The sequence below is a fragment of the Solea solea genome, chromosome 9 (assembly GCF_958295425.1).
Source record: "Solea solea chromosome 9, fSolSol10.1, whole genome shotgun sequence".
Lineage (NCBI taxonomy): Eukaryota > Metazoa > Chordata > Actinopteri > Pleuronectiformes > Soleidae > Solea > Solea solea.
Genome location: NC_081142.1, coordinates 7,383,285 through 7,442,558, shown reverse-complemented (window position 1 = coordinate 7,442,558; position 59,274 = coordinate 7,383,285). Strand labels below are relative to the sequence as shown.

At 39.7% G+C, this 59,274-nt stretch overlaps 1 protein-coding gene across 1 annotated transcript; it reads right to left on the bottom strand.

Annotated features, from left to right (window-relative positions):
- Positions 1–2,810: 2,810 nt before the first annotated feature.
- faf1 (Fas (TNFRSF6) associated factor 1) lies at positions 2,811–58,302 on the bottom strand. The gene is made up of 19 exons (XM_058638839.1): positions 57,818–58,302; positions 54,627–54,695; positions 53,000–53,046; positions 50,414–50,679; positions 50,198–50,289; positions 48,517–48,608; positions 42,184–42,289; positions 36,722–36,808; positions 28,374–28,469; positions 28,158–28,281; positions 27,766–27,829; positions 27,589–27,670; positions 22,787–22,941; positions 18,493–18,629; positions 18,319–18,407; positions 14,876–14,956; positions 14,419–14,496; positions 10,523–10,738; positions 2,811–3,413 (listed from the first exon to the last, which is right to left on the bottom strand). The coding sequence occupies exons 1-19, from the start codon at positions 57,875–57,877 to the stop codon at positions 3,330–3,332; spliced, it is 2,025 nt and encodes a 674-aa protein (XP_058494822.1). The 5' UTR covers positions 57,878–58,302; the 3' UTR covers positions 2,811–3,329.
- Positions 58,303–59,274: the final 972 nt, after the last annotated feature.

Here is a 59,274-nt window from a genome sequence, read left to right as displayed (position 1 = left end):
GAGTCCTGCTCAGCCTTCATATTAAAGTGGTGGAGATTAGCCTGCCTGACTGAACACCTATAGGCTGCGTCAAAAGGTTTGTCCAGCTGCTGAACTGTTTTCCCCTTGTACTCTTGCTGGCCTGTTATAAGAATAGTGTAAACACTTTGGTTAAGTGTTAACATGCCTTTCGAGACCTGTAAGGTTGCCTGAATCTAGTCACAGGAGGTCCTCCAGAACAGGATTTCCAAACCTCTGGGCCAGTGACCAGTACAAAGCCTTGGGCTGAGCTGAACCTAACTGTGTAAACCAAGCCTACTGCATTGATCCTTGTTGATTACATATTAAAACTGAATTTATATTCATTTAAAAAGACCTAAATCCAAAGAAGATTCCACAGGCACACATCTTCTACGCTATGACCACATTGTCTTCAGGAAAACGGGCACCAATCCTGCATTGGTGGTGAGTTAAATATTGAGATATGTGTTTTCTGTAGAAAATAAGACTGTATTATGCTTTTAAAAGCTATATATTTTAACACGACATCCGTAGTAGATTATATCAGCTCTGTAGTGCTCTCTTATCTCCTACAGGTCAATCAGAAATATGACATCTACTGTCTGTATGGTCCTCGTCGTGAAAAAGGTTAGTAGCCCCGTTCTCCAGAACACGCTGAACCCATGATCAACACCCATCTCTCAGGTCCTTTTGACAAATGTTTTCATGATTTTCTTTTAGCCGTGGTACATAAACCGTTGTAGCAAATGTTTTGTTTTCCGTGTTCATTTAAACAGTTTTTCATATATCAAAAGTTACAAGTCAAATTTTGCCACAAACCTTTGACATCTCCGTTCAAAAAAAAAAGAAAGAAAAAAAGTCTGAATAGTTTCTACAAACCGGAGATAGATGCTCAGAGGATGTGTCATGCAGTGTTTCTGTCTCATCTACTCACACACAGCGCCTTCAGCAACATTGCCTGTCAGGTCAAACCTGGGGAAGTGTGGCTGACTGAGCACGTTACGCCGACTCATTCCTTGCGTGAGAAACAAGACGGCAACTGAGAAACTGACAAGCGCACACTCACACTCGAGCACACTTGTGTAATTCACTGACACGAGCAGCCCCAGGTTTCGACGCACAAGCGTACCTTACATTAGCAGATGGATGATCTTAAAGAGGATTTTAGGACCTTGTTTTAAATAAACGCATGATATATGAGATAAGTTATCTTTTATCTCACTCTTTTACTTAGTGTTATGTTTTTATTAAAGATATTATTATGCTTGTGCTGTCTGTATGTTTATCAAAGGATGCAAACAAATCTACCCGAGTACAAATAAAGTGACTTTACTTGAAAGTGGAAGCTTGTCATTTAAAACTAGATTCAAATGAATCTATTTCAGCTCATATAGCTTTAAACCCCTTAGGAACCTTGTCGCATTATAAATTGTTTTATTCACAATAACAACCATCGGATAACAGGAGAAATTCAAGGCCCTCCATCACAACTCAATTTGCAGAGGTCATATTATTAAAAGGAAAGTTTCTGCCATCCATATTCATGCTATACATCGCTCTCTGTCAGTTTCCACTGTGAACATTCCAAAAAGTACATAAATATGATGGTATTTTTATATCCTATCATTATGGCCTGTTCCGCCTATAATTGTATCTGGGCCACTTAGGTCTGATCTGCCTTCCCGCCTGTTAACTGATGAGGGAGAGGCAATCAGTATGTGGTGCTTTGCTCTGCTGGGGTTCTAAAACTTTGCCTTTAGCTGACAGGAGCCCTGCTACAGATGGAGGGCTAAGCCAGCGTGATCTCTCCCTACTGAAGGCAGGAAATTAGCTGCAGCGAGGCTGATATCACCATGTGGCAAGGGAGTTAGAATATTAAAACATTTGTTGAGAGGAGAATGCAAAAGTTCTGCCAGTAGCAATAAAAGCTGTGATGATGTTTAAGGCCTCAACTTCCATATCAGTAAAAAGTGAAAGTGAACAATCGTGGATAACCATGAACCGGCCATGTAGACCAATCATTCCCAGAGACCTCCAAATAAACCTGTAGAACTTTTCCACATATTCATGTGTTTCTGTTTTCAATGACACATTTCTCAAAAATATAGCTCTTGGAAATGTCTGCTTTCCATATTCAAAATAATATTAGGTGCACAAAATTGCTTTCACTCTGGTTAATATTTGGAATTAGACCGCAATGGTTTGTCATATTTAAAAAGTGGGTCCCCATGCAAAAGAGTTTGGGGAAACACTGATCGAGACTTTAATCATATGTCGTCAACCACTTTTTTTATAAAAAAACAAACAAACAAAAAACAACTTATATACTTGTATAAAAACCACAACCTTCAAATACTTGTGCGTGTCATATTTCAAAAGATTTGCAAATGAGACAGGTTGATGTTCATATTCATATATTTTATATAATGTATATCAAACTAAAACTAATACAGCATCAAACTTAAAAAGGGTCAATGGGGGGGAAAAAGGAAAAGAAAAAAAAAAACCCTGAAAACTGATCAATCCGTTGGCTTGTGGAGCAGTGGATGTTAAAACCACTGGGGCTGAGAGTGTCGAGTTTTGTGGATGTCTAACCCATCATGTCCCATTCCTGACAGCAGACAGTGGTGCAGAGATGGACAGGGGCGGGGGTGGGGGGGTGGCTTCAACATCTGTCGCTGTTTATTTTATTTCATTTTATTATTTTTTCATACTTTTTCTTTTTTTAAATTTCAAACACAAAAACAAGTTTTAAAAAAGCAGCCTTGGTGTGATGAATGTGGAAACAAGAGGGGGCCAAGTCCTTATACTGTTTTTTGTTTTTTTTCTGTGATCCTCTGTACTCAAGTCACTTGGTGTTGTTATTGTATTGTTGGTGATGTGAGAGGAAACCATGACAGTGGCTCGGAGCATGAATTTGTGAAGTGTGTGAGGAGAGGGAGAGGGAGAGGAGAGAGAGAGAGAGGGCTTGGGTAAGGTGAATATTTGGCTGTGTGCTTGTGATTCTGTTTTTGCTTCACTGTGCAACATGTGGACACAAGGCTTTCGTGTACCATGACCAGGCCGTGGGCAGAGAAGCTTACTTGCACATATGTGTTACTGGATGTGCATGCCAGTTTTTTTAATTTTTTATGTATGAGTGTTTAGGGTGAGTGTGTGTGTGTGTGTGTGAGTGTGTGTGTGTGTGTGTGTGTGTGTGTGTGTGTGTGTGTGTGTGTACTGTCAGCCCAGATTCGGGGAGGAGGGGGTCATGCTCTGTGACGATTGTGTGTCCAGCCAGTACATCAGTCAGTCAGTGAGTCAGTCCTCTCAGTTATCAGGGCCACGTCCTATTCTTTCGCCTCCAGAAAGAGCGTCTCCTGTGGAAACAACTTTGCCTCCAGCAGAGTGGACCCTGGATCCAATTGTGTGATCTGAGAAGAGACAAGGTGGGAGACGGGGAAAACACTGTTACACTGTTTCTGACCAACTAGCTCGATGCTAGCAATGGTTACTTCCATTAATGATCGGAGATCTGGAAAAAAAAGTTAAATTTTTGCTTGCACAAACAATAAAACAACAATGTCAAATGTTCCTCAGTGTTTCAACATGCAGCTAATACGAGTGGCCTTTTTTCAACACCTGAACAGATAATAGCTAAACTGCTCAGCTGAGTAGATTGATTTGAAAACCAGACAATGACTGTGGAAGATAAAATATATTGATGGAATAAAAAGTCATTCATAATCTTTTTTAATTACGTTTTCAGATTTATTCACGTTTCTGTGAATACAATAGTGTAAAACATGTTTTGTAAAAGATTGTATATGGTGTGTGTTATTCTTTAAAAACATATAGGCAGTAATCTGAGGGGTTTGAACTTTATTTGTCAAAGAGGACCATTACATTTCTCTTCATCAAAAAGGCTCCAATGCAGAACACATTGATGAAGATTACAGAACAGTAGAGGGTGTGTGTTTTATAAAAGCTCCGTCTCCTGTGTGTGCACATTAATGTGTGGGAAAAAAAAGCAAGAGTAGCAGAGACTGAACTGCACAGTTGTGATGACTAATAGTGACTAATTTCAGCTGTGACAAAGGTCAAACAGGAACATAGGTGATGGTGTAGAGGAGAGACACATTTACAACACGCAGCACAACAGCTATTATCCCAAAAGCAGAGAAATAATTCAGTGCCACCCACAACGGAGCTGATTGAGTTAGCCAACACAAACCTGTTTTGTTTTTGTTTTTTTTTAACAGCACAATCTGACTCTCTCTCTCTCTCTCTCTCTGACACCCACCACCCCTGTGGGCCTCTTAGCTTATGTGAGCTAATCACTGGACGGGTTGTGTTACATCGGGCCAATCTAACACCTGGGCTGAATGGGCGAGCTGGTGTGACACGGAGATGTGTCCAGGGCTTAACTGATGACTTCTGCATCAACCACTCTGATTAGGGCTCCTATTCTAACCTCACAGCAGGATAATTAAACAGATCGCTGTACCTGCGGTAGAAGGTCAGAGGGCAGGCCGAGCGTGGTAAAGGTCGACCTCACAACGAGCACGTTGACAGGCCTGTGAACTCTGGCCAAGAACTGAACAACCAACTTCAGCTACACTCACCTTCTGTAGTATACACGTTTACTGTCAGCATTAGCAGTGCAAAGACTTTCAAAACCTGCTCTTAATACAAATGATAATGATTACCCAGTACAGGTCAATGATGAAGAAAACTGATTCATCTGTCGAGGGAAATTACTCGACATGTGCCTTTTTTTACCCAATTATTAGGTCACAAATTGTTGTTCAATTTCAAATATAGCTGAGATTGGCACAGCGCCCCTCGCAACCCTCATGTGCAGGACAAAGCGGTAGAAGATGGTGGATAAGTTCACTGCAGTGTAGACACAAAATGTAGATTGGAGAGACAGATTGTTAACAAAGACGTATTTAGGTCGAGCAATTTTGCACATCATTTGTTATTACTTTCAACAATCTAAACATGTTATTTTGGAGAAAACAGTGATATGAAACACTCAAAAATAATTACGACAATCTACACATCTACTGGTGTTAGGGTTAAAATAGAGGGTGTTCAAAGACTGAGAAAAGGGTGATAAAAAAACACAAGGAGAAATGATAAATTAAGGAGAAGTGAGGAGGATATATCAGTGTCAGGCCACCTATCCATATCCCCAGGGTGTGTGGAAATGTCACACCATGTACACTTTGGCGGCCTTTGACTCTGTGTCTTTCATCTCCTTGTCTTAATTTCAACGTGTCATTTATACTCTTGACTTCTCAGTGGGGTCCCGAGGAGCCCTGTGCTGGCGGGGAGGGGCTGCCACATCAACCTTATGCCCATCACCTAGTCAACTGCCTCATAGCACAGCAGGGATCAAGACACCATGAGGAGAAGTAAAATGGTGTGTGCACTTTTATGAGCATGTGTGTGTGTTTGCTGCAAACATATTCCATCCCAACGGTGGGTGGAAACGACCAACAGGGCTGCTGCATTTCTTTTCCCACCTCAGGAGCAGCGTGTCGCAAATGGCTGCCATGCTAATGAACCCGACAGGCTGTTATGACACCACAGCATCAGGTAGGAGTAAATGAGGCTTTGGGGTGGAGCAGGTGTGTGTGCGGGGGTGTGTGTGTGTGTGTGTGCGTGCGTGCATGTGTGTGTGTGTTACATGTAAGTCATATAAGTGTGTGGATGTGTGTGTGTGCACTGACTGAAATTGGGATGAGAGTTTGTGCTCATAGTGCACCAGGGAGAGACTAAGGGGGAAGAGCAGCATCTGACTCTGAAAGTAGGGAAACAAGATGCCACACTGACACAGGAGACGGGCGCCATCGGTGATTGTTTACATTGTTATCCAATTAACAGACCATAAGCATGGAGGCATCTGTCAACAAACAAAGCTGTTGTTTTTCCTCTGCTCGGTCTAAGCCATATTCTCTCCTCTTGTGCCTACACGGCCATGCATACATACGTACATGCATACATGCATAAGACAGACACAATCTAGCTCTCGGCATGCGGTTTGCTTTTAACCTTGAGTCAATATCATTTCCATCAGCAAATTTAGAGCAAATCAATCAAGTGAATTAGGGAACTGTCTGACAAATGTAGACAATGAAATAAATTTTTGATTTTCCTGACTAAACATTTGTAAAATTGGGGCCCTAAAATACTATTGAGAGAAATCTAATAATTCCCACAGTAAGCAAATAATTGGCGAGAGGAAAAAAATTCCCTCTCAACAGGAAGAAACACTGTAGAGAAGCAGACTCGGGGTGGGCGGCCATGTAGAGAGGAGAGAAATGAGGAAAAGACCCACTGCAAAAGACAGATGGTGCTTCTCCACAATCTTCAATATTTCATCTTTCGTTCCTCGTGAAAAAAACAATGGCTCGACATAAAATAATCGGCTGATATCAGTGCATGTATTTGGCAATTTCCTTCAGCAGACTTTCCCGACAGTTAAAACCCACATAATTAGCACTTAATGTGAAGTTTAAAATAAATACCACAATTCAAAGTCACTTGATTTAAATGAATAAAACACACGGATATAACAGAGAACGCGACACTAAGCAACGCTCAGCCGTGAAAGAAAAGAAAGGAAAAATAAACACAGGCCCTCTAGATGTCCGTTTCCAATATAATCAAACGTGCAGCTGAAATAACGCATTTTTAATGAAGCCATTACAGGCCCTGCTATGTTAATTAAAACCAAATAACTTGTCTGTTTTAAACTAGTGTTGTCAAGTGTTTATTTGGCCAATTACAAAAGCAGTGGGGGATCATTATCTGCTGCCAGGAGTGCTGACAGCACGTAGCGCTGGGGCGTGAACAGAAAAGAACAGACCAGAATACGGTACATCAAAGGAAGAAATGTGCCGCACAGACTGGGGGGGGGGGGGCAGAAGAGGGGGAAAAACTGAAAAATGAAGAATGGAAAGGAGTAAATGAGAGCAAGTGAAGTGAGAGTAAAGTAAAGAGAAACAAGTTAATGCTTAAAATATAAAAATGATTGAGGGGGAAATGCGAGAATGCACAAAGAGAAGGATACAAAGACTTTAGATCAAGACAAATGTATAATTGCAAGGGATGGGGACGGAGCAAGCAGGGATGTACAGAGGCAGGGAGAAAAGCAAAGAGGAGGGGAAAAGGAGAGAGGGAGGGAAAGCTGGAGGGAAGAGGAGGAGAGGGCTAAAGCCAAGGAGGGGGCCCAGATCCTCGGGGAACAACTTTTAAACATCAAAGATTCTCTCAGATAACAATTTAAGTTAAAAAGCAAACAAAAAAACTATCGTGCTTTGAATAATAATTTGTAAAAAAAAGTCCAGTTTTACAGTATCTGCACTGCTGCATTACTAACAACGAGCTCCTATGTGATTTTAAAAAGTTCTTAATGTGTAAAAAGTACATTAATGTGTTTACTCAGATGTATAAAAATTTGCAAAAAAAATTAGGGCAGTTCAACATATTCTTACTTCCGAGTTAACCTCACAGACTATGTCCACGTTTTATATCAAGTCTATGTTAAGGTGTTTTAAGAGGGGGGGATGCTGGTGTGAGTGTGTATGTGGCCCAAAACAAACACTCTTTTGAGCTCCAGAGATGAAGCAGGGTGTCTGCTATGCAGCAGAGGGTTTGTGTTGAGTAGAGATTATTATAAGAACAGGCCCGAGAAGCTGCTGAATGAAACTTTTAAAATAAACTACCTTCCCTCTTCCTGTGATAGTGGGAAAAGAAAAAAACACCAAACACATCAACCCAACAGATGTAAAACCTATTTGAAAACAGCGCACAGCTTCTTCTGTGCCACTGTTTATTTTTTCTGCATCTCAGGTTTTGTCTAAGAACCATTTTTGCAAATTCACTCACAGAGCTGGAAGAAGGATTAAGAGAAGGTGAAAGAGAGTACAGTATCACTCTAAGAAAATGAATACGCGGGGTTGACAGTGTTTGGGTGTTTTTGAGCGGCTGGGCAGGAAGAGCTGATTGCTGATTATTAAACCGGCAGTCTAAACATGTTCACCACGAGCTGAAGGAAGAAGACCTCAGGCCTTTCAGCGGTGGATTGTTCTCAACAAATTTCAAAGAAAGAAAGGAGCAAATTCCTGAATTAAAAGCTGAAAACTGACACACTAAAATCCCCCCTCCCATACTCTCTGACAATCATCAAAACGGAGAAAGGGTTAGCTCCCTGAGCGCGGCTAAGCCTAGTACAAATGATGCCAGTGTAAGGCCTGCTGTAGTGCTGAAGAGATAAGCCGCTGATACCAAATGTTGAGGAAAACATTCGGGTCCAAATCTTGGAGACTAATAGCCACTTTTTGGCTAAGCTACAAGAAGGTGAGAAAGGCATGAATCAGAACTGGTTCTGATGTTTCACCTCAAAGTGCTCAAAACTATTCAACAACCTTTTTAGAGCCTGTTCCTTACTGTGTTTCCACACTCTCTGTGAAATGATACCTATCTTGTCACAAGCATAGGAAATGACTGTGCTTAAAATGCAAGGAAAAATAATTATTTAATTTATTTAACTATGTCCATAATCCAACCATGGTGGTTTATTTTGCGAGGACAAAAAGGATAACATCCACCGTGCATGGCTTTATTAGCCTGTGTGATGCGTTCACTCTCCTGGAGTAAATTGTAACCTCAGTTCTATTATTGTTACAATTTTTTATAGACAAATTTGCAGATTTTCTAGACAGGAAATTATGTTAAAATTATGTTGGCATTGAATGCGACTATCTGACAAAAAACAAATGAGAATAAACTTCCAGATTTACAGGCTGTCCACCCACGCAGCCCTATCTCCTGGTCAATAATGCTGCAGTTTGAGTCCAAAATATTTGAATTAACGTCACTCGATGTTCTCATGTTGGATTGCCTGCATCCACTAATGTGTGTTACAGCTGACTTGAAAAGAAACGAAATACAGCAGGCAGACGAGGAGGAAAAAAGCAAAAGAAAGAGTGACACTCCACAAAGCCACAGAAAACTCGTAAAGGGAAAGAAGGTTTCAACAGTTGTGCAGTATTACAAATGCAATAGTGGTCTATCCTCTATCCTCTGATCCTGGCAGAGCAACAGTGAGAGCGTCTGGACGGGATGGAGGCTTTCTATGCTCCCTCTCATTTAATTACAACACAGAGCTGGAGGATTAGATGGGGGGGCCTGTGTTCACAGCCTCATACTGGCACTACCACTGAGCTGCTTCACTCTTCTCTTCTCCCAAATCTCTCATCTTTCTGTTTTCTGGAACTATCTTTTTAATATCTTCCCCACTTGTCTTCTCTATCCTCGTCTTTTACAGAATGTTTCTCTGATTAAATCTTTTCTTTGTTTAAGTCTTTGTCTTCTCTGTTCTCTTTTTGACTGGTTCTGCAGCCGCCATCCCTCTTCTTACATCTCTCCCCCTCTAATCCTCCCATCCTGTTTTTGCTGGAATTTCATCTGCGACGCAGACACATCTTTATCTCTGTCTCAAACACATGTTTACTCTTGATTATAAAGAGACAACTGTGAATCCTTTAAGTGACAAAGTTGTGAGTGGGGCATTTGTTTGCTTGAAAATATTTGTGCATGTGTTGAATTGTGTGATTGTGACGAAATGAGGAGTGTGAGCTACGTGTTAATGTGTGTGTTAGTTTGAGGTGTTTGTGCCCCAGTGGTCTCTACAGACTGTGATGGCACATTGCCTGGGCAAGCCTACACACACACATGCATACACACACCTCTGTACAAGCATCACAACCCACTCTTCTGCATGCACTCTAGTCTTGATTAATGAAAATCCCATTTTTGTTTCCAGCAGCATCGTTAATTAAAGCGGTAGTTAAAACAGTGCTCATTAGCTCGCTTGCACAGAGCGTGGCGACCAAGCCCTCTAATGACTGGCTGTAGCTGACTGAGGGCTGCCGCGCGTCATCGGAGGAGCCACAGAGAATACTACTGTTAATGCTGACAACTGTATCCTAACACAGTCACAGTGTACTGTATTCACAACGGACTGATTTCTTAATTAATATTCACTGAATAATACGTGTGCACAGGTGGATGGATAAACAGTCAGTTTAACTCGCCCCATCACAGGTGCAAGTAAACAAAGACACTGACGCAGTGGGGCTGCAGCACGTAAACACACACACATGCACACAGCAAACAATAAGGATAAAAGAAAAGAATAAATCACCAAATAGCCACAGCGTATTGTCATAACTCTTGTCCCTATTGCTCTTCACTCACAGCTGCCTCCCGCATTTCAGCTCAGGGCAAAAATGTTAAAGCCAATTACAGCTGTGGATGTCGCCAGCAGAGATGCAAGCTACAGGCAAGAACACTTTAATAACCTGCTGCTACAGCCAGAATGAATTGTTAAAGTGAAGTGTTTGGCACAAAAATTGTAATCAAACAAAAGAACAATTAAACCTCCTCCTATCCTGATTCAAAAAGTCTTTAACCCTCCGAGTTTATCACACAAATGCACGTTGTTCTTACAAGTTGAAATGCCACTCACATTTCTACGAGGGAAGGTGGTGAGGAGCTTAAACTCGTCAAAGGGGTAACCCTTGGAGGCCACAAAGTTGAAAAGGACCTGAAGCTCACAGCTACCCAGGAAACGCCTTTCCAGAAACTCGCCACTTGGTGTGCGAATTCGCAGTTTACTGATTTGCTCTGCCGAATCCTCGACGGGCTCTGGTGGTAGAGCCTGCTCCAATGACAGACGGATTGCCTGAAAAAGAAGTGTAGGAGTATGGTCAGTAGAGAGTTAGCAAATCTTTCTGGTGCTAATGGTTTATTTGTTTAAAGGTTATTTACTTGTAATAAACAGAGGTAAAAGGAACAAACCACACTTGACTATGTTTAATTATGAAAATAAATCTTTGGAAGTATGGCAGATGATGCATATTCTATTTTTTCATACTAATACATGAATAATAATCAAGACAATTTCAAGAAAAGAAGGACTAATGTACGGCATAACTCCCGTCTCTTTACAAAGTGCCCCAGTGTTGACTGAGGGCAGTGATGTTTACATACAGGTGCTGGTGAGGTGCAGCTGTCATCACTGGTGCTGTAGGTTTTTTTTTTTCTAACAAAGCAAAAAGCATTACAACGTCACTAACGATTTTCTCTGTTTTTACAGTTTCTTCACAGTCAGCTCACACAGGATGAATGAGTTTGTTTCAATTATTATTTAAATAAAACCAGAAAAAGTGTAAAATATATGAAAATGAAGACAAATGGCTTTTAATTAACACATGATACGAGTTTAGCTTGTTTGTACATCAGCAGCTCCCTGCAATACTTGTGTGTATTATGTACATTTCTGTGGGACATCACTGTAGTAAACACACAATAATAAAATTAAAAGGATTTGTGTAGGAGAGGAGGGAAGCCAGGAAGCTTTACAAAGTCCTCCCTCATTCAAGAAAAAAAGAGATTTAATCAAGTTTAATTATAAATTTGCAGCCCTGTCTCTGTTTATAGAAAATTTAAACCCAAGACTTAACGGTAACACTGGCAGCTATGAAGATGATGACACACTATCCAAATAACTATGAAAGAGAAGCCAAGAAGTTGCATACAGAGTCTGATTGCAGCACTGTTGCCTCACATTAATTAAAGGATCTTCTTGTCCTGAGAATGTTATTAAATTAGGTGTCCTGAGTCTCACCCTGTTCCCTACAGCCTGGTGTAACTCAGAGTGTTGCCAAGTAGCATTTCAGAATGTTCAAAACAGCCAAGTGTTTTCCTCCTACATGCTGTCTTACTGTTGCTCAGCTAGTTGTTGCTCACTAAGGGAAATCTGAGATAAAGCCTGTCAAATATCTTACTACGTACAACTGTTAGTTTAACGTCTTGTATCAAAAGAGATAATATGTAATCTTTCAGAGACTAAATCTGATTACTCTGACTACACCACCAAGAAGGGCGGTATATGAATTACAAAGACAACCATCAAAAGTCATCTTGAACAGCAAAGCTAATCAGCTCTCCTGTGTTCTAAAAACCCGTGCTTCAGCGACTCCCTCGAGCCGTCCTCTTCTTTCTGCTCCTGCCCCTCACCCCTCCTCACCCAGCTTGTTGTTCCTGTTTGGCCAGCCTGGGAGCATATGCTGTGACAACACGCCCCAGCTTTATTTACACACCATAATGCAATTATATTTCATAAGAGTGTACAACAGTCGCTCATTAGCAGCTTTGGGTGTTGGGTGGGCAGGGTAGGGCGCGTGCCACTCCGCCATCAGCTCCCACAGGTAAAAGAGCTGATGCTGACTGAGTTAAAGGCGCCCACAGGGACAAAATAATGCGCACACACACACACACACACATAACAAACAGGAGTGTGTTGTGGTGGTGGGGGGGCTATAAATGCAGACAGCTGACCACAGACACAAGCATAAACACCCTTGCAAGTGAGAGGTAGCGTCCCCAAAGAAACCACAGGACACGCGTTTGGTTGAGCCTTAGGATCTGGCTGCTTCACACAAGTAATCACACGCATCTATTCGTCCATTTTAGTGCCTTCAGCTCCACTTGGCTAACCGCAGAAAGTAAACAGATGATGGGCAGTGGGAGAAGTGCATCTGATAGCCACACAACTGTATGCTAAGAACCCAATGAAGGAGGTAAATAGTAATGTCAACACACACAAGTAAATGAACCACGTACGCACAGTACCACCCCCACCCACTTTCAACCATCTTTGCACAAAGGCACAAAATCACAAAGAAAGCATTATTCCCTCTTGCATTGTCTTCTCTCTGGTGGCAACTCATGTTTTTGTGTCTGCAATTTCTGTCACAAACACTATTTCGTTACTTCCTCATTAGAAAAATACAAACAACAAAAAAACAAAAAGGTGTGATGAGTTAAAAACAGATACATTGTTTTGAGCCTATCAAGATTTGAATTCTACAACCCCTGTTGCAATAAAGACATAAAATCGTCTACGTATAATTGGGGGGTGTCCTCATGGACAAAAATTAGCAAATCAAATAATGTAGTAACAGAGAAATGTTTAAAATGTAGTGTTCCTGAGGATGTAAGAAACAATGGGTCATGGGAGATATTTATTGAACTGCCAAAAATGTCCACAATTTTCTATAAATAACACATGCATAAAATAAGGTGATTAATTTATTATACAGCTGCAGTATCTGTTTGAAATGGCTGGTTTACCTATTCAAAACAAAATGGCAGTGAAAAATAGTAAGACATTTTCTCTTGTCATGATTTATTTAGGGAAATAGGTCACACAATTTTGTCTGTTTTTTTTTTGTTTTTTTTAAATAGGTTCCTCATATATCAACAGTATGGAAAACTGGTTTGGATGAAGAGCTACACTGATAATGGTCAGTGATGAAGGAGAAACGTAAATTAAGAATGGACTGCTCAACTGATCAAATTAAAAGTGTACATTATAAATTACATCATTTTCTATTTAATTTTCTGCCAAAAATATCTGTGGACCAGAGTCCTTGTGTAGAAGCTGCCGTTGTTCGTATTTATGAATGTCCAAACTGTAGCACAAGCACAACACTAATGTATCAGCACAGGAAACATTGGTACTTGGGCAGTGAAAATTAATAGGAGCTGGCCATAGTGGCCTGCCTTATTAAAAAACAACAAAAAAAAGCATGCACACAGTTTTGTCAGTGGACTACAATGATATAATTAAGACGGTCTAGTCCGGAGCTCCTTTGTTCTTGTCTGTTTAACCTAAGAGACAAATCACCTGAGCAAAGCAGGTCACTTAATACCCTTCAGTGCCCCGACGCTCTCTGCTGTTGTGTAAACAACAATCAGCGAGGACTACACTGTATTACTATAGACTGTATTACAACAATGGTGCTGTCCATACAGACAATTATTGTTTTTCTTGCATGCATGACAGTGTGTCACTCTTTGTATGCATGTGTATGTGTGTGATTACCCCGCTATTCACGTACAATAATTGTTTTCCATTGAGTGTGTGTATTTACTTGGGTTGTGCATGTTTGTGTACATGAATTGCCTCATTCTTTTGTTCACTTAGGTTTCAGCATGGGGCAATGTGCTATACCAATATTAAATAGAACAAAAAACTGTGTGTATGTCAGGCGACAGTGACAGGGATGGGCCTTAATGTAATTACAAATTTTTTTTATTCTTTCTAAAAAAAAAAAAAAAAAAAAAGGCTGCAAGCCTGTTGATCCGCACAGCAAACGCTTCACTGACAGGCAGGCTGCACGGAAACCATCATCTAATTGAGTCATTATCATGAAGTGACAGGATCATTGATTAAAAACAGCAGCACAGTCATTGTTAGTTAGCGGAACTTCACTCTTCAGCTATGCAATGATTATAATGGAGTATTAATTTGACACATTTGCATAATGTGATGCGTATGAGGCTGCTTCTTCTCACCTCCTTTTCATCCTCCAGCTCCTTTCTCATCTGTTCCAGGCGAACCTGCTCGGCCTCTTCTCTCTCTTGGGCTTCTCTCTAAAAATGACATAAAGTAACTTTAAAATCAGAGACAGATGCAGTGGTGAGGACCAGCATTACAGTGTCCCTTTGATGGCTTGTTACTTTATAAAAGTCATCCTAGCAAAAGGAATTTCTGAGCACAGAAACTGAACAGTGACCTAATAGCTAATAAACAGGGATGTAATTAACAAAACTGCTAATTAAAGTTACAATGGACTGATGTTACAGATTGGTACAGTGCTGGCTGCTCAAATATGATAATGTGTTTATGAGCAAAAGTACTAAACTTTTGTTTCAAAAACAAAAACATAGATGATGTACATGTACTAATATATAGAAGCTATGTCAATCACACAGTGATACAGGAAGACAATGTTTGACAATGACAAAGTACCTTTTTACGGTCAGCCTCTAAAGACAGACGGTAGGCCTCGTCCTGTTCCCTCTTCACCATCTCTCTTGCCTCACGCTCGTCCTGAGTAGGGGGGGAGAGAAAGTGCAGCCCATTAACTCACAAGATAATAAAGGATACACAGGGACAAAACATCTAAGCTGATGTGGTGGGTGTGGGAGCAAAAAAGGACCGAGGAAAGGAAAATGAAGCATGTCAAGTGTGGTTACATACAAACACCAGGTATGAAAGAGTAGCACCAGAGGGGAATTCATTGTGACGGGGCTGTCATTTATAAGAGCCCAAGCCTCTTTTATGTTACCTCATCTCAGTTTCACCATCCCTTTCTCTTTCATTCACTCTGCCTCTCTCTTCCTGTTTGTACAGAGGGAAGGGGACAGACGGCCTTTCTCTTTCTACCTGCTGTGGCTACAAAGTGTTTTATAAAGACTGGGACTAAATACGAGTGGCCATTGTGTTAACAGCGCACAGCCATTAGTTTTCTATTTTCTGAAAACCCATGCTGGGTGCTAGTCCGGATATGGCAAAGTAAGCTTATTGTGATGATCAGAGGACTACTGTGCAGCTTAGCAATGACTGTGCAAAAGAACAGTGTGCATTGTTGTATTCAATTAGAAAATGCAAAGGATACATTTGTGCTTTTGGTCTGTATAACAGATGAACACTGAAAGGAAACTGTAATAGAATGGAAGACGAGGACAAAAGCATCAAAAGCGGTGACCTTCAATGGACAGACCTTGAGTCACGCAAACAAGTTGCACACTACGTCTTTGATAGTCATTTTGCGCTGTTGTAAAAATGTTTTCAAATGCACCACCTGCTTTGAATGCCCAGCATTCACCAGAGACACAAAGTAATATGTAACTATACCTGTTGATATCTCATCACAACACTACTTTTTCTTCTTGCAGCTTCTTTGAAATAATTATAGCTATATCTTGGCAACTGGTCAAGCTGGGAAGGTGTGCTGTCTTGTGATGGTAAAGGTACACTCTCTTATCAACAAGTCAGACCTCAGACATTCACGGTGTCACACATTTAAATAAACGTTAAGAGAAGAGGTTTTAAATTTTGGGTTTTAATGTAGGAATCATGGCTTAGTGGTGTGTAGCTATTTTAACTTTCAGCTGTTATAAATGTTTCTTATTTTAAGTATTTTGCAAATGAGCCTTGGTTCATTTTTGGCAGTTCTTCACATGAAAGTCTTGTTAACTGACCTGAAAATGGCCGTGACACAGAGATGTAGACCACAGAACCTATGACGAGTAGTCAGTTGGTTCATAAACAATACAAAGCTAAAACACAGACAACCATAGGAATGACTGGCTAGTCAATGAGATTGGTTGAAGTCACAGTGTAGCTGTCCAGCTGCTTCGTTTCCAGACAAACACAAAAGTCACTGTCAAAGTGGAATGTCTGGGTTGGGTGGGTGTCTGTGTTCATGTCTGAGTTCGCCTTAGGAGAGGCGAGATGGGAAAAAAGGAGAAGGTAATAAAGGAAGAGGGAAGGGAATTTGGAAAGATGGAAATTCATCAAAGCTGAGAGGTGCTACAATAACGGGCAAGATAAGTGCAGTGTTATGGGTGAGGTCATGGTGAACATGTGTCCTGTCAAATGTATAGTTTATATGAGATCCTGTGGTTCAAGAAAATTCATTCAGCTTTTAATATTCATTTGTATTCTATATGCTATAAGTTACGTTCCATAGAACCTTGAATAAAATATCTGCTGAATTTCAGTACATGATTAAAATATGATTTGCTATAAATCTGAGTATTGTACTTAGGTAGGAGTACAGGAGTATCAGTAGGAAAAAACTAGCTCACCATTATGAACTTACAGTCAACCTCACAGCCGTAATCAACACATGTACTCAACTCTAAATACTTCTCATTTCTTTTTGTCATAATAATTATTTTTTGTGTGATTCAAGCAAGAGGATTATAGCAATCAACAATGAGACAACTGGCAATAGTCAGTGACCCACCTGAGGAAGTTTAACCCTCAGGCTGTGTGTGTACATGTGCGTGTGACAAGACTAATTGCTTCATCAATGTTCCCATAACTGAGAAGCTACGAGTCACACATTAGTATTGTTTGAGAGGCTGTGTGGTTGACTGGATTTAAAATGTCTCATATGATGTGACAGCTGTCAACTACAGATACAGTAGTCAAAAGGATGCACAACAATGTCACAAAGTGTGGGAATACGAAAGACTACACAAGACAAATTGCACAGACCAAAACACCTGCATGTGTGAGACGTGGGAAAGAAGTGACATTAAGAATTACAAATATACTAAAATATATCTTTTACAGATACAGTACTAGGTAAAAGCCTTAGGGCTTTGTTGTTTTGTGTATGTAATGCTCAAGCATGTCTTCAATATACCTGGTGTAATAGACACATATTTGTCGACATGAAATAGGTCAAACACAGGTTTTACCAATAACATTAATTAGGGTTCCACTCCACACTAAAGGTCACACTAGACAGTGCTAATCTTGACACTTTAACCTGTAGAAGCCGTTTTCTTTCTTGAAAATGTTTTTTATTTTAAAACTGCATACATGTTTTATTGTATTTTCTGGATGTGTACCAATAAAAAAAAAAAAGAAATAATAATAATAATATTAATAATAATTAAAACAATAAAACAACCAATCTAACGGTGGCTAAAACTTTTGCACAGTACTGTATATTACGTATTAAATTTAGCAAATAATTTAAAACAGAAATCTCAGTCTGAAGAGACAATGTATTCAACAATGGTCAATTCACAAATGTTTCAACTTGTTATGCAAATGAGAGAGGAAAAGACAGCCTGGGAAAAGTATGTGAATACAGACAGAAACCTACCAGGACAAATACACTAATCGTGTTATTCATACTCTTGTTTGATGTCTCTGGGTAAACATATCAGTAAGTAAGTAAGTGGTTAAGAGGGTCAGGTGAAAAGGGTCCTGCCTCTCATCCATGCCCCAGATTCATGTCTATGGCTTTAAAGTTCATCACCACTCTTCAATCATTCTCTGTGCAGTGTCTCCTTCAGTGGTGTTTGTCCACTTTCTATTGAAGTAAAACGAGCAGCCGACAGACACGGCACAGTCTTACCTACACAGTGCTGTGAATGGGAAATGGTCCCGAGTCCTGTACCTTTTCAAAGACCAAAGACTGTAGTTTTACTACAAGTAAATGGGAATGAGGTGAAGTGATCAAGTGTTCTCTGCTTGTCATTACCTGTTTCTCGCAGTCTGACCTGTTCCAACATGTTGGAAAGACTAGCTCAACCAAAGCCAATGAATGTCAATGTGGCTACAGTCATGCTTTGCGTTATTACTTGGTTTTTTTTTCCTTCTTCTTCTCCTTCTCCATCTCTAGGGGTCGCCACAGTATGTATTGAAAAATGTATTGAGGACTTTACCTCGTCTTTGATGTCCTCTTGTTGCTGTGCTGTGAAGATCTCCATGGCTCCCATTAACCTCATCATCAGCTCGTCCACTGTTGTATTGCCTAAAGATCAAACAAAAACATCAGTTATAGACAATTATATCTACAAAATGTGACATTGTTACACTATTTATAAAATTGAAATTACCTTGAATAACATTTAGAACTTCATTGGATGTGCGTTTGCCCATTACTATGAGGAGCAGGGGGAACTGGTCTGTCTTGTATGTCCGTATAGTTTGTGTCACAACACTTCCAAAGTGCCTCGTGCACATGGTGAGTAGTCTGAAAGAAAAAATATATATATATTTTTTTTTTTTTAATCGTACTTAATTCACTAGACTTATTTAGTGACTAAATTCCCAGAGCCTGGAATTGAAATAAAAGTCAATACAACATGAAGAAGGCAAATGTGAATATGTATGTAAATAAACATATAACACACACAAAAACTGAAAAGGAAAGGTGTATTCTTCAGCTGTTCAGACTTTTGGAATATAAATATACTTGTGGCAAAAAGGACTTTTACGCATTTCTTCCTTCTTTCCATATTCCATCAGATTGACAAGCTAACTCAATTGGAACCCCAGATGAATTAGTATTCCTCACCAGACACCCAGAATTGATAGGGCAAGAGAGGATTTCTTATTCCATTACAAAGACAGAACTTTTTAAATTAACATTTCAGAGAGGGAAAAGGGTAGCAGGCAGCCAGGGTGCTGCCAAGCTCCCTGTAAATGTCATAATATTAATGAATTGCTATAGACTGAATGCAAATATAGATTAGCTTTTTTTCTCCTGCCTTTTAATAAGATCTACTTTAATAACTGGCTGGTAAAATAGAAAAGTAATGGAATGGATGGAGGGACAGCAGGTCAGAAGAAGAAGAGATAGATAGGGAAGGATGCTGACTGAAAGGGGGTGTAACTCATTAAAACACGAGTCCAAAGCCACAGGAGCTACTTGCAGACTTCTCAAAACTGTGAAATCAAGTATTTGATCTTAATGTGGTACTTTCTAAAGTATTCTTTACACAGTATGCTAAAAATATGGAGGAAGATAGTGAAAAATGGGAAAGCAAATGTGGCTGAAGTCAAAGTAATGAATTTAAGATGCCGTCAGATAATAGTGACCTTTGAGTGACCTACTTCCTGCAGTGAAAAAGTTGGGTATCCTAAATCCCACTGATCATTCTGTCCTGACATTTGTCCCTGTTCAGACCATGACCGAGGCAGACCATAACAATAGCCCACAGAGAAACTCTAACCTGTAATGAAAGGCCAGAGAACAATGGACACCAACTTGAAGGGTAACCCAATCTTACATCTCCATGAGCACAAACCAACCTGCTTTAGTTTCTTACTCTAACTGAGAAAGTCAGTCCACCGCAGCAAATATCATCATCACCACAACATAAAAACTACTCAGTCAGGAAGTACGACATATCCACTGTCACTCACTCTGTATCAGGATATGAAACACTTAAGAATCTACCCATAAGTTTAAGTATGGACACAATACTGAGGGCAAGAGGAAGTCAAGCTATTCCAGGAGTTAAGATGAACAGTTCATCACAGTCTCATTCAGCCATAACATAACATGGCAAAGAATGTAGCTGAGTCTGTACCAGACCCGTGGCCTTTAAAAACCTTCAGGGGCAACTATCTACATGTAGAGGAAACACCTGCTCAGACCTCGCAACTGCAGTGTTCAAGAATCTGATGCTCAATGACACTGACAGCTTCTAATTTATCAGTCATCTTGTCTCCATCACACTCAGACAGCTAAAATAATTATTGTTAATGTTAATGTGTCCCGGGACATTTTTTCAACTCACCACAGACCGTGAAGATGTGAGTGACAGATTCTCGACTGAGCAGCTGATGAGTTTAACTAGTACAGTAGTTTTTTTTTTGTTTTTTTTAAACCAGCGAAATGTATGAAAATTAAGTATGGGAACCAGATGCTTTGATAGATGCTTTGTTTACTAGTAACACTTTCAGGTAGGAAGATGTCAAGAGGTAAAGGATCGATTCACATGTTCTTAGACGTTAAAGCACAAGGAAATACCCACATTGCAAGAACATAGTAGAGGTGCTCATTTACTGAGCTAATGGAGATAGAGTTTGTTAGAGTGGAACAAAAGTGTAATGGTAACAGTAATTTTATATATACAGCAAACTTAATTTCAGATTCATTTTCCACATGTGACAATTACACTCATCATCCAATCAGCAGAACTGCATTTTTGCATCATTAATTATTTAACTGGGAGGCTGTGAGAATACAGAGAGCAAAGCAACAGGCACATTCCAATATCAGCAGGTTCATCAAACACAATCCGAATACCCTTCCAACAGCCTGTGTGACTGATGCCAATCACCAGTCACTTTGGATCAACCAGAGAGCGTGAGAATGCGGGGAAGCGGTGTTATGTGTGAGCGAGTGAGCGTGCACATGTGCATGCATGCGTTAGAAGCAAAGCTGTGACTGGCTGTGTGTGATGAAAAGCTCCAGATGTTGCCTGCCTTTTAATGTGCAATAAAAAGGCTCAGCTGGGGCAAAAAGCAAAGGAGGCTAATGGGAGAGAATGGAGAGTGGAATGGAGGAAAGAGGGAATTTCCTTAAAAGAAATAATGGAGGGTTGAGGTCAAGGTGCGAGTCTTTCTTAAATGGCTGCTACCCGAGGGCAGGCTTAAATCTTGAGGTTCTGATGAGAGGGAGGAGTTGAGGTAGTGAAATAGAGAGAATACATTTTTTTTTCTTTTAGTAAATGAGAGGAGGAGGACGATGAAAAAAAGTAGCAGAAAGACTAGATGAGGTTTAGTTTGTTGTTGGCATAATGTAATAAGTAGCAGGTTCAACTGTACGCAGGGGATCTGGTTGTCATTAATAGAATGGAGACCAGATATATTTTTTAATTATTGTGGGTGAAAAGATTTTGTAGAAAATGTACTCAGCAATAACAGTACTCGCATACAGTGGCAGAACATGTTATAAACAGCTGTTGCAAAAAAAAATTGTCAATTAGAAACGCAGGCTGCTGGAACTACACGAGGACTTTTGAGCAGAAATTGAGAGATAGAGATCTTTGGACTCCGAGGGAGTGCTTCATCTCCCACTGACCCTCTATTCAGACAGCTTAGTCAAGATTGGCCAATCGGGGGCCTCACCATACAAACGCAATGCCCTTTGTAAGAATGCAACCTCAGAGTTTCAAAAAGAGAATGAAGTTGAGGAGAGAATGAGAAGACAGAGATACAGAGTGTGAGCAATAGAGTTAGAGTTGAATGCCAGCAATTAGGAACATGTCCACATTATTTTTTAAAAGATGTATAAAATTAAATGCTCTTTGTACATCAAATAGGCTTCAGTCCACACTAGCAATTTCATAATATCGTCTTGATTTTATGGTCTTAAAAATGCTTAAAAACAAACAGAAAAACAATGCAAAGACCATTTAGTGGGTACCAATGACTAAATAAACCAAATAACAGGGTTATCTGGTATTTTCTTCTTTATACACTCAAGCTGCTCTCTTACTGACAACATTTAATTTTCTCTTTAATATCCTCTTTATTAGATACACCTCAGTATTTATGCAAACAGTCCACCCGTCCTGACAGTGAGTCACATATAAATAAAACATAAGGATTAAGTATGTAGTGAGAGCTTAGAGGGTTCAGTTATTGCTTGACTAAACTTTACGGCTCGGAGAAGGCAATTTTAGACACAGGTGCCAGGATCTGTGAGAAAGCTGGAGAATAAATTCATTGTTTAAAGGGCAGTTTATTTTAGTTTTCTCACTGGCTTGATTATGAAACTCAAAGAGCAGGGGATACCACTGGGGTAAGACTCAGAAAATATTTTGTTATTATTATGATGTGAGATCTGAGTAATCTATATTCTTGTTTCTAGATTTCAATATTTAATCTGATAACTAAACTAGATGATAGCAACTTTAATTGGCGTACAAATTAAAACTATATCTGATGTTTGTTGTGGCAGCAACCTATTACTAAATACAACAGCAGCTAAAACAGGGGCAAACATAATTTAGAAAAAAGTTGATCAAGACTGATATAGAGCTCCAGTACTGACGCATCAGTATTCATCATTTACCTCTATCACAGAGCTATTAGAGCTGTGTGATAGAGGTAAATGGCACTAAGATACACAGGGAATAAACTAATTATATGCTGTTTATTGCTGTTTCATTGAGGTTTTTAAATACCGACTACTGTTTGATTGTAAGACGTTGATTTGTGTACTTTTATGTTTTATGCCACTGGTAACAGAAACTCCTATTCAACATGGCTTCTCACCATCACATATTATTTGCCTGACGAAGGTCTAGTACTGAAACATCCTAAATGGATCAATGCAAGTTACACAGAGTAAGCGGGATCCCTTTAATATTCACCAACAACAAGGTAATGTACCTGGCTTTGTTAGCTTCCTTAGTGACATCCCATGCCCATGTAATGAAGTTCTGGCTCAGGTACGAGACAATGGAGTCGGCACACATCATTTGAGAGCAGAAGACGTTGCTGAGGACACTGTCGTCATTGTGGAGGTAGATGGCCAGCAGCTTTCTCTGTGGAGAATTAAATAAAATCAAATAAATGGAAGGTTTAGAGGATAAGGACATTTTTTCCTGCCAGGAATTAAGGCTTTGGCTACAGACTGATTTTATAGGTAGGTGGTTTAGTGTTCAAGCTAAAGAATAAATGGTTGGCTGTAAACAGATGGGTGCACAGTTTTTTAAAGCGATCTCCCAGGAATAACAGAGCTAAAGCACGCATATCCCAAAAAAAGTAATCATTGATGAGACTGTAATCTCTAAAATGAAAACATCCATTCATCTCTGATCTGTAGAGAGAGGTCTCTCAGCAACGTGTTGGTGTTTCATCACAGGAGTTATTTCCACATTATATGACTATAAAATTACATGAAAGACCACCGAGTGCAGAGCCAACATGACTTCTAAAGACCACAGCAAAAAAAAACTGGCAAATACCACGCAAAATCAAATGCAGTGTGGTGTAAATAAAACTTCTCATAGAGGCGAGGAAAATATGGAGAAAACAAAACAGACAAATCACTCTGTTTATTTTACACCAAATGCCAGCAGCCTGTTCAGGTTAGTAGCGGCAGGGCCAGACAATATTGACGAAGCTCCAAATCCAAGGATATTGACACCATCATATAAGCCTGGTAGATTCTCCCTACTGACAATCTAATTAAAAAACAAACACACCCACAAACATAAAAGGTTCCAGGGGACAATGTTGGAAATAATGCTCTCTAAATTACATGTCACTTCTCTTGCTATAAAAGAACAAATAAGACATCTCTCTTAGTATCTGCTTGGTTCATTTTTAACCGCGGCCGTGAAGGGGGAGTCAGGAGATCCGTTTCTCAGGAGCTGTAATGTAGGCTACCTGGGCCAAAAAGCAGAAAAATATACACAGGGCATAAAACTTAAAGGGAACTGAAAGAAGAAGTTGTGCTATACTGTGGCCTGTGTAGAATAGGAATGGGAGAACACTGCTGTGTTTGCTCAGCGATTAGTGCTTTAGAATAATCTCCAGGGCTACTAGAGAGAAGGAGCTGGGGACTCATTCAGTGGGCCGATTCAACAGCCTGAAAAGATTAAACACTCATGCTGAGAAGACAAGCAAATTCAGTCTTGAGAGAGGAATGAGGGTGAGGAGGGAGAGTTTTACAACATGAAGAAAAAAAAAACAGATGCACACTCAAATACTGATGTACCAACAACACACATGCACAGATGCACAAACTTAACTGGTCTGCTCGGCACAAGTTAAGGACACATGCATGCTCAATTAGAGTAAATATAAAGACTAATCAAAGTGGGCATTTTGGTCAACTGAACTCCTTCATCTTCGTTAAACTGTCCATACCCCCTCTATTGCCTCTCCACTTTCAAGTCGGATCTTTTGTATTGCCTGTCTTAGCGGGGAGGAGCAAATCCCTCAGTTCAGCTAAATTACTAGGTCCGACCTGTGCTAGATAGTGACCCCATAGCCCTTCCTCACACCTGTTCACCTAAATCTAAGCTTGCTTTGTGTATGCAAAAGAAAATAAAGATTTCACACTGCAGAGCACTGTGCACTGTGAGTAAGCTGGAGCCTGTGAGTCTTCACCGCGCAGAATTTGTTTCAAACATAGCACGCTAATATTCAGTATGTCTGACTACAGCACAGACACTACATTTAATTATTAATCCCACAGAGCAACCGGTTATAACAAACAATTATTTTCATTATTTATTACTCTGTCCCTTTTTTCTTCATTAACTGATTAACTGTTAACTGAATAAAAAGAAAGTGATGAAAAATGTCAATCCGTGTTTTCCAAAGCCCAAAACCACAAATAAAATGTTTGTTTTATCCACAAACCACAGATATTCAGTTTACTGTCATGGAGAAACAAATAAACAAAAAAAACCTCAAACCGGGTTATGGGCTGGATATGGCTTTTTCTATGGCAATGATGCAGATTTCCAGAAATCAGGGCCGATAACAAATAAATAATAACATTTTCCATATATTTAATTGATTTTTTCCCCCTCCATCTGATAAAATATAACAGTTTAATGATAAACATAACAAAAAAAAATGCTTAACTTCAGTAATCATGGTCTGGTCTGTCTCTCTAAATTACATTTTATGTCTGACTGCAGTGCAATAATATACAGTATTTCCAATAAAATTAATGTACAAACTAAGTAATAAAAATGTGAAACGTCATCAAAAAAACAATGAATGAATGGCCATTAACCGGCCAATATAATAATAATAACAACATTAGAACACAAAATCCTAGATGATCTGAATTGAATGTCTCAATACACAGTTGCTGAGTGTTGCTTAAAAGGGATTTTTAGCTATAAACGTTCACCAGCAGGAATATCAAGAACTGATATAAACGCATGTTTATACCAGATGTTATTAGGATAACATCTGTCATGACTATCATGTTTGTATTCACACATATGGTAATTTTAACACTAGAGTTACTTGATACCACTGAATAAGACACGGACATACACACACAACAAGGTACAGAGTGAGTGAAGGGCAGCGAGGTCCTGATAGTGGCTGTTCTACAAATGGCAGGCTCAGTCTGGAAAAGCAAATACTTCAAAATAAGGAGCTCATGCGACTGATCTAATGACCCCGCACACAATGTGGGAAAACACATTTAAATTGATGCCCAGCCACACAGGAGATTCTCCACGTGCAGCTGCAAACACTTTTTTTAATGAACAGAAACGGCATCAAATTTGATGCTGACTTTTTCCAAAGCGTGATTACACTTATTGAATTAAAAGTCACTTTAAAAACTGCATGTTAAAGCTAAGCAGGGATCTTTTGGCTATGCTTCTACAGGATATCTTCATATACTTTTACATTTCTTTCCTGCCTTTTTACTTCCACTCTACACTGTTTTTATTTTTGTGTGTTTTTTTATACACACAAGCAATTATTTCAGGTGCAGTCAACAACTAAAGAGAGTGTAGCTTGTGATTTGATCCGATAGCTGTATGTACATCTGTATGCCATTTGCCAGTTGGATTCTCTGGTGCTCCTTTCTCTCGACTCTTGGAGGCTATTTCTGGGTTTTAAAGCAGATACTTGAGAGTGATAAATCCCTAAACTCCCCTCTCGAGCAAGGCTATGAATTTTGATGTGGCCTTGTGTGTGGCAGACAGGAGAGATGAGTCTAGAGTGGAGGAGAGTGGGGTTAGAGTGATTAACCACTGCGTTGATGGGGATTTAGTGAGGATCGTGGTTAGTGATGGGTGGCCTATCTCTCTGTACACTCTGACTAACCACTGATCCCCAAGAGGTTTCAGCTCAGCTCAGCTCTGCAGCCCAAAGCATTTTCATTAAGGATGGATTGAGTCAATCTCAACAGTTCCCCCAACACACACCTTCAGAAACACTTCATCAAATTTGGTGTTTTGCTTAGTGATTAGCCTGTCCCAGGCTTTGAGAGAGTGAGACTGATTCCTGTGTTTATAAACCCACTGAGTAGTCCCCCTTCAGTCCAATTTGACCTATTTCAGTATCTGCTTAATGAAGTGGGCTTTCTCTATGAGGATGAGGACACAGTAGATTTCTTTTCAAGTGGAGGCATGGAGCAAAGCTGGGTAGATATTGGGTAGATGGATGGAGGGGGGGGCAGTGTAATCATGCACATATGCTACTGTGTATATGTAACCATCAAAAGCAGCATGATTTGGCCTGTTGTCTCTGATGCTTGAGACAAAACAAGACAAACACAGAACAGATCAAATAACTTCTGTTTTCATACACATTTTTGTGCTTCCATAAAGCCATTCTCACCATGGCACAGTTGGCAGGCTAAATAAAGCTCAATCAGAATAAAAAAAAATAAAATACAGTGGAAATGAATACTATTTTGCCCCTGTGCTGTGTAGAGCATAACAGTGCAATACAGTGTGTGGGAACACCAGGGAGACCTCTGCCATATTGTGCTGGCTTAATTGAGGAAATCAGCTGAGAAGCAGGCGAGATGCCAAGCTCCACTTTAGATTTTCTTTTCCATCATTATTTCACACTCTCTATATCCCTTAACCTTATGCTGTAAGTTCCCCTGCCTATTATTCCTCTTTTTCTTCTCACTCACTGCCTTCCTCAAACTATCTCACTCCGCTCCTTTCTGTTATCTGCACTGTATCACTTATTTTACCCTCCCTTCCTCTGTGTGTGGCTGGTGATCTGAACCCCCTAACATCTTGCAGTGTCCTCACAGTCTAATAAGGCTGTAATCCACACAATCTGTCAGTTGATACAAGCATCCCTAAAAGGACAAAAGCTGAGAAACAAGGGAAAAAATTAACAGCTAAAAATAAAGCCGCAGCTGTCAGGGTGAAAATTTGTCGAGGTTTTGATGAAATTATATCAATGTGGTTATAAAGCCATCTCCACACAACAGTGTGGGGCAGACAACCTTCTCCATGTTGTCTTGGGCAAAGAAAACGACTTAGAAAAAGCCATGACTTGACTCCACCAGGCAGGGAAAAACATCAGGGTTAAAAGGACAAGCCAATATTTGTAAGATCAGAACATTGTATTTTATACATAAGTCAAAGGTAAAAATATTTGGAGGATAAAAGTTAAAATGAACAATGTGTTTTTGTCAAGGTATACTTTCTATCAGGCTCTGAACAATTCAATCGCTTACTTACATCTCTGGCTTTGCCATAGAAGGCTTCTTGAGATGCTGCCTCCAAAGACCCAATGAAGAACATTGGGTGGTTCTCTCCATATCTACACACACACATATGGAAAAGGAACAGTATGTGAACAGTAAATTAACACATAGCTACATTCCAAGCCTTGTGTAATTTCATACCATGGCTCACCTTGAGGAAAATTCGGCAGTAAAGTGCAGTAAGGCATCAGCTTCATTCTCACTGTTTTCTGGCACTGTAATGACAAATAAAAAAAATGCATGGTCAAGTTTTAGATCCATGTTGCGAGGATTTTGAACCAACGTTGAAGCAACATTTAAAATAACCCAGATTATTTCTGTAGTTGCTTTTGAACTTTTTGATATCCAAAGAACCAAGTAACGTGACAAAACAGTTTGGCATCTCCTTTCTCAGGCTATTACAAGAAGATGGCATTTTGTGTTGGTCTCAGAGCCTGTCCGCATATAGCTTTATGTATGAATTTTGTAATGTAAGCAATATTTTTATAGCATTTACATTAAAGAGATGAACTCTATTATTATCAAAGGCTCCACTGAACATACTCATAGGGGATTTCCGACAGGTTGAGGAGCCCATTCCAAACATCTCTGAGTCGTCCACACCAAACTCTGACGCATCCTCAAAATCATCACCCTCACTGTCGCTGATCATATGGACATCGGCACACTGGAAACACAATTTTTTCATTAATTTTCTGACAAAGAAAAGTGTTAACAAATAGAGAAATGCATCCTAACAGAAAGAGTGCATGTATATACCTCCTCTGTGGGCTCCTGGGCATTCGCTGTGGAGGACCTCCGACAAACGCTGAGGTGATGGCAGGGATAGCTGATTCCAGAAACAGCTAGCGTCATCTAAAAACAAGAAACATAACACAAGAGTGAAATCATATATATTCTTTAATGTAAGGCCAGCCAGTAAAGTATATATGTGAAGCGACTCAAAGTTAAATAGTGTGCTTCTATACATTAACAGACTCTTCCGTAGCACAGACTGAACTCTAAATTAGGATAAAATAACCCCACACTGCAGAAGCTTGATCTGTATCTATAACACAAGATTTTTTAAGACTAATAATTGCTCATGTCTGTAATCAGTAGACCTTGATGAGGTGTCAAGTACAACTGTAGCAGCACATGATGTGACGATGGTTTGCAGTAAGAGAAAACCTGAATAATGAGTTCCCAAAGACTAAAGAAGATTAGGGGTGCGATATCTCGTCTAAGATAATATTGTGATTATTGTTTTAAGATGTGGAAATAAGAGTTGTTCTCACTAATCCCTGTGTCCATTGATATAATCTGTTTGCAACAATTAAAAATTCATTTTGATATTTACAAATTACCATTATTGTCAAAATACAAAGAAATATCAAGATATTATTTTTGCCCATATTGCCCACCCCTCATGAAAATGTCAGTGTTCAGCGAATTATTGCAGCTCGTGACTCAAAGCTCTCAGACCCTGAGGACCATGACATGAGCGACAGAGGTAAGGTTATTGCAGGGTGTAGTGAAAAGCCTCTATCTAGTGCTATACAAAGATTAACACCCAACTAATAAAAAAAAAAAGCTAAATGTTTTAATCAACCTGTGGCGACCACTGTTAACAAAGTTTACCAGTGAAAGGACCACTAAACAAACACCCATGACTTATGGCCTGAATAAACTGATGCTCATCACAGGAGTGCAACAGTAGATTAATTCACATTCACTTTTTAAGGAGGAAAGCCCAGATGCAAATACTTTTATGGGAGAGTGAACTTCAAAACAGCAGGGCAGAGGCAGCGCAGGCAGGCAGGGTGTGATAAGAGGCAGAGAAGCTGCTCGTCCCCCGCAGAGGTCCTGTGATCTGCTCTATTGTCAGGTGCTATGACACACAAAGAGCAGCTGGACGTGTTTGAATCAGGAGACGATTACATGCAACGCCAATTGAGTCTGAAAGGGACTTCAGGGAGTTTTTCCCTCAGTCACACTCAATATGAAGTGGCCCCTTATACTGGCCTCAGCTTCTGCAACAAGGGAGAACAGTGTAACCACTAGACCTTGTCAGCAACATGGACTCACTTCTGAGACTTGCTGTGTAACTGGCAATGATAAGAACCAAAATATCTGATAGCATATCTAAAGTCTCCTAGTCTATTATATTACATCTACATATTACATCATTCACACTACCTTATCTCTTTCAGTGTTGGAAAGTAAGTTAGGTGAAACAAGAAAACATACAAAAAAACAAATGCACCTCATGTTCTCGGAGACTGAGATTACACACATTTTTCTATCATCTAAGATTTTGAGCATCTATACAATTGTGGACAAACATGATCACGGAGTATCATAATGTATAACTGTTTAAAGTGCTAAAGTGTGGTAGAGCCCACACACTTACTCCATTGCCATAAAAACCTTAAGTTGCTCAACGATATATACACAAATAAAATTGAATTGAATTGAATTGATATATAATACAGACATTCCTGTCTGGTTGTTGTACACACAAACTAGTTTTCCAGAAAGACATAAACATATACTGTACAGCAGTGTCCAAAACTGGAAACCATGCATGATTGATATATTTATATATTGCTACATACCAAACAGCCCTAAAATTAAAATCCGTAACTGGCTTGTTTTGAAAGAGTTTGTTCTGAACCATGAATAATGCGAATTTCTACATAATTCATACTTCATTTATTCTCTGTGTGATTTGAGTAAGTACATGTGGTGGCTATACTCAGTGTAAGAAAAACTCAATTATTAAAACTATAATTTTTTGCAGCTTTATGGGGATATAATGACAGTGGTTATAATTACAACAGTCTTTTACATTCCCACCAGCTTGGTAACCAAGAACAGACGTGAGAAAAGAATAAGGATCTGCCCTGAAAGTTCAAGAATGAGTAATATCCTGATGAGTATATCTCTCCCATGTTGTCTTTAGCAAAGAGAACTCTCCAAAACACACAGTGGCTAGACTGACATGCAATCATGAACTTGCACAAACCAAGAGTGACATCAGCATGAAAGGGACCAACAGTCAACAGTGCCTCACATTTTATTAATTGTAGAGGTAAAACGAGTTGGAAATGAAAACAAATAATATGACTTTTGTTCATCACTCAATTAAAACTTTTCCTTGGAGGCCATGGACAATCACAGCCACAGAGCAAAAGGTGTGCACACAGATAACAGAAGAAAGATAGTGTTTCTTGTCAATCACTAGTCATTAGTTGCAAGGCTGCTCTTGACCATGAGAATTATTTCAAGGACAGCACATTATACGAACATGAACACCTATGAAGAACACCTCGTCTTTGCCACTGTAACTTAACCCTAAATTATTTAGAGCCTTGGTCCTGAGCTACTCATTTATCTCAAGAAAATTGTAGTGGTAATTGTAATGGCTAAGGCAATGGACTAAAAACAATTCTGCCAACAGTATAAATAAAGTTGATTAGTGGCGGTGTGGGGGGTCAAGAGGGAAAAAAAACAATTACTTAAAAAAACAGCTAAATTCACTGAAGTCAGGTCTAATGGTTGGGTTTACACTGCGAGAGATGTGGGTATTGCGTTTGAGCCCTAAGCTTGTAAAGGAATGCTCCCCAAGAAAATTCTGTCAGTTCCTCGAGTGTGCAATCAAATATGTGAATCTCAGCAGTGGTTGCAGGGAGGATCCCTATAAACCCTTTACACCCACTCCTCATAATGAGAGGCTTTCATTTGAGGGTCTAATAAAGTCTAAAGTGTATAAATAAAGTCGATTGCTTCCCCTGTCAAAGACAGCATGGAGGGTTTGGGCTGACATGGATTCAAGGAGGGGAGGTGAAAAGGGAGAAGAAGAAAAAACGAGTTGAGAGGCTCTCAATGCACTTCGTCACTTTGACCCCATGGCTTCTCCCAATGTTGAGGTACACAAGTGCAGCTTGGTGGCTCAGTGGTAAAATGTGGAAACAAGGCTAAAGCCCCACAGGGCACGAAGGGTGGGGGGGTAAGGTTAACCCACCCAACTGACCCTCTCCCACATCTCCACACAAAGGAACTGGCTCTTCTTTTTTTGGATTCTTTTAATTAACACTTGCATTGACGTTCTAAGCATTCAGAGGCAGATACAAGGAAAGAATTTTCTCTCTGTTAACCAGCCTCCCCCCCAAACCCCCCATTCCCCTTCTCTTCTCTTCCTTTCATTCTCTCCCTCCATTCTTTCTGTGTTTCATTTTTTTCTTCAGTGTTTGGATTAGGTGTCTGGCTGTGAGTGTGAGATAATTACTACTGACAGCTGCACTGACAGGAATCACAAACACACTACCACCTTAGCCCACTTTCTCTTTGATGGAGCAAGGGAGGAACAGTGAGAGGAAGACAGGCCAAGCACAGCTCACACTAAACTCCTGTTGGTTCCCCTGTCCAGGCTCCTTTGAGCTTTGCTGAAGATATGACTCTTGTAATTAGTATCTGGGGTTTTGCATAGTGTGTGTCAGTAAGGAAGTGTACATACACATACATCCAAATGCAAACACAGAGCTGGAGGCTAAGGATAGCATAAATACATGACGACTGGATGAGTGGGATGTGTAATTGGGCATTGTGGCGGTATCTCTTCCATTCCATTTGGCATGAGCCTCGCGTACGAGTGTTCGTACACAGTGTTCCAGGTATTACTAATGTTGTGGGGACCTAAATCTATTTACAATGTCACATTATAGGGACTTGTCTTTCTTATGGGGACAAAAAGCAAATCCCCATAATGTAAATTATTACATTTAAAGGTGAAAACATGGTTGGGATGACGCACTTCATTAAGACTAAAGCAAAAGAAAAACTAACTCAGTGCTGAATGTCACCTGAAGGCAGCCATTCACACAAGGGGGGCTTTGCCTGAGCTTACAGCTGAGGCTTGTTGCTAAGGAAACCACCAGACAGAGGTATGACATTAGTGTCATAAGGGAAATGGAGGGAGCTGCTGGCCTACAAGGCAACACACCTATCGGAGGCGCCACAGCATTAATACATTAGCAAACACATGAAACACTGCAGAAATATCAGCAATTAAGGAAGGCTGTAAGATGGATGTCCCACTGGCTGTCAGTCACTCCAACAGGTGTGGAGGATAAACTGTCAATCATAGCAACTGTGATGAGAAGAGGCCTGCCAGGAAATTATCACCATCGTGTACTGTTCAAGCAAAATAGCCAAGAGAGGTAGAACATTGGGGAAGTCAGTGTATTTCAAAAAGAAGAAGGATGTTGATGGTCATGTTGGTCAGACCCTCCATCATCATCTTTAGCACTGTTCAGAATAGCTTTGTCAATACCACAATGTTTGTGCTCATCTGATGAAAGGAGTTCAGGACAAAGAGCAATGACCCCAAAATCGGACTATTTTTATAATCTGTTGAAATTCAACACTCAATCCTGCAATCCTGCACTCCAGCAATCCTGCCTACTGTAGCTTTAACTTTCTTAAAGAAAAGTTAATTTCATCAAGTTGAAATTGTAGTGTAGCCTGATAAGTATATTTTTCCAGTACTATCATGACTGTTGTGATGATAAAAAAAAAACAAGTGTAAGTACACTTTTCATGTGTGAGGAGCTTTAGGGTAAACATTACACCAACATTGCACAGCCCATTGAGAAAAATTTAAACCATGTTATCTCGACTTCAAAAACAGTGTAAAAACATTTCAAAATAATATTTGGCCACCTAGAAATGAGCAACACCTCCTCTTGCATTCTGCTTTTACTACACTTCCTTTTACACTCGGCTTCCTCCATTTACAAAACACAGTACTCTGAATACACTGATTTGACGTTCATTTGAGCATTATCCAACCTGATCCAATTTCAACTAAATGATCCAAAGCACAATAAACAATGAAACACATTGAGTGGACTACATCGGGGGGGGGGGGGGGGGGGGGGGGGGTGATGCAACAGGTAAGCTCTTGTTTGACTGAAAGGTGAGAATGTCTTTATAATGCACAGATTTTCTATGGTTTAACAATACTTGACATAATTTAATTAACAATACAACAACTCAAATAACAAGAAGTGATACCCTGAAATGGTTGATCCGTTAGAAGAACAATGATGGAAAAATATATTTCTGTTCTTTGTCCCTGTGACCTACTTTTGACCAACACAGAACAATAATGTCAATGGCTTCAGGAGTCAGATTGGATATATCATTGAGACAATACTTATTTCTCAATTTAAACTTAATCATCAAATTCTTAAACAGAGAATGACATGAGCCTTACTTACAACACTATACCAAAGTGTTCAAGCAGCCATAAAAAACAGTATGTTTAGTCAGACAGGCACATTTGAAGTGCAAATATACACAAGCAAAGGTAAATGCAAGCAACCACTTAGATCACAAGCAGGAAGGCAAAAATGAAGCTAAGTAGTAATCGATTCCACTGCAAGGGGGCTAGTGTGCAGAGCTAAGTGTAATCTGGGGCCTCTGGCTGCCATGTTTATTGGCCCAAACCTCAGGAGATGAGCCTGGGCTAATGAGCTAGACACTAATACTGGCTCCCTACCCGCATGCTAGGCCAGCCAAGCCCAGGGCTTTCTCTGTTAATACCTTCAGACGTTTCAATAAGAGAGTGGTGGCTAGAGCGGAGGCCATTATTACACTTCTGTCTCTGTGCTTTTTTAATATCTCCTCATCCAGGAAACACAGACCCTGCAGATGTGTGTTAGCCAGGGCCTATGATGCCACAATGAGCTACAACCTATTCATGATCTCTGGCCATCATATCCATGGCTACCTCTGGAACTGGCTGAGATTCACAGATAAGAAATAAAGATGGCAAAATTACAAAGAAAAAAAAATATTTACATATTTTCAGAGGTTAGATTACATGTGTTAAAAAAAATTATAATCATTTGTCACTACATATGAATGTAATAAATCAGTGGATTTTTTTTTTTATAAATCCATTTTAAAGAGTGTCGTTTTTTCATGATCATGGTTTTTAAAGATAAATATTCCTCTGTTGTGCATGAAAGAATACCGCACAAATGCTGGAGAGGGCCTCCTTTTGCTCTCTTAAAAGCCTAAAATCTTTGTAGTAGTGATACAAAGCTCTGGACTATGGTGGCAGTTTTCTGCTGCTGTAGCTCGTCCACCTCAAGTTTCTAAGTACATTCTGAGTTATCCTAGTTATTCTCAACAAGACAATTCACCCTTACACTCTCACCAACAAGGTGGTTCTCACTGCCAATGTCCGTGAACATTTTTTGTTTCAGTAAAGTTAAATCTAGAGTTCACTGTGTATTAAAAAAATCCCAAGAAATCTGTATCTACTGAGGATTTTGTTTGGCACTGTCCTGCTGTAAGATGGCCTGATTACACACTTGTATAGATATTCCTAATAAATTGTTAGTTGAGTGTACAACAAATTCTTGAAATAGGAATTCCTGAAAAAAGTATTAATTTATCTTAGCTTGTAATAGAAATGAATAATTCATTATCTCAAAGTTTCACAACATAATTTCTATTCATTGTTGTCAAGGAAAGAAAACACACACTGTGTTCAATTAAAACAATTGAATTCATTCAGTTTCACACAACAATCGCAAACTTAGTCCAGCACAGCAGCAACTTTAACAGCAACTCCTCCGTTTTGATGATCATCTTTACTTACCCGAAAAATCTTCCTGTGCCTTCTTTGGCTTCTTATCTTCCCTGCATAATTTGTTTAACTTTTTATCTCTATCTGTCTTTTATTATACATTTGTTTGGCGGTTATGGGGCAGTTATGGCTTGCAGGCCACAACACAAATTGAGCAAACACTGTCCTGAATTGATATGCACATTGATGCGACAGCATATTTGCTTTCTTTGCTTAAACCTAAAAGCTTTACTTTGAGTATTAAAACTATACAGTTTGGATACTATACAGGTTTTACCCCCATTACATTTACACCTGGTATTAACATATCTCCATTGTCCACATTAAGTTTGATTCCTCGGTCAATTGGACTCTCCTCTTGTTTGCACAGATCCGAAAAATAATAATAATTGTTTGTATTACAATACACAAACAAACAAGACAGAAGAATTAGTATAAACAAAGATGGCAGTCACTGGTAAAGCTGCATGATTGTGTTTGCTTGATTTAGCTCTCATCTTAAATTCAACTAATGCTTAAATAATGTTTAATTAATGACCATTATTTTGGGCCGAGGAGGGGAAATGTATATCGTTTGGTCACAATGTGTGCTTGGCCATCTTCAGAGGTGGTTTGGAAGATTGTTTTATAATCAATCGTCTCTAAGTCTTGTGGCATTTACACTGTAATATCTTGTAGTCAAGCACTATCTGAGTGCAAACTATTCACCCGAAACACATTTTAATTTTAGCACTTGAAAAAAAAAGAAGAAACAAAGTCAATACCAATACTCCAACCAAACAGCAATAACATAGATCTAAAAGGAAAACGTTAGCTGGGGTTAACACAAGAATGTGTACACAACAGCTCCTCAATGTAGCATGATAAACCATCCCATACAATTAGCATGGGAACACATATGCTGTCAAAGACGGGGTGAGACAAAAGGGGTCAGAGGTTCCTCAAGGTTCTGTATGAGGGACACTTCTGATCAGCTTGACTGTGGGCAGACTGAATAGCAGAGTAGAGTGACCCTGTGATGGGAGAGGTCAGTGGGACTCAATGATGTGAGCTTTAATGTCCACAGATAGAGGACATGGAATGGGAATCGTCTTTGACATCTTAATTAGCTTCAACATCTTACTCTCATGCTTCTGACAGATGGCTGTGGCATGGATTACAAAAGACAGAGCTACAGCATGTGGAACAGTATCCGCTGCATGTTTCTTCCAAATATTAAAATAATGTAAATTAACAAACTGTAAACCATAGATTATTTTTCGCCTGTACTAATCATCTATAGGAGCACAGTGTTGGATCCAAGAAAATATGTTTAGTATAAAGGGACTTTACTCTTAAACTGTGACAAGGTATCAAAGTATTTATTTTGATTGGGTGCGTGTGTGTGTGTGTGTGTGTGTGTGTGTGTGTGTGTGTGTGTGTGTGTGTGTGTGTGTGTGTGTGTGTGTGTGCACGCATCTCTTACAGAGTCATCGGATGCTGATGCAGGCCATCCCTCCCATTGTTGATGCCGGACTGGTATGTTGGTCAGGTCTGAAATGTTTCTCTTCACCTGCAAAAATCAAATATTACTTATTAAAATAAATGTAATAATTATCATTATTCACAAATTATTACTGTCGAGACAATATAAAAAATGGTCACAACATTATTTCAGTAACACAATGTAGGACTCGCTCTCAGGGTCCCACCACATTTGGTAAATGGTATTGTTTGCGACAAATAAAATAAATGTTGGGGTAACGTATATTTGTTGCTAACAATACTGATGAACTCTGAAGCAAGTCTGCTAATGTACAAACAAATGTGTAAATGTGTAAAAACAGTTTCTTCAGACCAGATACAGTAGCCTGTGATATAGCATTTTATACAAATATGATTACTTTGTTTTATTTTAAAGATATTAGAAATTAAAAACTAGCCCCCTGGAAAAAATGACAACCCATCTTATATAACCTTCTGCTCATTGTATGCACATTGTTCCAATCTATTGATTTATAAATGAGAGGGACAAGAAAATTAGATTACTTCAATAACACTGCCTGACACACAGCAAGCTCAAATGCATTAGATGCAGATGACAAACAATTTACACTTAATAATGGGCGGCTTTACGTCTGTGACTTATGCCATAAAGTAGAATGTTGTAGTTCTTTTTGTGGCATGGTCCCAAAACCAGAAGTTACATAAGGGCCAATACAGGTGATGCAGACCAAGGTGCCATTAACCCTGTTCCAAGCTTTTGTATCATCAAAATAAGGAATTCCACTACACTACACTCTACTTTATAAAAATATTATATACATAGTGGAAAATACAAATTTACGATCAAATGACTCTTTATTAAGCAGCATGATGATAACCCCTCATGGAGACAAAGAATTAAGGAGGAGATGAGTCAAAAGAAGAGAATGGAGTAGAAAAATAAATAAAAAAAGACAGCCATTGTTATCAGAATTCTTCAGATGCCACAGCTAATGCCCAGCAACAACAACCCCACGCTCTGAAATGAACAGTATTTCTCTTCTCCTATTCACGTGCGGATGCTCCATTTGCGTCATTTAATAACATTCCTTGCTTTTAAACAGTTAGCAGCCTGTCCTTCAGAGTCCCGTGTTGCACTGTCCAGTGGGCTGTTGGTTTAAAGCCCTAACGCCAGCCTGATGTGCGCCTGCTGAAGCTGATCAAAGCCATGTCGGCGTCTGAACGCTGGCGGCCATGAATTCTATCCATTTGTTCGGCAGGATCCTGCCCTTCAAGCCCGCAGGGCTGGACACAAATGCTGAGAAAACTATCTATTGTGGATCAAAGATCCATCCAAACACACAGGTCAAATCCTGTCTTTGTAAAAAGCACTGAGGAGAGATGGATCCTTGGGTATATGCAGAGCTACTGTTCATGGAGGTGGAAACATAAAGAACGCTGCAAATACTAAGTCAAAGCCAATGTCAGGCAAAGCAGGAAAGAGGTTGCAAAACACTCAATATTCTGACAATTTGCATGAGTATATGTACTGCTGTAAGTTCCTTACACAGACACAGGACGGAATACTTAGAAATTATTAAGTTTAAATCTGAATTCATCCACTATCAACTGTATATATTTTATCCAAGTTACACATCTCTCAAGAAACTAATCACCCTCTTCACTGGTTTGGTGTTGGCTGCAGCACAGCACAACAAAGCAATCTGTAGTACAAACAAGCTGAGAAAAAAAAAATAAAAGAACAATAATAAATGAGTGGCACAGTCCATCCTTTGTCTTTCTATCATAAATCCCACACCTCACTGCTCGGTACCGATCCTTATGAAGAGAAGTTATGGCCATGATAGCAGTCTGGGGTCAGAGCGGGTGGCCAGTGTTATTACAGAGTGTAATATCTATGTTTGACCAGCCGGACTACAGGGATTTGAGTGACCGGCTGGCCGGTCGATGAATAGAGGGGAAAAAGGGAGGAAAGGAGCGGCATTAACACTAGTAATGAAGAGGCTGCAGTCAGAGGTTAAAGCAGCATCAGAGAAACAACAAACGAACGCCAACCACAGGGAGAGTTGAGGTGAGAGAGGTGGTGGTGGAGGAGGAAAGAGGAGACAGACAGCAAAACACACCTGGCAGAGGAGACAACCTGATCACAGAACACAGAAAAACAGCGGGCCTGCCCACCAAACTCTTCTGACAGTTTTTCACACTGGTCTCTTCTTGAAATATAAATATAAATCAAATTAAATAAATGCTCATTTATAATATGTAGAAACCCAACAGCAGGTTAACACAATGGCTTGCACAAGACTGAAGATTCCAAGTAGCCAAACACTTTGCTGTGGTCCCCAGCTACAAAGCAATGCATGTGTTGGACACAGCAGCAAACACAAGAGACAACAGTACTGTCTCATGCTGCCCCCTGTCTGCCAAAACAGCCATGATATGAAGTGACACTGCAACAAATTAAAACAATATTTTTATCCTCAACACAAAGTAATTAATTTTATGGCAAACTCCTATGTACAATTGCATGCTAAATAATATGTGACTAAATAATTGGAGCTGTGCTTTAATGTCTTTATGAGATACTGGACTGTGTGGTTCAATAAGCAGAATATCATAATAATAGTGGCTCCAGAAGCTCATGTAAAATATTAATTATGTACAAAAAGAGGTTTAAGTGTAACAAAGTAACTCAAGAGAGGAGAAGATTATTCAATAAAACTCTTGCATTGACAAATGCAGCATTGCTGAGTTGTTTACTGCTGGACATGCAGAGATGAGGCAGAGGTGTAAGAGCCACTTATACACTACATTAGCAAGACTGGCTGTGAAGCTCAGCTGCTGGCAATACACCTCACAGCAAAATTAATGATCCAATCATTGTAAACGCCAATTGCCTGTAATCCCTGGCTGGAAGCAAATCAAAGAAGAGGAAAGGTTTCCAGTTAACAGTCACAAGCTACCTCACTCTCTTTCGTATCGTCTCCCCTAGGCACCAGATGCCTTTCTTTCATTCTTTTTTCGATCAAGCCTTCTTTTTCTCAGCTCTGCCTGAATTTGGTTCCTATACGTTTCCCAGCTGCGGAGCAGGGATGGGGCCCAGGCCCAGCCCTGGGGGGCAGTAAAGGAGGGAAATCCCTAGGACAACTGGTCTGGTCACGGACAGCTCAGGACCTAGAAGCCATCCCTATTCTACCCTCTACTTCCCTGGCAAACATTTGCTCTCCAGCTTAGCTGAGAAGCTAGCCAGCAACTAACCCTCACACTCTTGTCTGGTAATGCCAATCAGAGTCTACACACCCCTGTTCTCGAGAGATGGAAAAGAAAGAAGATAGAGAGGGTATGCTGGGAGAGAGAGATGGAGAATGAACGGATCGAAAGGGAGGGGTAGGGGCAGTTCTCCGAGAGCCACAAGGCAAAGCCAGAGCCTTTGGCAAAGACAAACAAGAAGATAGGACTCTTTCCCTATTGATATGCACAAGCAGGGACCATCGGCTAGTCTTCATCTAAGACAAAGGGGAGAATGGGGAGAAAAAGGCGCTCTGTCGTGGAGTCCATATGTGTCTGTGAGTGGACACAGTATGAGGAGAAAGGGGAGTCAGGCGGGCTGAATATGGTGTTACTTCTTTGTTGCACTCTTCAATCTTCTTATGATGAGAAAAATACACAACTCCCCTCATTTTTGTGTTTTTATCCCAAGTAATCAAGGTCTGACTCATTTACAATCAACATGATAAGTTATTCCAGTGTAACATCACTGAGGTCACCGATGACCCAATAGACTATAGTGATTAAACTTGCTCCTGTAGCTCACGCTGGCTACTAAACCCTCTCAAATAGCATGTCTGGACATGTGATTTAACGATGCATCATTTCCTCAACTATGACAGCAATAAAGAAGGAAACAAGCCAGCTCCCTAGCGAAAGAGTAAATATAAAGAAAGCTTGATCAACATGGGGCAAACAGAGTCTAGATCTATGCAGGTTAAAGTTCTGGGCCTCATTTTCACTGCAGGGGGCCTTGAGATGCCTAAAGACAAGCATGTGTAAGGAAAAGACCACAACATGGAGGCCTGTTTAAGCCCACATTGTCCCTTCACTATCCACTATGTACTCTTACAGCACCCCCACCAAGCCGACAGTCCTTTGCCTCTTTTCTGAGTCCACGGTTCCCCCCTCCCACACTGCGGGGACCCCTCCCCAGTGTTTGTAATCCCAGCAGAAACACTTAAGGTTCACAGTGGGCGCTCATCAAAACCATCTGCCTGAGAGGAGAGTGAGAGAAAAGGGGAGGGATGATGGAGGGAGGAGAAAAAGTAAGGGAGGCTGAGACCAGGGAGGCAAACTGCCTCCTCTAGTTCAGATGTTGGTTGTACTAATCTGTTCAATTAGCACAATTACAAGCCCTGCCAGTAGGCTGATTATTATTATTAGTGTAATCTTCACCTACATCGAGGATCCAGGGCCAAGCCACAGTGGCAGTGATGAGCAACAGACCTTTGATTGGGGCTTGATAGTAAATACATTGTAGTCAATGTAATACATTGAGACAATAAAGGTTAACCAAATTAAAAGGTATTCAAATTTATACATAATTACAAAAGGAAACTAAAAAAAATAAAGGACTGACTCTTACGATCCAATATATGGTATTTGGTGGAAGTGACGATTACTTTAAATCAAGACTGGCTCTGATCAGTCTTATGGGAGCTCATTTCCTCTCACCTGTGACAGCAGGCAACCCACTGTGAATAATAAATGATGCCTGCTCAGGTCTCCCTCTGCTTGGGGGGTGGGTGAGTGCAGTACAGGCCAGTTATACCTGTGTGTGTGTGTGTGTGTTTGTCTGTACTGCTGATTTGAACTCACATTAACATATACACATGCTTACTTATCTCCATAGGCAAGCAAGCACACATAGGTCTAAATCAGTCTTGCATTTGCAGCTGTGACAGCAAAAACCAACAAACAGAGAGGTGTAGTGGTTTCACAATGGGTCAAATACGAGTAACTATAAATATTTCACAGGCTGCCAAATCTACTGTTTAGTTTCAGATGAAGAAAATGAATAGACTCTGTCTCTTTCCATTGCTCCTGCATGCCTAGATCAAACAATGTTCAGTTATTTAAGCCGCCTCCTGGACCGCTGAGACTGCTGAGAGAGGGGAAGAAAGACGCACTGTAGGCAGAGTGGGAAGAAAAAGAGGGGGTTATACCAGACTGCAGCTGTGAGAGTAATTATGCGCTCGGAAATGTGATCATTTGTGATGAATAATGAATCGATGGCTGAGATAGACTAGCAATGTTTGGCAAATGGAATGAAAGCTGTTTTATTGGAGACCAGAATCAGGTACAATAATATTATGTATACGAGAGTCTGAGGGTGAGTTACTAAGAGCTTTCTCATCTCAGTGAGTGTCTACGTGCATGTGGGTGTCATACTTCTTGTATGGTTCTGGAGCCGGGGAAGTTGAGGCTGTAGTCCCTCTGGGCCTCACGGTGGCTGATGACCAGCAGGAAGTTCTGGTTTAACGAATCTTGAAGAGCACTAAATGAAGAGAAATAAGAAAAGTGAAATGGTGAGAAACACAGATAAACACAGAAAAACAAACTGGAAATGCTGTAAAGTGATGCAGAAAAAGACATTTTTAAGAGAGGTAGAATAATTGCACAGCAGAAAAAAGATGAGAGAAAGAAAAACAAACATTATCACTATGAGCGACTGAGTCAAGTAAAGGGCAGGCTGAAACTTGTCAACTAGTGGCAGCCTGCTGGCCCACAGGGAGGTGGGTGCCTCCTCAGGGGGCAAGTCGCCCACATCACTGGTTATGTCTTAACAAGCCTGGCCAGAGCTTTGCTCAGCACAGCAGGCTACCACAGCTATGACCACCTGCACACTGAAAGCATGGAGTCCATCAGTCTGCCTTAGCTAACAAGCAGATCTAACTGTGACATGTTGTTCAGTGCTAGCGCCAAATGACCACCACCATATAGTTTGATGGCATTATCGACCTTTTTTTGAATTATTCCACATTTACGTTGCCACTTCTGTTTTTTGAAACCTGTTGGAAAACTTGATTGACTTTAAAGGAACTGCACAGTCTCTAACAGGTTTCTGTGCTTCATATTACACAACCTCTTCAGCAAATGCAGCTGGAATACTGTTGAATTAAACTGCTTTGCTTTGCATAACTATAGTGTCCGTATGATTATTACATGTTCATAGACAGTATATTTGCAGGCTACTGTATGATGTATCAAAAACGTGTAAATATACAGGATGTATGGTCTGATTATGATGTAATGCTTCTGAAACGATATTCCTCTATCTGCATTATTTGTAACATGATGAAAAATGAATAGTATCACAACATACAACCTGATTAATCATAACACATGTTTTAGAATGGTATGAGGTGAAGACCCTGAGGCTGTGGCTTTTTGCAATGGACAGGGTTTGGGCTTGTGGTATTTTGCTGCATGTCTATTTACCCAAAAAGTGGTAATAATCGACTTTGTCTTGTGGACAATTAACATTTTACTTGGGAGTTGGCAGGAGAATCTCCAAAAAATCTCTGGAGCTAATTCCGCAGAAATTGCATTCACACTTACAGCCCCTTTGCACAATCTCGGGAGAAACATGTATGTTCATGTATGTCTGAAAGCAGCTCCAGTCACAGAGATGTGACCTGTCCGAGAGGCCTAAGGGGGCAGAGTTTCTAGACTGGTTTCATAGTTGCTCTGTATCTTACTGCAGTGACAGAGACAGTGTCTGTGACTGATGCAAACATCAATACTTTATGTGCTTCACGTACAAGGGAGGAGGTGGGAGAATAAACTTTTGGAAGCTTCATTTACTATAAGCTGTGAGGTTAAGTAGCGTTTTGAGCAAACGCTGGGTTTGTGAGGCTGAATATCAATGGGAGGCTTAAGGGCCGAAGCAGCCACTTAATCAGGGCTCAGAACCCAAGGAGAGGAGGAAGAATTGAGAGTAGGAGAGGGATGTTGGAATTAATATGTAGCACACACATTAATTATGCAATCACACCCTTAATCTGTGCAGATCTGGACGAGCTTATGTTAACAGAAGCTCAAATTTACTGTAATGACAGCATATTTACATTGACTAAAACTGCGAAATCAATATGTAAATGTAATGTTTGTTGTAGCTAACTGGGGAAGATTGGAAAATGTGTGGAGTGGGAAGGATGGATGCATATGTAATAGGGCTGAGCAGAAGGTTGAGAGAGATGTGTGTGCTTGTTTGTGTGAGAGTGAGAGAATGAGAGAGAGAGAGAAGTGGAAGGGGTAGGGACACATAAATAAGGATCTAGCTAATATCATGATTATGTTTGGACACAGTCCCGAGCTACTGCTGGCAGGCAGCTAGACTCCTAAATAGACAGAGATAGAGGGTAAACTGTGTGGAAGTGTTACTCTGTCCCTCCAAGCAAAGAAGGAAAATCTTATCAGTCATTTATGGTAGACCTACAAGCCATTTGATGTGTAGTGAGAATCACTTTGAAAAATCAGATGACGTATTTTGCTCTTAAGTACAAATATTGCAAATCAAAATGTCAAATGCACAGAGTGGGGGAAATAAGACCATCTGTCTGGAGAGGCATGGTATTTCACATACTATCACAACATCCATACTTTGAGTGTAGTATTCCTTTGTTTAGGCTGCTTTCACCATTAATGTTGTCAAACCTGCCTTCTTCTGATAAAACCATGTCCCTCAAGCGGTACAGGGCTGAAATGTGGATGTCTCCGTGTTTGCTTCTGCCTTTAGAGGTCTCTTTATCACACACAGTGACACCAAGGTCGGCCTAGAACATCTCTAGAGGTACTTGACATGGCATAAAGGTGCTAGAAGGAAAATGTCATTTAACTTTATGGACAGAGAAAATGGAGCATTTAGCAGGGGAGGAGAGCAGGCTAAACAGATTGGTTTCATTCTGAGGTAAGCCTTTCGTCTAAGCAGTGAGTCCCCGTGGCACAGAGCAGACTCTTATTAAACTAGCACTGCCAGACAGAGAGACGCATGTGCACACATAATGTGACATGCCTTTAAAACACAAATACCCATACACACATGCCCACACACACTGTCACACCTCACAATAATATCACACATTCATGCATACTCATTAAGATAATGCATCTTGCAACTGCTAAGAGACACAAGTACACCCATGAAAACACACTGACCAGGCGAGTACATGCTAACGTGATCACCTTGCACCTGCAGAGGAGCACGCACGAACGCACACACACACACACCTTACCTCCTCCACATTTTGCATCCACAACAAAGCAGGAGGATATGAAAACGTTGAGCTCGGTTTTGGTCTGCCATCTTGTCCCCAAAGTTAATTAGCATGCTAACCATTAGATACTCCCCACTAGGGATGCTTTAGCTAGCCTGATGGCTAGCTCCCTCAAGCATCTGTGTATCTGCTACAGCATAGCTGACACACAGAGGGAGATGTGGAGGGGGACAGGAGGCTGCGATAAAAACACACAAAACCTAATGAATAATTTTTGCAATCTGAAATTTCTTTGAGAGTTCAAATTAAAATAACCTTTCATTGACAAACATGCTTGCCGAGAGCTGAAGCTGAGAATAAACGAGGGAGAAAACCAGTTCCATTGAAATATTCATCAGGCCTTCATCATTTATGCAGGAGATTAGCTCCTCCTCGTCACCAGCCTGTATTCACAGCCAGTCATCAACATAACCACGTAGAAAAACCTTTACTACTGACGTACTAACTGCACATCACAGCTCTAACTAAATAACTACCTGAGATCGATTGGTGCTCAAACAAAAATCTCCCAAAGCCTCAAGATTTATTTCTAATCAAATAAGAAAACTAGGAGAAGTTTACTTAGCAGGATCATAATGACAATTCAGCAGTATTTAATCAATCTTTTCTGAGTGTGTGGGGGTGTGTGTGTCTGTGTGTGTTGCCAGAGCCAAGCCCGTCAAAGTAATTGCTAGGGATCTGACTATTTATGGGACATTTGCATTTTTACTCAGCAACAATTTGAAGCAAATAAATCAGTTAAGTGTCATCTCAGGCTACAAGTGTACATTTGCAATTTAAGTTTAGGATATAGTCGTAGTTTTATTAACCTCATTCAAAAGGAATCATTTAAGATTACCCAAGAACATTGGTTACATTTTTAGGTAATAACATTAGTAGCCATAAAACATTTTTATTTTGAAAAATAAGCACAGCAAAAATACAAATGTTTCTTCCACAATGGAAGATAATATTGGTATCATAACACATAATTACACTGATATATTAACACCAAACTGTATCCCTATACCGTCTGAAGATAAAGCAAAATTCTACCTCAATGAGTTACAATCATGTCATGCAAGCTGTTAGATATTGTGTTAACCCTGGTAAGTATTTTTGACAAGTGCATAGAACTATCTTTTTTAATCTGATGCACGCAAACCAAGTCATGACTGTCATTTTGGCTTACATTTGATTGCTGTTGTTGGCTGTGATATTAAATAAGATTATTTGGTTCATTACTCTGGCTTGTGTATACTGGTACCAAAAAGATTTTTTATTTCATCACAATATGATATAATATAATTGTTGTATAATATTTACAACTGTATAATTGTTAATTATTTAACCGAGACAATCTTCAAAATACTTTAATCTCAGGTACAGAAAGAATGTTTTGTACCAGATTTAGTCCTCGCACCTCGAGTGGTTGTGGCGGTGAGAATGAGAGCTTACCTACCTGAAAACTAGATTGAAGAATGTTCTGTTAATATCTGGTATGTCTACTGCAAAAATTGTGCGCACACTGCACTCATAATTTCATGTGCTGTAGTTATATACGGTGTGACCACAGTTTATTTTCTTCTGCAGAATAACAGCTTGTCTAGTCCCGCAACAGGGGGCTGCCCCCCCCCCCCCCCCCAACAATCTGTGATCTGTCACCTATCCTCTCCCGGTATGATAGCAAGGTCACCTTACACACACACATTTATACACAAATGCATGTGCATATACACAAGAGCCCACCCACACCATTCAGCCCCAACTGTCCTCCACCAAAATAGCTGACACAAAATAATGAGCTCCTGACACCCAAAATGATATCGATGACACCGTGGTGAAATGGCAACGGTGCTGCTAAAAAGACACAGCAGTTAGTGAGAGAGTGAGAAGACAAGGAAAAGACGCGGAGAGGGAGAGAAATGAGTGTGAGGGAGGGAAGACTGGGGACATGTGGGTCATTAGTTGCCAACACAATATAACTACCACTTAGCAAAACTACCTGACAAAGCAGCAAACTGCCAAATGACTTCTTTTACAAGTGTGCTGGTGACATGTGGATGCTTGTTTGGCTGCTAACAGAGGGAAGTGTGGGGAGAGCTACAGTGTAATTTTTATTTTTAAGCGACTGTCAACAAACAAACTCGGGCCATTATGTGCAAGACTATAAATAACTTGTAAAAGACCAGTAAGAGAAAAGTACAATAATGTGCAATTTCATTACACTTAAAATTTCATATTGTTAAACTTGTAGTTAGAGAATGTTATACTGAAAAATGTGCCACATCCTTCTAACTTCACTGTGCAGCTCTCAGAACAGAACTACATTTTAAATATGTAACATTTGTTCAAGTCAGGATCTAAATGGACAGCTGTCTATTTAACAAATGATGTTGCTGGCTACCAAGTTAAGTGGAGTTTTTCCCTTTGATTTTCTCTAATTAGTGTCTTTTTCTAACCTTTAATGAAAGTAAACTCAATCAAAAAACCCTGATTAAAATAACTTTCTACAAAATTAATATATTTTTAAGACTGTTGATTTGTATTTTAGTCATGGATAACACAACATCACTCGTGATGAGAAGAATTTAAATCTCAATCTAAATCTCTTAATCCCATGCAGAGAATTACCCGGACCCTCATATAAATATTTATTGAGTTTTATATGTCCAGTGCCCTTATCTTGAATTAAAAACCAAAAAGGTTCCAGGATATCTGACAATAAGCTGCTGAAATGAGGGAGGAATATGACTTCTTTGAATGTTTACCTGACACTGATGAAAGGACACTTGCGCATTCAGCTGCCACCTGCGATTGTATTACTGCTATGACTTGACACTGAGCTGCCTGACATTTCACAAAGAAAGGTTGCTAATACTGCCACGCACTCACTGAGATGAACAGAAGAACCTCTGGATGGTGAACAAACGTTGGCTTAATTAAGTTTCATTCAACAAATCCCTATTGTTACCGGGTCCCATCATTAATGTGACAGATGGATGGGTTTAAAATAAAGAGAAAAACAAATAATATGACGTGTGGATATCATATACATGCTTTTTGGACGTTAAGATGGGAAAGAACCTACAGCCAGCAACAATGTCAATCTTACAGATAAAAAGAAGGGAGAGAAAATTACTATTTACACAACACACAGAGATTGTGCCAGAAGACACTTCTCTCAAAATGTCACAATGGATGCGAGAAAATGAGTATGCAGCAGCAGGTCAAATGTCTCTTAATATATCAATGAAACTGGGATTTGCTGGTTGGATTCTGTAGGGAGCTACTATAATAAACCTAGATATAGACTGCCACCTGGTGTTCAGTGTTGCATACTACACCCATGTCAGCACCAATAATATTCTTTAGCGTATGTTTTGTGCACCAAAACAAGTAGAGGGGAGGTTTTAGTAAATTCAACATTTGTAAAAACGCAGAGTAAGAGTGTTGGATTGAATACCTGTTTTTGCTGGTGCTGGCAGTAGGAGCAATGTCTGGGGTGAGGACATACAGGTTGTTGTTCTTGGGCAGGTGTAAACTTCTCAGCACCGTCTGATCACACACACGACAAAAAAAACAAAGATCACATATATACATATTTAAAGCTGTGGATAAGTACTATGCAAAAGTCTTTGATGTTTTTAAGTCTGTATGAAAATGATGTGACTGAAAGTCAGTCTTATATATTAGCAAGCTGTCCATGAGTTTAACTCATACAACGTGTGCATGTAACACTCGAGCATGTCTTGAATAAACCTGGCATAAAAAGACCTTTTTTAGAGCAGATATTTGTCAACATGAAATACTTGGACAAATGCATGTTTTACCGATCATGGGTAGATCACACTAAATACTTGAGGCTTTAATCTGGAAGCTGTGTTTTCTAAAAAACTTGTACTTTTTCTTTTTCTTAAACAAACCTAATGGAAGCTTAGACTTTGGCACAGTACTATAAATTATTAAACAAATTAATATAAAGGTTTAAAATTACAAGCAAAAATATTATTCACAGTCACTGGAAGGGCTTCAAGACATATTCAAGAACAGTTGCAAATTTTATTACTATGCAGTCCACTAACTAAATGCTTGCTGTTGGTGCCACCTTTTGGTAATTACAGCACAAATGAGGTAGTCATTGGCGAAGAAATACACTTTTGAATATTTGCTGATGCAATCATTCTTTAGATATAATCACAAAGTCACATTAACTGACTTCTTACTGACTTCTTAGAATCACATAAACAACTCAATGTTCATGTCGATCCCTTTTACAAAAATAGATGATGGGAAAAAAGTCCAATGCAAAGTTTGCCAGCAACAGTTTGCATATCACAGCTCGACTTCAAACATGGCATATCATATAAAAACAGTAAACTAACTTGTCTGCGTTATGTTGCTCTGTCTGTTTTGAGTATATGAACATACCAAAATTGGATTGGCATATTTCAATGTTTTAGTCTAATAATCGTTGATTCGTTTTATAACTGCAGGCGCACTCGCCCGCAGCAGTCTATTTGTGTCTCAGCCGCAAAGCTGAGCTCCTATATTCAGTCTCGCTTTGTGCGAGGACCTGCACAGAGCCAAATAATCTAAATATTCCTCAACAGTTCTTGTGCTGATATCACTAGTTGACTTAAAATATTTTTTGGAAATCATGTGTTATGACTTTTGATTTTGAGTCAAAATTTCAGGGCTTCAGACGACAAGAATTTCTTTGGTTGATCACAGCCCTAATTTACACTCATATCTAAGAGAAGGGAATATAACGTGGTAATTGTGCACACACAGGGCAGGGAACTAACATACAGTATAACAAAAAGGTGATATATAAATATAATGTACATATATATAATGTGCAACTGTCTTTTGTTTTTATGTCTGTCTTATACAAGCTGTCAATGAGTTTAACTCATCTGAGTTCCTCAGCAGTGTGCAGTAATCTTCTGCTGCCTTGGCATAATGTAATGTGTGTATGTAATGCTCAAGTACGTCTTGACTAAAGCTGACACTTAAACCTGTAGAAGACTGTAACACTTATTCAGGTTAAGATTTTGGTTTGAGAAAAACCAAAAGTCAGAAGACTACAGATTAATTTGCATGTTCATTCGTTTGTAAAACATTCTTATGGTCTATTAACTCACACTATCCGATACATCTCCACTCTTCCAGCCCTTCAGCTGCATTTTGGACACTGGAACCCCAAGCTCTGTCAAGAGGATTTGTTTGATTTCTCCTGTAAATCAAAGTTATGCAGACCAAATTATACATTTGGGCTTGACATTAATGTATCATGCATCTTATGATGAGCAATTCAAACGGTGTGTGTCAATCAGGGTGTGCATTTGCACGTGGCTCACCGACTGTGCTGCCTTCCTCCAGTACCAACTCTACAGTGCGCTGACGGTACTCCACCCTGAAGTGGAGCATCCGGGGTTGCCGCTCTACAATGAGGCGGGAGGTGGGGTTGACGGGGCAAAACGCTGAAGTTGAGGATGATGGGGGAGAGGAGGATGAAGACGAAGTGGAGGGGGGAGGGACTGCACCGCCTGCCGCTGCATCGGCTGCTTCTGATTGGCTAAGAGGTCCATATATGCTGGCCTGGCTCGCTTCACTGGAAAAGTTACTGTACAGAAGTGTATAAGAGGAATTAGGTCACAGGTACACTATTTCACTTAGTATTGTAAAGGAAAGAGATGATGGTAGACAAAAAAAAAAGTGTTGAAAACAAATGCTCTCTCATCCTCCCCAATTTCATTTTCTCTTTAATATTTGCTCAGCGTATGACCCCCGTTTCACACAACACAGTAAACCGTGCCTCTTTGTCTGCTGATCATGAACAAAGTGTGCCCTTTGTTACTTGAAGTGTGAGCAGCGACTGTCATGCAAGCACTGGCTGCCAGAGTCAGCAGTTTTAACAAAGGCTCTATTTCATTTGGCCTGCTACCTAACAGAGGCCACTGTCCTGAGGCGTAGGTCGACTGTCAACAGCAGCAAAACCCCTCACATACAGACTGGGCCAATGGGTGGGACAGTAATCCAACCAAAGAGGGGTAGCACTCTATAACCGTTTCCTCCACCAGCCACTTCAGTAACAAACACACTTCTAAGTAGTTCCTACAATTATAATAGATAAATAGCAAATGAAAAAAGAAAAGAAAAAAGTCAATATTTAATAATAATAAAGTTCAGGTTAAGTCTCTATTTATTTCCAAATAGTAAAATAGACTATATTGAAAGCGTGCATGAGCCAACATACATTGACAGTTGTATTTTTGATTTTTGTAGGTTAATTGATGCAAAAACACACATTAATCCAGCTTGGTGACAAACAATCTTTAACCATGTGAAAGTTTGAAAAGCAAAGGGTTAGCTCTTAACTGTAGACATATTTGCCATTAGAAGAGTAAATAAAGCACTATGACAGTTGACAAGACAATTAGAACCATGTCACAATGTACTGAGGGAATGGGGGCAGGCGTGATATTCAAATAGGTTACGTCGAAGCACATTCTATTTCCAAAATAAAAAACAAAAAGAAAAGCACAGGAAAAACAAAAACCACAACAGCTTGCCAAGAGGATTCTTAATTCCATCTGATTAGTATAAGGCAAGAGCTCTCAAAAGCAAGTAAAAGGGATCCTAAGTCCACGTTCACCTAAAGTTGGCATGGTAACACTGAAGGCCGTTAGACTGTCCGTTGATGCTGCTTGGGCCTAAATCCTGCTGCCCTACTTTTAGGTGGCAGTGCTCTCTTGTGTGGTCATGGAGCTTAAACTGCTGAGCCCTTACTTGACAGGCAACGTCTCTTGACAATGGAGACCAACAGAGGATTCAGCTTTTATATTCTGTCCAACCAGTTAATGTTTTGAATTCTGGTAAAAAAGAGAAATTATCAAGGTGGGCTTCTCTTAATTTTCAGCTTTCCTCCTACAGAGGGCAGAGGGGGCAAAGGGAAGGGGGAATGCATTTTAAATGAACACCGGCATAGCCTCCAACTGGCCCGAACTCAGGTCACTTCATCAGTCTGTTTACTGGGTAACGCCAGCCTACCCATGCCAGTGCCAGCAACTTAGAAAATGCGCTGGCTGCTACTTATCCTGCCTGCCAGCCAGCCAGCCTTCATTCATACCAATGTTTGTGCTTAAAAAAAGGCCAGCAATATTCTCATGGCCAAAGGGCCTGCACCACACAAAAGTGCATGCATGTGCAAACATGCACACAAGTGTGTACACAAAATAAAGCAGTTAAAATAGCCAGTTTCAGTGGGTTAAGATCAGCTTGCTGCATTCATTTCAGTTTCAACTAACCGTTGAAGGACAGTGGAGGGAACAAAGCCTCTTAAAGAAACCACATCTATTCAGAAACTGTGTACAACTCAACACTTGCCAGAAAGTTTCCTTTCAGTTGCAGTGTCTTTTATATTGTTTCTCTAGTAAACAGCAGTATAATAAAGCAGTAAAGCAGTAGTGTTAACCTCACACTCCGTGGCATCTAAGTTAGTGTTACTTCATTTTTTTCCATACTATTCAAGTAAACGAACAATACCCACTTTGAGTTACTTTGACTTAATACACAAACAATAAAATGGACACTGAACCTGGAAGTTCACATCACCTGCATTACTTGAAATACCATCAGCCTTTGGTGTCACATTTAATTTATTCTTTGGAGACTGTTTTGTAAGTAAAAGATGGAAATGGTTGTCTCTTACAGTAGGTCAAACAAATATTCCTCAGATGTCTATATCCCCCCAAGTGAAATTATCTCCTACTTCCTCCACATCACATGACAACATAAAGAACAGTGCATTTAAAAAAAAAAAGAGAGAGAGAGAGAGAGTCACAATTCATATACATGATCACAACTTGCTTTCATTAGATGTTGAAAGGTCAGGTGATACATTTTCTCTGTGTACAGTCAGTGTTTAACAACATGGTTATTACCTTTGTAAGATCCCATTCTCCTGTGGTATCACTCCATTGATGGCTGCCTGTGAAAAAGTAAAAGCAATTTATTGCCATTTGGTCAAGCTTTTTGTGAGCATATTCCTCTGAAGTGTGAACATGCCAACCTATTGTGCATGTGCTATTAAATTTACATGGACTCCTATATGTCCTAAATTTGCTGCATATGCTTCATGTCAAAATGAGTGGTCCTAAATTATCAAATGTTTTCTCCACAATCATAGAAAAAAATATAAATTGAGTCAACTTGATTAAATAAAATTGACACTGTAGGATTGAATGTCTGTTTTTCAGAGCTTTACCCATCTGTTACGCAAATGTGGACCACATGTTGGATGGGACTGAACAGACAAGACAGTCTGTGTGGAACCTAACCTGTAATGTTTTTTTTTTAAACTGTTCGTATACTGGGTGATTGTGTAACATCATATTTGTAAGGCTGAAAGAGAATTTCTGATATTTGATGGCTAAGAGGCTTCAAACCAAGCCTGTCAAAATGCAACAGATCCTAAGGAAAAATTCAAATCGAGTGAAAGATCGGACTGAAATTTTGTCTGGATGATTTTGTCTGAATGGACTCTCCACTCTTCGATGCTACACAAGCAAACAGAGTGCAGTGTTATGAGATGCTCTAATCTCTTTAACCTTGTATTTTTGTATGGAATAAAGGAAGTTTGCAAAGGCAGAACACAAATGTGAGCGTCTAATATTAACCCTGGCAACCCAACTGATTAAGAGTTCATACTCTGTATCCAATGAAGGATGAACGCCTACTACCACAATAATGCAACTTGTCATTTTGCAGGAATTGTCCAGAAAAATTAAAGAAATATTTAAATGTAACCAAATGAGTGACAAAGCCACCACAGACCAGTTCCAAGAAACATTTTGGGGCTGGGCCGGCTGACTTCTAATGCAGCAACCAGTCATTATCTTTGCACACTATGGGTCTGGTATGTGATAGTGATTATCACATACCAAACACAGACCGATGTATCGGTAAGAATTCAAGTTTTATATGTCCATTTTGAAGTAAGAAAGAAGTGTGTTTAGCCACTTGTACACCTGTGTATTTTCTAATTAATAACCAGTGTGTCTTTATTGCTTAAAATAAAAAATATCAATGTATCGGTGTATGGCCGGAGCTCTATTGAGGTTTTTGTTTTGTATATCATTATCTTGGGTATTACATATACACACTTTTGTTTTGAATGTTTACAAAAACTACTGCAGGTGTGGCGAGTCCAGACTCTTCCATCTGTCCTACCACTGTCAGGACTGCTGCTGCTGCTGCCTGCTTTGAGCTCCTGCCAACATCAATCTAAATATAGACTGACCCCTTCCAGTATTCACTTCACAGTAAAGGGCTCTGCGTTTTCCAGACTCATGCAGACTTCATATAAACTTGGCAGTCACTGCAGAAGATGTGCTTGAGATGCTGTATGCTAAAATAAAGAAATACATTTGGACAATTCAAAGAGCCATCACATGTATGTTATTGGACACTAAATGCCCTCTTGAACTTAAAACTCTTGAAATTCATTCTAAATAGACCAAATCTGTCTGTTAAATAGCAAAGTCCAGAGCCTAGAGATAACAAACTTACCACTAAATCCCAGTTATTAAGCTCTAACAGGGTGATTGCCTCTGCAATGTTGTCAATTCCAGTGCATGCCTATGAAAGGAAAAACAATAGGGAGAGGGATTACAAGACAGAAATGCACAGCATCGGATTCTGCTGCAGTTAGATATATGAAACATTATGATTTACATAAATAAGAAACTTAAATACAAAACAGATAAAAGAATGAAACCAATAATCAAAAATGGCTGTAGTCAAAGGGACACAAAGGGACAAGAGTCATAATCTTTCAATGTTGTCTTAATCAAAAGAAAGCCAGCAATTTCCTCAGATTGAACCAAGTAAGGAGAGAGGGACGTCTCTGGTAGCTGACGTCACACAATCCTGTCATGTGAGCGATGGGAACCCACAGGCATCAGATTCTGCTTGTATAGCGATCACTTCATATCAGGTACAGAATCCAACCCTAATTAACTTTAATATCTTGTTTATTTTACATGCTGGTATTGCAATGTGTTAGCGTTCCATGAAATAGGATGAGGGAAGGTTTATCAGAAAGTTGAAGATGTCGGGTCACTGCAGGTCTGGGATAATGTCCACTCTGGCTGTTTCCATATTTGCGAAAAGCACACAGGGGAAATATCACAATCAGATATATTCAGTCTGTCAAGTTCTGCAATAGATTGTTCAAGGGTGCAGAGAATTCATTCTTACAGAAGTTTTTCTTGCCACCATGGGGATGTAAATAATAATGTCCAGAGCTCTATGGACATGATGATAACAATTAGGAACTTATTTGTACACAAAAATGCAAAAAGCACACACCTTGACCAAGACAGGCTAAACAAAGAAAGTTTAACACAATGTGAAATGAAAATGGTGGAACTAAACATAACCCAGGATATACCAGTTCTAATTGGTAGAGGACCCAAAGTCAAAAGCATTATGTAACTGTCTCAATGAATTGTTTTGAATCAAAACAAGCAATTCCGCATACACATATGAGAACTAATTGATAATAAATCGCAGAATTTACACAGTGATGGAGGCGTTGGAAAATGGTTTAGTCAGAATTTGTTCTGGAAAATGGTCAAACAGATGAAAGACTTTAGAGCGATGACCTTAACTTTTATGGAGATGGGATCATTTGAAATACAGGGAAATGCAATTTGAGGACAGGTTTAGCAGCATGCAACGGCTATGCTAATATTAGTACAGCTGGTATTTAGATGATAAAGGATACAGAGACTTTGAGTAAGTGGTATTTTTTTTTTGGTACTGTTTTCCGAACTATGAAGACCAGCAGAAATATCCTTGTACGCATGCCATACTATTGACCAAGGGTCAGGATTGCTAATTCATTGAGGATGAGTTTATTAACACTTAGTTTATCTAGTAAGTTCAAGTACTAGAGCTGAGAATGTTGACAGTAAAAAGTACAAATACAAAAATTATTTAATGTCAAGGAAATTCTAAATTATAGATATGTCTTTACTGTGTTTGTCTGGAAGTTTACATTTGCCTTGATACAATCTATATCGTTCAAAGTACAAAGTGATAATTTTCCTTCTGTATGTACAAAAAATACTTTTGTTGTCCATGAATCTCAAGTCTTTGTCCTTGCAAAATTAAATTTAGGTAGCTTAAGTAAAAATGTAGAGTGGATGGCTCATCTGAAAGACTGACTGACTGACTGTGCTACCTGTGTAAATGTCAGGTTAATAAATACTGTTTCCTTCCTCCTGTGATTAAGTAGAAGAAACCAACCAATTGTGGCTTTAAACTTCTTACTAAGCAGAAAATGAAAGCAGAAGAACATTTGACATATCACAGACAAAAAACATTGTAAGCAATTGTATGTGCTGTATATATTAACTTCTGTTACATTGCTATTGAGGAATTTTGTGAGAATTAGCATTATCCATGTATCGCCCAGGCCTCACACAGATTGGCACACTACAAGCATGCCAATCTCTGCAACTTTATCTGGCAGCTACATACTGTATGCAGGACACATCTTAAAAAAGGTAGTGCCTAAGTGTGGTGTGATATTATTCCAGTTTAAGTCTGAACTTGATAAAGTTTTAGCTCTATGTACTGGCGTTAGAAAGAATGATTGAGTGGATGTGTTAAAGGGACTGATTAAATTAAATTATACTGTGTCCTGTCCTGATTGAAATTAATGTCACATCCTCCGTCATCCTATTATCCAAAGGAACTAAACTGAACAGGAAGATAGAGCAGAAGCATCCCAGTGGAAGAAAAGTGATGGCAGCCAGACACATCATCATAAAATACATTAACATAATGAATCACTATACAGAAATCACAAGACAGACAAAGACAATACAATGCATGCAAATGCAGGAGCACAATGATGATAAAGCCAGGGTTCAAAAAAAGTAAATGCTAAAATGTTGAGTAAAGCTAAACAATAAACCAGTTTTGAAGATTGAAATCGTTATTTATAACAATGTGATGAACAAGATCCCAATTGAATTGTTCTATTTTTGATAGTTCCATGTGCCTAAATAATGTACAACATGCACAATCAACGTCTTATCATTGCAATACAGTACATACAGATTTAATGTGTTGTTCCCATTGTTTATTCAGAGACAATTGACTAGGCATTGAGCTCAGTCACTGAAATGCCCCGAGTTTACATTCAAAACAAGGTAATGCCACGTTAAAAAACAATTGACAGCCCTGATGTCAAGTAAAAACAACCGAATGTCACAGTTGAATCTAAAAGGGTATACCCACAAAGAGGAGATAGATTCTAAATACATAAGATCATAATTGTGTGTGCATTTTCCCCGTTATCAAAACAAACGCTCCTGCGTAACAAACGGCTTACGAAATCTGCTCTTTTTGGACAGAAACGGTTTGAAACTGATAGTTGTCATGCAGGCACATTTTGTAAACGTGTGACCCCATAGACAACTGCTCCGTTTTCAGTGACCACACTAAACAACCTTTCTGCAGTTCGCGAGCTTTCGGCTAAAAACTGCGCTGAGACTGTTAGCAAGCTGTCAGTCAGTCAGTTAGCTCTGCGTGCTAGCCACAGAGAGCTCAGCTCAGCTCTGCTGTTTACGACTGCGGTCATGTCGCGTGAACTGTTGTTGACAAGTCGCCCGTGGTCACTTCACAACACCGGACACTATATCAACAACTACTGCACATAACACGTTGGACACACAAAAGAGACGCACCTGAAAGTCGGCCAGAATCATCTCTCTGTCCATGTTGCTGTCGCCGCTTATGGAGGCCATGGCAATGACTGGCTAAAAGCAATTCTTCTTCCACTGGCACTCGTTGCTTTCTCGCCTCACAGAGAGACCCTGAACACGAATACAACGCGTTGCCTTCACGTGGCGACGGCTGAGACGTTGGCAAATTAAATATGTTAAATTGTGTCGAGATTTGTCGGCTTCAGATGGACAAAACTCTGTAAAGTAACGTTACACTGTTCAGTTATCTCATATCATTATTGTCAGCTAGTCCTTTACGGCTGTCGTAAAGGGGCTGCAGGTGTTGTAAAAACTCAAAGCCGAAGAGGATTGAATAGAGAGTAATAGGTCGACTGTACAATTTAACCAAAAACAGGGCACTCGGTGACAAAAAAAATAAGTACAAAGGCACCAATAAAGAACAAAGTAAAGTCACACAATTCAGAATTCTAAATGTGAAGGTAAAATATAATAATAATGAAAATAGGAACACTACATTTGGATGTGGTGACTCTAATGACTAGCTGTCATGCAAGAGCAGGTTAAAACTGATTAGAAACGGACGGTATGAGATAAAAGGACAAATAACATAAAGGCAAGTCTCAATGACATCATGGAAATGTGTTATCTTCCAGAACAAAGATCTACATTCAAATTCTTTTTTCTTTTTTTTGTTTTCTGACAAAAGGTACAGTAGAAAGGTAGAGAAATAAACAATGAGGCATATAATTTTAACCAATCTTATACTGAAATTCAACCCACCACACCTAATACTTTATGCAACATGCATCATCACATTTACATGTTTAAATGTCAAAGGCTATAATGAGATGTAACCTGTAACAAAGAGAATTGAGTCCTTAACAAACATCCTCATCTGAGATGAAGACAGAGAGAAGGACGAAGAGCTCCCATGGTTTGCTTCATATAAGCTGTCAAGTGGGGGACAGAAGCTTTTTTAACATTGTCAGACATTGCACCTCCTGTGATTACACTTCAGAATAAATGATTTGTTTCACCTGTTAAATGCATTTTAACGTGAAGGTGGAGCAATGGGAACTGAAAATGTTGTAGTGGCCTAAATGTCCTGCTACATGGACATAATAGCACAAGGTTCCTGATGCCTTTAATACAGTTTTGAGGGTTTTATTGTGCTTGTAGGGCTGGATAAACCTAGTCCGTGCGCCAAAAGAAAAGTTTGTGTGGGTCAGAGTAAAAAATATTATCTAACATATCCACATGCATCCTCATGACTTCTGGTTTACTGAAAAATGGTCCACAGGCGTGGAAATAGGAGATGGCAGTGAAGAAAGTACATCATCTTAGAGCAAACCTGCATGCCAACCAACCCCAAAAATGAAAGTAATAGCCTATACATTTGCTCTCCATGCATTACAGGTCCAGTGTGTAAATATTTGGGAGGGTATTTTAGCAGAAAT

Coding starts and splice junctions, on each gene's coding strand:
- faf1 (XM_058638839.1), bottom strand. CDS start 57,877: ATGGCCTCCATAAGCGGCGACAGCAACATGGACAGAGAGATGATTCTG. Junction 48,609..50,197: donor GTGGAGATGTATCGGATAGT/GTGAGTTAATAG, acceptor GTGTGTGATCAG/ACGGTGCTGAGAAGTTTACA. Junction 28,470..36,721: donor CATCAGCATCCGATGACTCT/GTAAGAGATGCG, acceptor TCTTGTTTTTAG/ATGACGCTAGCTGTTTCTGG.